The following is a 56273-nucleotide window of genomic DNA, read 5'->3' on the forward strand; positions in this document are numbered from 1 at the left end:
TAGTCTGTTTTTTTTTTCTATATTTTCATGATGCTGCAAGTATGTATTGTAATAAAAATTGCCGACGTATATCTTAATGCAATGACGTTATGTTGTTCTGATTCAGTGTGTAATGAATATGAATATGATAATAATGAGGATGTTAAAATCAGGTATCTTACCAGTCAGGATAGTATGCTCTAATGAACTGTTTATGTTAACATTCACTTTGTTGTTCTTGTTGATGATGATGATGATGATGATGATTGTACATGAAAATGAAAATGAAAGATAAATTATATAAAAAAAAAATATATTGCTATAGTGTACCTGACTGATAAATTTAATAGATACGTTGCAATTTTCATTAACTCATTATTTTTTATACTTTTAATGTAACTATGTAGTGTACCCGACTGATGTAATTAATAGATACAGAAGGTATGGTGTTCTCGTCTCATTTTGTTGTTGTGGCCGCGTTTTCTATTAATAACTGTGTCATCGTACGCTAAAGATACCATATGGTATATGCATTTTACTTCTAACCAAATAGTAATGTAGTAATGTACATAAGAAGTAGAATTACAATAATTAATTGAGCTGTGATAAATAAACCAGAACAAAAGTCCAGGTCAAGTATTTATACATGATAAACAAGAAACACGAACTATTTCTATGACTAAACGTTGAAAATACAGTATGTTCACACCCATTCGGTAGTAAAGACCTACATATAAATACCCTTCTCTTCCTCACTCCGTTGTGGAAGGCGATATTCATATGTGTGCTGATTGCCTTGGCGTCTATACTGACTTTGAAAACACTTTTGATAAGAGTTTTACCAGTAGCTAACATAGATTATATCTACATTCTAACTTGTTCTAGGTTTACTTACTTCCTTTCCCTATACGACCTTATTGTGTTAATAGAATACAAAATATTTCCAAACGAAAACAATTATCTGTAGCATAGTTCAGGTCCGTAACACTTATCATATCAGCCACAATCCAAATTCCCAGGATTTGAATTTTAACATTGCTTATCACATGCTAAATCAATGCATATGGGTTTGCACCTACATGTATAAGTTAGTATGTTACAAAAGACACAAGTTATTAACACCTTTCTATAAACAAATGTAGAGTTTAATAAGCCAAAATAAATTAGACTGCGACATACAGCTGTATCGTCCTTCTAGGAATCGTCAGTGATGCTAAACTTTAAAATAGATCAACAGGATCTGAATGGAGAGGTGAAAAGGCCGATAATTCAATAAATTTTATAATAAACAAAACAAAACAAAAAAAACAAAAAAACAAAAAAACAAACAAAAAACAAAAACACACCTTCAGTACCTATGTATAGTCTGAGCCATGTCACTAATCGAATGAATTAATAACTTAAGAATGGACATTGGAAATTATTAAATTAAATGAATTAAATATAACATTATAACAGACAATAGCTACAGAAACGCAATAAACTACTTGGACAGACACACACCTATTGTATTGATTCATATGAAATAACAGAGGATTCAATGTCTTTACATTGTTTGGTTAACAGAAATATTAAGAAACTGTGTCAAACATCTTAATTTTGTGTCAATGATATTTGATCTAGATTGGGAAATTGAGCACAGAAATGATAAAAGAATAATGTATAATGTTTATTAGTTTCAGAATCATCTTAGCTAAACATCTACATGTAATTTCCCTATCGAGATGACCAATTTAACTTGCAGACGGCCATTTTTCTATAACACCACCCGCTTTGTTGCCTTGATTTTGATGATGTTGATGATGCTGGTTTAAAGTCTCGATTTAGGTTACAACCTCTACTCGCGACTCTAGGTTAGAACATTAGTTCGGGTCGACTGTTAGGTGTTGTCAGTTGGTGCTCCCCTCCTCCTTTCTCAACGCGGGCTTGCGACCGGCTACGGCGGAGTTATACGCTTTGTTGCCGAGACGGCCATTCTATTTAATATCCCGCCATGAACGCCATACAGCAAAACTACTCCCATGACTGACTCCGAGCTCATACATATTATAATTATTTGTTTATGTCGCCATTTTCACACATACAGCTAGGGATAGGGAGATGAAAGTGTTTCGTTATCAAGGATTGGTTACGTTGTAAACAGGTATTCATCATTTTAACACAAGCTGCCATCATCTCACTGTAATGACCAACACATCTGTTTGGTGTTTAGTTAATTAAGTATTCATCTGTTCTATTTATACAGTAACTGCATGCCTCGTGTGTATTATATGTATTTATATAACCATTTTAGTATACCGGACACAGTTTATGTATCAACAATATCTACATGATATACGTACATTATTATTTACACATACATGTACTATAGACGGCTCGGGCCTGTATTGATTTGTATTTACTTTCATTATTGCTGTACGTGCTGTATTGCAATGACCTTTAGTTCAATGTCAGAGCCGGGACTATAAATAGCCACATATTCTTGGTGTTACGTGCTTATATACGTATATTCACATATACTATATAGTATCTTCTCCTTCACCTCACCTGTACGGAACTGTAAGGTAGTATATTGTTATTGTCACTATTGTTAGTTAGGTTATCTATTTACTCACGCTGTAATTAGGAATAACATTACAGTAATCAATTATGAAAATCATATTTTGTGTTTGAATCAACAGAATATTACTGATAATTGATTGTAGAAATGTCAGATATTGGACTGTATAATGAACATATTTGGTTGGACACGCCGAAATAAGTACATGCAGTAATATGTATATTGACGATGTGTAATGCATTCATATACACGTGTACATGCTGGCAACATTATCACGGAAATGACAATGTAGACAAGTAATCTCACATTCTTCAAAAGTACATTTGATTAATACTATGTAATCTCTTCACACATGGTTGTAGAAAGGTTGATCTGAAGCAAAAAACTATTTCCTTTTTTATTTTGTTCAAGTGATTTTTCTCTGACATTACATATTTTATAGGGTGTTTGCCACTTAATCTAACTTTACACTACAGCATTTTCTACCACAGGGGCTTGATACGTTCATGTGACCCAGAATGAAAAACTAACCGTAGTGTTATTGTTAAATATTTAAATAGTACTAAATAGTATGATAATATCTCGAACTGGTGTATATATACAATGCTGCTATAAAATCTATACTTTTAAGCACATATAAAACAATACATAATCCACAGCCTGAACTATTTGATCTATCAGATATGTCACTGAAGACGCTTACCTTCCAGAAACATCTAGTCTTATTCTCCTTGTTATTTTTCATGGGTATCCTTGCAAATCTGTTCATATCATAGTATGGTTCACCCGTTGGTATTCTCTTGTCTACATTAAATTCTGGATATACGTGACATATCTAATTAGATATCAAGTCAAAGAACATACTAACATATATACATATATATTATACTTCTTACTATTTACAGAAGTGAACACTTTACACAATGAAGCCAAAGATAGCAGTTATAGGAGCAGGAGTGGTAGGCCTGTCGACCGCCATCAACATCGAAACTATAATACCAGGATGCGACATTACCATCATAGCTGACAGATTTGAAGCCGACACCACAAGTATAGGAGCCGGTGGTATCTTTAGACCAACAGAGAAGGCAATACCGGGCGTACCTGCCGACACTATTAGGTAAAGAGAATACAAAATAATAAGATTACCAGACGTAAGTCATTTTGCATTCAGAATTAGTATACATGTATATAAAATATTCTATTTGTGAAAGTTATACGAAAGTATTTTTATTAATATAAAACCATCTGTATATACAACTTTTTTTTTTATTTAATGTACACAAAGGTTATTTAAACATCCTTTCTCCTTTTCATGATTAAACAGAATTACAATTTATAATTGATAAGTTATCCTAATGTGTTTTGCGTTAGGCGATGGTCTCAGGACTCGTGGGATTTCTTCTCCAAGCTTGCACTATCTGATCTAGGTAGTACGACGGGCCACACCGTAATGCCAGGTTACATATTTAGCCAAGAGAAGATAGAGGTAGGTAGCATGTGTCATATCATTACCTATCGCAAAAATGGATAGTGAGAGAAAAAACAAAATTAAAGAGGCTTGCCCGCAGAGAGATCAGAAAAATTGGCTAATAGAAAAAGATGTTTTACACATGACAGATTGTTGGAATTGTTGAGTTTTTCATTTTATTTTCCTTATAAAACGCTGAAAAGTGATATTAAAACCTCATTTTTAAATATTATTTATTTAATCGCAACCCGCAATAAGTCTAATTTGATTGACACATCAAAGAAACAAGCACGTGCACAGTGCCGCACAGTGATAACTTCAAAGGCAGCGGCGATTTACAAAGAAGATTTGCCGTTATATTCCATACATTTCCCTCTCAGGTTGAGTTTTAAAACGTCTTTTAAATACATATTCTGTAATTGTTTTCAAGAAATAAAGTCGGAAAGCCTCTAATTTTGTCACATAGAAACGTGTACTGAAGTTTATTTAGTGATCGGAGATGTGCCGTTTACCGGTCCGTCTGCGGGTAAGCCTCTTTAACCATTGATTTGCTATTATTTACCACGAAATCAAACACAAGGTGAATATGAATCCGACCATAAATATGATATCATTAATTACCTCTAAAACAAATAACAAACTTAACGTTTCCTCCTTTAGTGTGATATCACCATTTACAACTAAAATATAAACTAGATAAAACAATTTCGACCGTTTGCTTGATTGCGATATTATTATTATTTACCGCTTAATAATTTAAATGATAATTTCACCAATACTATTAATAGATATTTTCATATTTCCCACAGAAAGTATATATTAGATTATTGAAATCAAATTGTTTCTTCATGTTCTCCAACAGAATCCTATCTATGAAGACATCATATTTAGCTGTAGAGAGCTCTCTCAAAAGGAGCTTGCAAAACTGAACATGTCACAGTACAGGTAAGTTCTAATAAATGGATCACAAAAATACAATACATCTCAATATGAATAAATCAAAGTTCTACCGCTGTTGTACATACATGTTTGATGTTTAACAGAGAAAAACTTTTCTATTTCTGTATGTGGATTTGATATTTATTTCAGACACGGCTACCAGTTAACGAGTATAATAGTACAGATGTCGAAATACCTGCCCTGGTTAATGGAAAAGTAAGTGAAATACGACATATCTAGTTTACTAGTATAATAGTATGGAAGCGTCCACTCTGATTAGTAAATTAGATATCACAGAGAAAGTTGTCGTCATAATATATATAATAAACATTTTAATTACACCATATTTTAATTTGATAACATACATTGCCTATAATTTCGAGACGCTAATCAATGATCAGAGTGTAGTCAAAAGTAATCGGTTAGTGGTACATTTAAAAGGTCAACTACAAGTGATTACAAATTACTAATAGCTAATTTACTATTCAATGTGGTTACATTGTAGATAAAGCCATAGACACGTTCTTCTTAATTATGCACAATCCTTATGAATAACTTCTGATCATTTATCTTCAAATTGCAATTTTCTTTGTCATTCAAGATTTGTAAGGAATGGTGGGAAGATACTGAAAAGGAAAGTCAACGATTTGAAGGAGGTTAGTATCGTGAAAGGCTGTTCCATTTCACGTTATATAAATATAAGCGTGTAAACTTCTATGTTTATATTGTAAGTAAATATGATCAGTCCTTATTTTTCATAACCGACGTGAGCTTCCTTATATCAGTGTTACCTGGTCATACTGTCATTACTAACGACTACACACGCTATGAATCAGTTACATTAACTACATATTCCGTCCAGCAGTTCTACACTGGTTAACGTCGTATTTTTCAGTTCCAGGGAGGTCCATATGATGTCGTCGTCAATTGTACAGGGCTAGGAAGTCAGGAGCTTGTGAACGACAAAATTATACACCCAGTCCGTGGGCAGCTTATCAGGGTACATATTGCTTGGTTTACTGGTCGTTGTAAGCACGTAAATAAGCAAAGGAAAGTCTGGCGTCTGCCTTGGTAACAATGTTTGCAAACTGTATGAATCCGCGTAGCGGATTCTTACAGAAGTTTGCAAACAAAATTTGTTTCATACCCCGATGAAACTAAAAAATAATTGACATCAACGCTTATAATTAATTTTTTGAAAATGATTTTCTAATTCAAAACATGTTTTATGTACAATTTTACTGGTTTTAAATGGGATTCTTTTTCTCAAATCAATACGCAACGTCAATTGTCGTATTGTGACGTCACATTTTTCGCGCCATTCTCGGAATTTCTTTCATAGAAGAATGAAAAGAATTTTTCGACCAATCATATTTGAGTATTTACCATGAAAACAAAGAAAAATTAATTATATACTCTGTAAATCAAAGTTCTGACTGTTAATATCGTAAAATCGCCGTGCCGCTCAAAATTCATTGTCCTGCGATATGGTTGGAATGATTTTGTACATGAACAGGACCGCAATATCAAGACATGTTGGTAGTCATGCCAGTAAAATGTTATATCTGAATTAATATCGACTTATATTTAAAGATCGCCTGGTTTATTTTATCTGTAATAGCCAGTCTGTTGACATTAAAATCTATATACATATTACGTATTACAGTTGGAAGCTCCATGGATAAACTTCTGGATATACACGGACCATGGTGCATACGTTTTACCCAAGTAAGTCTATCTAAACCGTTATAACCTTGTAATATCTACACGTTTAACTGAATAAATGACATGATGCTGTCTGAATTACAGAGCCAGTGATTGTCTTCTCAATTTAAGGCGACACTGACGAAATATTCGGTTCCTATTCCCTTGCCTGAAACAGTGTCTCCTATGTTATAATTTTTCTCATAATTGATTTTTTTCGGCCTGTCGTCGTAATGTCTTATAATAATATAATAATTGCAATAATTTTAAACAATACAATCCTTTGTTGGTATTCGATAGCGCTGAGTATGTGGCGATAGGAGGAGTTAGACAGGAAGGCAGGTCAGATCTAGCGGTGGACGCAGAGGACCGGAAGGGAATCCTAGAACGGTGCTACGACATGTGGCCGCCACTGAAGGTATCCACACGACTTTTCATGTTCTTCAGCATTTCAATTTCAGAAATTATTTCTTGGTCACATTTCAATGGACATGCTCTTGATTAATTCAATTATTTAATAACACTTGTGTAATTAATTAATGAAACTCACTTGCTTGGTTTCATGTATGCTCCCCATTTAACTTAAAGACAAATTCTGTCTTTAGAGATATTTATGGGTACATTTTTCTTTTACGTTGACCGCGGTTCAGAGTAGAATGATTGATTTACTTGTCGTATTTACCTAATGAATGATAGTATGATGCTGTTTGTGTCGCTTAAGTGTTGATGTAACGATGATAACTGGTCATGTTATTTAGACCTTTCCTCCTTTGTTTGTTGGGTTTTTTCATTTTTAAATTCATTTCTTTTACGGTGTGATTCTATCTTTTAGCCTTGGGAATAGCGGGGAAATGAATTAAAATGTTAAACATAGACACTTTAAAAAGTATATTTCAACAATGATCTTGCTTGTTTGTATATGATCGGCTAACAGAAGAAGTATATCTTAACTAACGGAAGTAATCGAAGGTTATGTCTTGCAGGGTGGTAAAATTATTGGCGAATGGGTAGGGTTAAGGCCCACTCGAAAACCGCTGAGACTAGAAAAGGAATCAATACGTCTACCGGGTGGTATTCTCAAGGCAAGTGTTATCCTTATTTCAATAAGATCATACATTAGTGGCAACCAAGATTGGTATAAGAAGGAAGTAACAAACATACATGTATATATATTTACATAAGAATATGACATAATAATAAGAAGTTCGATATAAATTGCTTACAACAATGATATCAAACTTGAATCGTAAACTCAATATACCAACTTGATCAGTATACTATGTATTGATAAAGATTGTATGAAGATCTTGGTTATACTATAACAGTAGATGATTGTTTGTGGTATAATGTTTCAGGTTGTCCATAACTATGGTCACGGAGCTCACGGTATAACATTAAGTTGGGGTACCGGTAAAGAAGCTGCCAGACTAGTCAAAGAGATGATATACGGATCCGTTCATGCTAAACTCTGAAAGAAAATTAAAGTGTCCATAGGAATAATACAGACTGTGTAGTTACCGGAAATGCTCACTGCTGTTGAACTTTGCCCTTTTTCAAACCCTCGTAATGAGGGGAAATGTGTAATGACACTGATGAACGCGTGTTCTGTAAATAAAAAATATATAGATATTTTATAAATGTTAAGTATTTTCCCTCAACAGGGTAATATCTCTGATATAAAACGTGAACATGTATAATGATTTTAAACATTACAAAGAAAAGCATTATCCCGTGACTACCACGGGGATGCTATATGCCCACTTTTCATCATCGGTCGGGACGTCAATTTATAAATAGAGTTGAATTTATTTAATCATTCCCGATATTTAACTGAAAATATCTATAATTTTATCATTGTCGCCGATAGAATTATCTTGCGACACATATTATTTGATTGAATAAGGGCGAATGTTTGCCGCATGCAGTATTTAATAAGTGTATAGAAAACTCTATTTTGTTTAAAATCTTTATGTAAGACTGAACCTACCTCTATTGGTTAATTTTAGAGCATTTATAGCATGTTCATATAAGATCTGGTTATAATTTATATTCAATTTACCATTTCACATATTATAATGGGAAAGACTAGTTTTACTTCATAGCCGGTTTGTACAACACGGAGTAATTTCCCTTTTGTATTTATTTTATCCTAAAGTTGCTTCCCTTGTCATGGTTTTCATCTTAATTTTGCTCTGGAAATCTATATTGACTAAGTGAAAATGTTCTGAATTCGACAAGGAATCTCTTGTTTTTGTCTCATTGTTTTGCTTGTTTGTTGTTTTAACATAGTCACAGAAACAATTGCAATAGTAAACTGATCTAGAGACTATAGGAGGCACGGTGGTTTAGTGGTAGGACGCAGGGCTACATGACCAAAAGGTCGCTTGCTCGAGTTCGGCACGGGCGCTGTGTTGTATCATTGAACAATACACTTTATTCCGTTGTTTTCCAGTCAGGTTTAAATGAGTTGTTTTCCAGTCAGGTTTAAATGAGAACGTGATAGGACAGTTCAAGATATGTCGTATGTAAGCTGTATGTCCCCTAGGGAATTGAGAAAGATATGGACTGGTTGCTAAAGGCACAATAACAACGGATGATAATTTGTGAACCGCTTTGAGACTGTTTTGTTGCGGTGGTATAGCGGTATGTAAAACTCAAAATTACCAAGTTATTATTTTTTTGATGAATTCAGCTGCAGAGAATGACAAATATTTTGTAAAAGTGAAGATTGGTAGCATATATATATGTATAAGGTACAAGTGGTTGTAATCTTTATATTGCAGACTGTAGAAATGTACCACAGTTTAAACCAAGAAAACGTCTTACTCCATACCGTTTGATATAAACGTTTGTGGGGAACAATAGTTTAGTCCTTCAGAAGTAAGCTTTTAAAAGAACAAACCAGATATTTCATTTTATTTTAAAAACATGCTTTTTTACGTTTTTTTAGGGTTCATAATGATTTATGCTTTATTTTATTAAAATTGTTGAAAATACATCCTGCTTCGTTTCATTTCTTTTAAAGCCCCATACTCCCAAAGAAATATACATAAATGTTTACATTTTGACCTCTTTACAGATTTCAGACTTAATATATACCTAACAAATTATTGCGAATCAAAAACTGGAGGAAAATGGAAATCCCAAAAATAATAACTGGGTCCGACGGACAAAGTTTCTATGAAAATTGGTCCCAAAATGCAACGGGCGGGTTATCAGTTAACAACAACAATGGCGGGACGCCGAAAGTATGTGCCTGCTAGATTCTGCCAAAAAGAAACGTAAAATGGACTTGAATCGGCAAAACCCCAGGATTTCCTCAGGATAAGAATATATTGTTGGAACTTAGCAAGAGAAGAAAAAAGAATAGATTCGAATTCTGATTTTGCCGGACGTCTATTGGATTGCAGGTTAGCTTTTTCTGTATTCCTCGAACATTGTCAACTTCACCGATCTGATTTTTGTCTATGTTTTGTTGTATTGAGATTGCTATATTTTAGAATAGGTATTTAGTGGTGTGTTTGTTTATATTGATAAGTTATTACGAGAATAGTTTGCTGCTATGTTCAAATCAAAGCATTATCAGGCAAGTTCACGCATACTCGATATATAAACAACGGCCATGTGTGTAGTCTATGTGATGTTAATGAGTATCTGGGATTGTCAGTTATACATGTTTACAACTGGAAATTTAGGTTATTCGGGAGTATGCGGCTTTAAACCATAATGAGTGTAAAATCATCAAACCGTATCGCCTACTTTTTACACCCTGGCGGCAGCTGTGTACTGCTCATCCTCAGTTCATTAGTTGTGACATCCGTGTTGTGGTACACACATAGATAATTGTTGGTCTTGTTAATGTTTAATTTGCCTAATTATTTGTACATTTGGTTGCCAATGCCACAATATAAAGTAACCAGATAAATTCGCAGTCTTTGACGCCATGCATGTAACTGACACCTAAATCACGCTTCACATTGTCATTAGGTTGATGAAGATGACCGCTTAGTCATCAAAGTTAGTTAGACTCTTCAATATCATATTTGTTGTGCCATATAACTTTTATCACATGTATTCAATGCTTGAATGATGGACATTCCGAGACACGGCACATTATTGTTTATAGTGTCCAAACACAAAAGATAAACCTTCTCTTCGGTCGTATTATGAGACTGCATCACAGCGACGCTCACAATCTATTGCTTTGCTACGTTTCAGTGATAAAGTAGAGAACTAAAGCGAATGTAACGCCTACCACATATTAGTGATTTGCCCCACGTTTCTTACACATTGTCTAAAACTCGAACTCTTGTAGCAATTGTCAATTGAATAAATTCACGCCATGTTTCTTTGCTAATTCAAACTAGATTTTCAATTATAAAATCAAATGCAAATGGCAGCTGGACGGTGTAGAGTGAGTGTGTTGACCTTACTGTTGCCTTGTGCGACTATGGTACATCAATGGTTTTGGATACACACACTTGTAAAGGCAGAATGACCGGCATCTTCATGATATCTTTGCACTTTCTTCCTGGTTGATAACCCTTCCTGTGCGTGTGGTGCACCTAGAGAGGATATTGTACATTTTTTCTTTCAATGTCCCCTATATTCCAACTTCAGACACCATATTACATCCATATATAATTTATTAGGTTATATAAATCTTCATTGTTTATTATATGGTATCCTCAATGCATCTGATCATTTGAATAATTTTAGACTTAATCATGTTAACCTATATATTAAATCATCTAAACGTTTCTCTATGTAACATGATGTTGGTAGTAAACATACAATATAGTATATACAGATATATACTTCTATCTCTAGCAAGTTTTGTTGTTGTATATTGTAACAACATTCTAGTATGAATGTGTGAATGAATGTGTGAGTGAATCCTTGTTAATTATTTTATTACATACAAGTCATCATTTATAGGCCTGACAGAAAGATGCTGTGCTTTTACGTCACTAAAGAATAATGGTACTTTTATGAATCTTAGCAATGCCATTGGACTATTTAGTTAATTATACCTTCTATTTATGTATTGGAAGGACGTATGTGGTTCCTCTCATCGTCATACTCTTGTTTAAATACATTTACCTTCAATACTTTATAATTATACTTTAGCATCAAAAGAGGTAGAGTAACATCTTTCTGTCGGGTCTAACCTGAAGTTTTTTCTGGAAGAAGACTTATATAGGCTTAGCCTGTTGTCTGATTCTTTTAACAATGCTGTATTTGCATGCATAAATATTTGTATGTATTATTAGCTCACCTGGACCGAAGGTCCGGTGAGCTTATGTCATGGCGCAGCGTCCGTCGTCCGTCCGTCGTCCGTCCGTCCGTCCGTCCGTCCGTCCGTCGTCCGTCAACATTTGCTTCAAATCGCTACAAGTCAAAAAGTTCTTATTGGATTTTGACCAAATTTGGCCAGAAACATCCTTGGCAGAAGGGGAAGAGATTTTGCATAAATGGTGACTCTGACCCCCGAGGGGCCAAAGGGGCGGGGCCCAATAGGGGAAATAGAGGTAATTCCTTTAAATCGCTACTAGTCATAAAGTTATGAATGGATTTGAACCCAATTTGGTCAAAAACATCCTTGGGGGAAGGGAAACAGATTTTGCATAAATGGTAGCTCTGACCCCGGAGGGGGCAAAGGGACGGGGCCCAATAGAGGTAATTCCTTTAAATCGCTACTAGGCATAAAGTTATGAATGGATTTGAACCCAATTTGGTCAGAAACATCCTTGGGGGAAGAAGAACAGATTTTGCATAAATGGTGACTCTGACCCCAGAGGGGCCAAAAGGGCGGGGCCCAATAGGGGAAATAGAGGTAATTCCTTTAAATCGCTACTAGTCATAAAGATTTGAATGGATTTGAACCCAAGTTGGTCAGAAACATCCTTGGGGGAAGGGGAACAGATTTTGCATAAATGGTAGCTCTGACCTCAGAGGGGCCAAAGGGGCGGGGCCCAATAGGGGAAATAGAGGTAATTCCTTTAAATCGCTACTTGTCATAAAATTATGAATGGATTTGAACCCAATTTGGTCAGAAACATCCTTGATGGAAGGGGAACAGATTTTGCATAAATGGTGACTCTGACCCCAAAGGGGCCAAAGGGGCGGGGCCCAATAGGGGAAATAGAGGTAATTCCTTTAAATCGCTACTTGTCATAAAATTATGAATGGATTTGAACCCAATTTGGTCAGAAACATCCTTGGGGGAAGGGGAACAGATTTTGCATAAATGGTGACTCTGACCCCCGAGGGGCCAAAGGGGCGGGGCCCAATAGGGGAAATAGAGGTAATTCCTTTCAATCACTACTAGTCATAAAGTTATGAATGGATTTGAACCCAATTTGGTCAGAAACATCCTTGGGGGAAGAAGAACAGATTTTGCATAAATGGTGACTCTGACCCCAAAGGGGCCAAAGGGGCGGGGCCCAATAGGGGAAATAGAGGTAATTCCTTTAAATCGCTACTAGTCAAAAAGTTATGAATGTATTTGAACCCAATTTGGTCAGAAACATCCTTGGGGGACGGGGAACAGATTTTGCATAAATGGTAGCTCTGACCTCAGAGGGGCCAAAGGGGCGGGGCCCAATAGGGGAAATAGAGGTAATTCCTTTAAATCGCTACTTGTCATAAAATTATGAATGGATTTGAACCCAATTTGGTCAGAAACATCCTTGGGGGAAGGGGAACAGATTTTGCATAAATGGTGACTCTGACCCCAAAGGGGCCAAAGGGGCGGGGCCAAATAGAGGTAATTCCTTTAAATCGCTACTAGTTATTAAGTAATGAATGGATTTGAACCCAATTTGGTCAGAAACATCCTTGGGAGAAGAGGAACAGATATTGCATAAATGGTGACTCTGACCCAAAAGGGGTGGGGCCCAATAGGGGAAATAGAGATAATTCCTTTAAATCGCTACTAGTCATAAAGTTATGATTGGATTTGAACCCAATTTAATCAGAAACATCCTTGGGGGAAGAAGAACAGATTTTGCGTAAATAGTGACTCTGACCCCAAAGGGGCCAAAGGGGCGGGGCCCAAAAGGGGGAAATAGAGGTAATTCCTTTAAATCACTACTAGTCATACAGATTTGAATGGATTTGAACCCAATTTGGTCAGAAACATCCTTGGGGGAAGGGGAACAGATTTTGCATAAATGGTGACTCTGACCCCCGAGGGGCCAAAGGGGCGGGGCCCAATAGGGGAAATAGAGGTAATTCCTTTAAATCGCTACTTGTCATAAAGTTATGAATGGATTTTAACCCAATTTGGTCAGAAACATCCTTGGGGGAAGGGGAGCAGATTTTGTGTAAATAGTGACTCTGACCCCAAAGGGGCCAAAGGGGCGGGGCCCAAAAGGGGAAATTGAGGTTATTCCTTTAAATCACTGCTAGTCATACAGATTTGAATGGATTTGAACCCAATTTGGTCAGAAACATCCTTGGGGGAAGAGGAACAGATTTTGCATAAATGGTAGCTCTGACCCCAGAGGGGCCAAAGGGGCGGGGCCCAATAGGGGAAATAGAGGTAATTCCTTTAAATCGCTACTTGTCATAAAATTATGAATGGATTTGAAACCAATTTGGTCAGAAATATCCTTGGGGGAATGGGAACAGATATTGCATAAATGGTGACTCTGACCCCAAAGGGGTGGGGCCCAATAGGGGAAATAGAGGTAATTCCTTTAAATCGCTACTAGTCATAAAGGTATGCATGGATTTGAACCCAATTTAATCAGAAACATCCTTGGGGGAAGAAGAACAGATTTTGTGTAAATAGTGACTCTGACCCCAAAGGGGCCAAAGGGGCGGGGCCCAAAAGGGGAAATAGAGGTAATTCCTTTAAATCACTGCTAGTCATACAGATTTGAATGGATTTGAACCCAATTTGGTCAGAAACATCCTTTGGGGAAGGGGAACAAATTTTGTATAAATGGTGACTCTGACCCCAAAGGGGCCAAAGGGGCCGGGCCCAATAGGGGAAATAGAGGTAATTCCTTTAAATCGCTACTAGTCATAAAGTTATGAATGGATTTGAACCCAATTTAGTCAGAAACATCCTTGGGGAAGGGGAACAGATTTTGCATAAATGGTGACTCGGACCCCCGAGGGGCCAAAGGGGCGGGGCCCAATAGGTGAAATAGAGGTAATTCCTTTGAATCGCTACTAGTCATAAAGTGATGAATGCATATTTTAAAAGCAGTTCTTGAGGTCTTTCAGACCTTAGAGAGTCTGGACTTCATTAATCTTTAAAGCAGTTCGGATTACCACACTATAACCATATATAGCATTGTTAGAGATTTACAAATAAAACAAATTGAATATGAACATTATTTTGACATTTTGCCTAATCCAACCAGGTGAGCGATGCAAGCCCCATGGGCCTCTTGTATATGTATTGTTAATAAAATATTTTGAAATCGAAATACATGTTTACAACTAGAATTTTAGGTTATTCGGGAGTATGCGGCTTTAAACCATAATGAGTGTAAAATCATCAAACCGTATCGCCTACTTTTTACACCCTTGCGGCAGCTGTGTACTGCTCATCCTCAGTTCATTAGTTGTGACATCCGTGTTGTGGTACACACATAGATAATTGTTGGTCTTGTTAATGTTGAATTTGCCTAATTATTTGTACATTTGGATGCCAATGCCACAATATAAAGTAACCAGATAAATTCGCAGTCTTTGACGCCATGCATGTAACTGACACCTAAATTACGCTTCACATTGGTCATTAGGTTGATGAAGATGACCGCTTAGTCATCAAAGCTAGTTAGACTCTTCAATATCATATTTGTTGTGTCATATAACTTTTATCACATGTATTCAATGCTTGAATGATGGACATTTCGAGACACGGAACATTACTGTTTATAGTGTCCAAACACAAAAGATAAACCATCTCTTCGGTCGTATTATGAGACTGCATCACAGGGACACTTACAATCTATTGCTTTGCTATGTTTCAGTGATAAAGTAGAGAACTAAAGCGAATCTAACGCCTACGACATATTAGTGATTTGCCCCACGTTTCTTACACATTGTCTAAAACTCGAACTGTTGTAGCAATTGTCAATTGAATAAATTCACGCCATTTTTCTTTGCTAATTCAAACTAGATTTTCAATTATAAAACCGACACGGTCAAATGCAAATGGCAGCTGGACGGTGTAGAGTGAATGTGTTGGCCTTACTGTTGCCTTGTGAGACTATGGTACATCATTGGTTTTGGATGCACACACTTATAAAGGCAGAATGACCGACATCTTCATCATATCTGTGCTCTTTTCTCCTGTTCCTTTTGACGGAATTTTCTTTTTACTGGCCTGATTCTTTGTTAGGGTTACCAAATTAACTGTTGCACAAGCACAGGCCGCTAACGACATTCTTTACCCGAAGCAAGGTGCCGCCATCGTTTGTGCGGTCGACTTAGTTCACACGTTATGAGTGCGTCCATCGTGCTCCACATACGCGAGAAACTTGCGATAGACTTGCGTTCACATTGCGGCCGATCTGCGTCTTGGACCACCGGTTTTCATTCCTCGACAAGTAAAGCAGCATACGTCTGACCTACGTCAGGAGTACAGCGCATTTGCGTCCTTTGCGTTTTTTGTGAAACCTTTGAGTTTATTCGGAATGTTAAACATCCATCGTACGTACTTGGTAATATCATACATGCGTGCTTGAAATTTACTTATTTAGCAAGAACAAGAAGACCATGCGAGGCCCATGAGGTCAATGTTTTTTTGTTTTTTTTTGTTTTTTTAAGTGGATCGAACAAGGCTTTTTGATAGACTACACTTATTCTCATTATATCAAACATAGAGAAACTTCACCTCGTTTACATATCAATAATAATGTATAATTTCGAAGTTTATGTTATTCTACGACTGAATGGACAAAGGAATTGTAAATATGAGAGGGTCAGGTCACTGACTTTTTAACCTTTTCTTTTTAAAAGTAGAATCGGTTGCTAAATCTACTAAACAATCGCAAAGCTGGTACTATCCCTATTGTCATATGTAATGAATAAGTTGCCAAGTCGAAATAAGGATAAAAATGAATATCATAAAACGAATTTATTTTTAGAAATTAAAACATTTACTCTTGCCAATATTAATGAAATTCTGTGATGTTTGTTACAGATAGTAATTTATTTGAGAGTTTTGTGTCTATGTTTATGATTGCGCTGTATAACGTATTACACTGGCAATGTTGAAAACAAGTACGGACAAAATCAACGGGTGGCTGTTGATATGGGAAGAATCTCATTTAAGTGTAGCTGTCTACTGTATATTGACGCACGGGAAAACCCTGAATCGTTACACGATTTACAAACATTAAATCATGCCCAACCTCTCTTTATGATCAGTTTCGAAATGACCATTGATATCCTATATATATATATATAGACCTTTTGTATGACATGACACTGTTATGAGATATGAAATTAAAATGTTTGGCATATTGACCAATTGACCAAGATGACCTGATGAAAGGTCAATTAAATACAATTTTTTTTAATTGATGAATATTTTGAATGCATAGACATTTTGAATGCAAGAATTAAATAAGTCGAAATCAAACAAGCTATATCTTCACTTAAAGGTCAAGCCAGCTACCCTGAATCATATGCCCAAACGTCTAAACCAGAGGTAGAAAGGATAACTCTATGGTGACAATATATCTGTAGTCTTAATAAGACCAGTTCAAAACTGGCCGTGCGTACTTCTAAGGGTGGTCTGCGGGTACTTTTTATGTACAAATCTTCCGTGGCACGCAATTACATCGAAAGTACGGACCGAGGCTGATGGACATGCGCAACAAATACTGCGGCTTTTTCTGGCCAACTATCCCTGGTTGCAAGGCAATCTTACAGGAGTATAGCACGTTGCCCGTTACCGAAACCATCTTGCATGCAGTCGCTACGTCTCGCATGTTAGAGTTACGATGCTCATGCATCCGCTTCATTACTATTCTCGAGCCTACGACTCAATACGGCAGCAACTGCAGTTAGAATTGGCAGAGGATTCACGATCTCCAAACTCGCTCGGCAAGTTATGACTGAGGTTTCAGACGGTATCTTAGACGCGTTTCCTGTCGTGGTATAAAAGCATAGTACACGACCCAGAAATTGGCGCGACCCCATGTTATCATTGACCTGCTTTATTGTACACATTGGGATATTGCATGAGGTGAGTATATATCTTAAAATTATAATCAATTATACCAGTTAATATTGTGTAATGGAATTTCTACAGTATAAACAAGTATTCAAACATGACATGATCCATTAGGAATTTGAAGGCGTTTGTCAGGATTATCTATCGCCTTTTCTAGTCTATATATTACCCGGTTGTTATATCATAGATAGGGCAGACATTGTTGACTCACAGGGCTGCGTTACAAATGATATGGACCGTATATAAATATGTATCCCTACACACAAGGGAAGAAGCTACTTCCTGGTCAATCTGGGGGCAATCTTTGTAGCCCCCCCCCCCCCCCCCACCGGAAACTGGGGCAGGCGGGGGCTATATGTGTGCGTTGTGTCCTACCGTCCACCAGCATGCTATCTTGTCCGGGCTCTATCTCATACACTTGTCATGGGTTCAGCTAAATGAGGTAGTGTGTCACAGTATGTCACTCTAACCCACATTTTGACCTTTCCTCCGTGTATGTTTGGAATACTTTAGATACTCTGTTTCCATACAGTTTGGTCCTGATACATCTGTATGCATATGTTAGGTGTACTATTTTCTTTTAAATACAATTTCCAAATTCGTGTATCAAATATTTCTAATTCAGAAAGAAGCATCAACATAATACGTTTAAATTGGTAAAATAACATATCAAAGTAAGTTATATTATCAGTTCAAATAAGCACGGTTAATTTTACACCTATTGCCTCTATGAATATTTTCGTTTTCACATCTGAATCCTGATATTATATTGATGATACTATTAAATTCATACTAAATATTCATAATTTATTCATAATAGATTGGCGTCACCAGATCCAATTTCATGGTTAAAGGACAACACTTATCAGTATAAATGTATATCCATTTGAGTTATTTATCATCTGTGTATTCCTGGCATATATCTTCGGTGGGGGACTGTAATTCGCTATAGTTACAGTGTACGGTACGGTAAGGCTTCACCTTTTGATGCCTGCATATCGTTCAAATCAGATGGAACTCAAAATAAGATTGTAAAGTACTAAACTAAAAAGTCAAAATAGTAACGAGAGAGAGAGAGAGAGAGAGAGAGAGAGAGAGAGAGAGAGAGAGAGAGAGAGAGAGAGATGGCTTCAAAACAATGTAATATGAACATCGAGATACAGTTTGTAGTTAATAACACATTAGATATGTAGTTAATACAGTTCCAGATGTTACATGCCGAAAATTAATCATCCGTCTACATAGTAAGATTCTAGATTGGAAGTGTGAAAAACAATTTTAAATGAATTGAGTAATAACTTGATCCACATTACCACTTTAGAAAAGAGTTATAAATTCAAATTTGTGAACCTTGTATACACACATTGCATGAATAATGTAGTAACATTTGTTTATCTCTGTATGTGTGAATAAATTACAGCGGTGGTAATCTACTAAGGTAAATAATACACGATAAACGGATGTTGTACATTATTTAATATTTGTCACCATATATAGATTGACATGGGACAATGCGTGATGTTATCACCAGATGTAATTAGAGGACAAGTGTGACGATCCAACTGGAATTGGTGGACATGGTTACCATCATCGTGATTGGTGCTGGAGTGGTGGGGCTATCGTCAGCGGTCTCTATCCAACGGGCACTGCCGGGGGTCAAGGTTAAGGTCGTGGCTGACAGGTTCCATGACGAAACAACAAGCATTGGAGCTGGAGGAATCTTCGTTCCTACAACAACAAACGTCCCCGGAGTACCTATTGAAATTCTAAAGTAAATATTCTTATATTTCATCAATTAACTGATTAAATACTGAATTTTTAATTGAAAGGATGTTTTTGCTCTATCATTCAATTTCTAAATTCAGTTCTATTTAACCTGAAAGGAGTTATACGTTATACTTGTGACCCAATGGAAAGAACAAAAGTTTGACAGGTGCACTGTCTCACTCTCCCAGTTAATAAAGTGATGCCGTCGCAATGTCTTTGAAATAATTGGTAAACATTTTCTGACAATTGATATTTCTGTATTGTATTTTTATAAAATATTTTTTTCGTTGTCTGAACGCAAAATGTTTCTTTCTGCGTTGTCATTTATTTTTCATACTTCGATGAAAAAAAGAATAAGCTACGTCCATTTGATAATGATTGGGGAAGTCAATGGAAACGCACCATCTAGCGGATCTACTTTTTTCATGTACAAATCCTGTTTACTTTAATTACTATTGGTAACTCACATGCAGTGTTTACGGCTCGCCGTTTTTTCAATGATGTAAGCAAACGCGAACTGCAACACCGTAGTATACTTGAAAATATTTTTTTTTGTATCTAACAACAATGTCAGAAATATAAAGAAGAAGAAAAAAAAAAAAAAAAGCATAGCAAAAATGAAGTTTGCGTCCGACTTATATGACTAAAGTATGTAAACAAAATACCTGTCCCGTGTACGCTCTCCGGCGGTCCCTTAGTTTTCTCATACATTGAATTGTATAGTATCCCCGTTATATTTCACTACTGGTCATGACGTATGCTGTCAACAAATGACGTCACGTAAATATGTTGCTTTACGTGTGTCCCTTTCGTTATTTCATCACTGGCAACACATTAATCGACATCTGCCAATAAGAACATATTCTCTATAGACCATGTGTCTTTCCTCGTTTCCTAACACATTTTTGTTTTGCCATTAATTTTTGTTCTTGTTTTATTTGTCCACCGCGTGTTGATTAGTTTGCAATTCGGTTTTTCTTACATACCATCATTAAACTAAATAAGGGAAGTAGCATATGAATTTAATATATAAACAAATTGTATATTATTAGACGGTTTTATGGATCTTGCTGTTTTGTCATTGAATGTCTAATGATTTACGTTTTCTCTTCCTTGGATGAGTGCAGTCACATTTTCCTAGCAAGAAATATCCTTTTTAAAACCTGTTTATGTCCCTCTATATCCATAAAAATTGTGTCGTCCGTCACTTTCGATAGTTTGAAAGAAGCATGGATTTAAATGTGCAATGAATACTCTTCTGACTGGTAGCTTACTGATAAAATTGACCACTACAAAATGACTTTGTTTTTAGATAGCCTGGACCGAATCTAAATATTGTGGTTTCGATTTATAACACGAAAATAATAGCTAGGGAAATTCATACATACAAATGCGTACATTGTTTCTATGTTCGTTTTCGAAATTAACTTGGACGAGTTTTGTGGATCAGTCACTTGTTGTGTCATTTTCAGCTGCGTTCAAACTTCTTGTCATCGAATATAACAAATATGTTAACGGCTTCATGGTCGGTTCACAAAACTGAATGTTTCTTAGTGGGGTCAAAATGAGGCAAGGATTTTTGATCTTTAGAAAGGTATACCCTTTACTCCTCAAATACTAATTGAACCCTTAGATTTGTTAATTTGTCACATCACGAATTTACCAACCATTAGATTTCGTCAAAATAATTTTATAGGACAAATATTGACACATTCCGTAAACGGTCTGTCATGTCATATTGAAGTATATGTTTGATCCTAAGACGAAGTGCAAGTAAATGTGTATCAACATGTCATTCTACTCGCAATAATATCATGAAAGACTATATTTTTTTCGTCCAGGCGATGGTCCGAAACATCATGAAATATTTTAATATCGGTTCTTTCGTCCAGGCGATGGTGTGAGACGTCGTGGAGCGCCTACTCTCAGATGGCCACTTCTGACCTAGCGAGCACCACTGGTCAAACAGTATCGCATGGGTATTTACTCCTCAGAACAAAGATGACAGAGGTATATTGCTAGTTGTCCTTTACCGTAAGTCTTAAAATGAAAGATGGTATTCAGATTTAGTTAGAGATCTTAGAAAATCTTAAAGTCAGTTTACTTTGGTTAAACGTCATTATACTCAAAACCTATCGTATATCGTTGAATCACAATGGTAGATTTAATTGCTAGAAAATATCAATATTCTCATTATCTAAGTACTATCACTAGCTGCTATATACCGTATCTGTAAAAGGAAAAGACAGTATTCAGAAATAGTTAGATCTTAGAAAATCCAGGTCATTGTTCAGGCTGATTTGACAACGCCTTACGACTTTACAACTAATATATATTGTTGATACCACGATGATAGTTATAGTTGATAGAGATTGTCTGTATTCTCACTACAGGCACCCTTGTATGCCAGTATGGTGTACTCTTTCCGGGAAATGTGGCCAGAGGAACTTACTCGACTTGGAGTCTACGAAAACTTCAGGTACTCAAACGCCAGTTACATTCGAGTTTGAGAATTAGTTGCAAATAAAGTGAACAACAAAATTATTTCACCAGCTATGAACTCCTTACAGGTGAAAAAATAACAAAAGCTATGACATACACTCAGAAGTAAATAAGAAATACAATGTACTGGTAAATTGAAAAGTTGATTATAGTCATTTAACTCATTTTAAGCAGTATGTCCATATAACCGTTGAAGTAAAACGGCATGTTAAACATCAATCTCGTTAACCAGGGTGTAAGTCCCAATGCTCGGGCTGATTTCATGTGTAAATTGTATTAAGAAAATCTATTTTAATCCTACATATTGGTGTCAATGATGGACATTATCTGCCTTTCACTCTATTGTAACAATTTTATATTGACAACCGCCATTGAAGGTTTTCTAGTGTAATCCTGACTCAATCCATACTGTATTATGTAGTTAACAAGCATGTACCGAATATCGGGAACAAGTTTCTGTAGTTAAACATGTCAATATGGTGAGATAATAACCGTTTCTTCCCAACTCAGTTTGGTAACTAAAACGTGTCTTTACGATCCTATACAGTTTTTAGTCTAGTAAGGTAGTGGGCGCATCCATTGCGAATGCCTGGTCATGGGTTACTGTCTTGTAGAACATATATTTGTTACATAACATACAATGTTATATTTATATTTGTATACATGCTGTTTTAATGTTTATCTAGAGTTATGATTATTTTTGTCAGATTCGGATATGAGATAACGACAATCATAACAAATATGAGGAAATACCTGACCTGGCTGATGACTCAGTAAGTTAAATATATATATAAATATTGTTCATTTGATTATCATCAAAATCTGTTCATGTTACATGCACGAATTCAAATCGTTTATAATAATGAACATTTTTTATTATGCAATTCTGTAATCCGTATACGTAATATGAAAGGGTATAAACCTTACTGTCGAGAGCTGATGATGCGTACGATATGTACCTAGTTCGAATAAAACATCTTACTATCAAGGAAAAAAGGACATACAAATCCAAAAATAGAAGTCAGCAATCTGACAACCACATCCACAACTCAGAAGATTGTTGGATGTAAAAAAAATAAACAAAAACAAACAATCAAAATCAAAAGATTATATAAATAAAAAAAAAACAAGAACAAAAACCCTCGAGATGTACAGAAAAAAAAACCCACCTGTAAATATTTAGTAAGAAAACCTTGAATATACAGCAACAAAACTTTTTGTACACATCATTAATTTGTAAAAATGTGACCTCGCGGAGCTTTAAAATACCTTGAATATATCATATTTTGTTATGAATACGAATCTTTCAGTACTGTGTTATGAAATTGTTATATGTATATGAAAACCATCAGTCAATATACTTATGTTTACCTGTTTTTCAGATTCACAAAAAATGGTGGCGAAGTAGAAAAGAGAAAAATAGGAAGCCTCAGTGAAGTACATTTATATAGACTTATATATATAAATATCGATTTGTATGCAACAAATTTTATTTCAATTCTTTTAGCCATTCTCTGAATAAAAGAGATGGAGACGTTCATGCTTCATGTATAAACAAAATGATTGATTATTGACCTTAAAGAATATGTGTTAGCAATATAATTGTTAATCTACCAAAGCAGGTACAGTACTTATTTAGCTGATAACTCGATACGATTGTCATAACAAAGTATAATGTAGCGATCCTAAATTGAAAACACTACTTGTTGTATTGCAGCTGTTTGGTCAGTGCGACATAGTGGTCAACTGTTCTGGTCTGGGTAGTCAAGAGCTATGTGGAGACAAGCTCCTTCACCCAGTTCGAGGACAGCTGATCAAGGTATCACATTTATCTTGCTGAGATTGTCGTGTGTTTGTTTACTAATGTGAAATTCCTCACTAACACCTCCATATATTCCCCTATGTCTTATGAAGGCTGTTGTGATTGGACATTTCATGTATTTTTATAACTTTGATTTTTTTTTTAAATTTGCCTCAGTTGTCTTTTGTTGTCTTTTCAAACTATGTAACATGTATCTAACTGTTGTTTTACAGGTGAAGGCACCTTGGGTAAGGGATTGGGTCTACACCGACGCAATGGCACAGATATTTCCAAGGTAAATAACGTGCATTTCGTTTATTGTATAGTGTTTGTATATATTTATTTGCAATGAAAACGTTTGTGCTTAAGAGTTGGTATGCCCACAACAAGCTATGCCTCCAAATGGTTTCATTGGATTAACGGATAAAGTTACTTTGTATTACTAACTAAAGTTGTCTGTGTCGGGGTTTGTTACATTCTCGGGTATGAGAAAGCATACAAAGAGCTCGTACCGTCGCATAGTGAAGTTACATAAATCTGACCCGAAATGTTGGTAGCTGAGTGTGTGCTATTTTGCAGGAATGCGATACCTTAATAATTATAAATGACATTGCTATTTGAATTATTGCTAAATATCCAATGTCTCAAACTTGACGTGACTACCTTCACGTGAACATTTCCGTCACGAACAGAAGGAGCATGGGTCAAACTATTCTGTTCTTGAGGGCAATATACAATGTCTCAGTCTTGACGTGACGTGAATTTTTCGGTTATTAAGATAATGAGAATGAGTCAAACTATTCTCATTTTGTATTTCTAATTGAAGTGTAAATTGCAACTTTTTCAGAAAACCCTTGTGAAGGGCAAATGACCTTAATTATCGTATGTTACTAAGTTAGAAGTTTATAAAAGACGTTAAAGCATAGGTGAGTAAATATGGTAAGAGTCTGCACTACTTTTTCCAGTGACGATTTTACCGTGATCGGAGGGGTGAAGGATAAGGACAATAGGTCGATGACGCCGGATCCGTCCGTCAGACAAGGGATTCTGGACAGGTGCCTCCGTTTTTGGCCTGCATTAAAGGTATAGTTTATAGTGGAACAATACATATCCTGTCAAATTGTCACAGAGTCACTTCTGAAGTTAAATCAATTAATTTTTACCTTTAGGTTCGGTGGTGTGTTTTTTTCAACAAGACATCATTTAATGTACACTGTTTTTTATAATTTCATACTTGTTTGACCTTGTAAAGACAGTTGCATGTATCTGTGTTCTGTTTTATAGGGCGCGGAGATTATAGGAGACTGGGTAGGCCTGAGACCCATGAGAGTACCAGTCAGGCTCGAAAAGGAGGCCCTCCGTTTACCGGAAGGAATTCTAAATGTGAATAATCATGCAAACAAGTTTTAATGAAGGTTTAGGGATATTACTGATGTAATGTGTTTTTATAACTGAGGTGTATAATTTGATAATGAAAATAATATAGTTTTATAGAATATACTTGGTAAAGGTGTATAAATACAATGTAGTATGTATTTTGTTTTTAATTGATTGTGGTAAAAACAAGAGATCGTGAGATACCCAATATGATGCTTACCCTGCCAGAACTCCTGGTTTACCTCTATTTTGAGTGAAAATTATAGTTTTAATTACATGTAATGGTGTTGTACTTGTCTCGTTACAGGTAGTACATAACTATGGTCATGGTTCCAACGGCGTTGCTTTAAGCTGGGGAACCGCTGTGGAGGCGACTGAAATGGTTAAAGATCTTGTTTCCAAAATACCACCATCGAAACTCTGATATCATGTTTACATTGGAATAAGGTTAATTCTACCATGTTTGCTATGCAACGCCAATTTTGATTGGTTTAAAACCATGTATTATTTTCCAATAATACACGCTTGTGAGTCACGGCTGTTACAATTTTATGTATCTAATATTCACCCATCGCTAATACGGTTAATTTGTAATGGGTTTGTCCTCTCAACTTTTTATCACGACGCGAGTTCGAAACCTATGAAGACCCCCCCCCCCCCCCCCCCCCCCCCCCCCCTTTTTTTTTTCATCTTTTTTTTTTAAATTTTCAAAATCAATGCCATATGATAGATGTTCTCGATCTTATTACTGTAGTGCCTGTAAAGAAATATATATTTTATCAACAAATAATGCAATATACTCAAAAATTAAATTACAAGGTTTTTTGATATGAATACAATTCCTTTTAAACAAATGAAATCTGTTTGTTATTGCTTTCTTTGAAGGTAATGCGGTAAAAAGTTTACCACTATTTTTTATATGAACATTTTTTAATCTTTTGTGAGTATTTTTTCATTCATGTATAAGAGATGTGATTGATGGATTGATTTCGTCTTCCTGAGTTACAGCGCATCTTTGTTTCGTGCCTCGAGACTAAGCTTTGTCAGAACTGTTATATTGGCTTGATTGTTTCCAGTTTCACCACACTCATATTTGATGAATACCGAAAATGCTAAGCCATTAAGAAAGTTAGTGTTTTAGGGGTTGTACTTAAGCATGGCATTTTAAATGTGCGTTTATGTCCCTGACCCAAATAGCCGATGCTGTTGTGTCGTCATACTGACGTCCGCCTGTTAGCTAGAATTAGAGGAGTGGTATTTTTTTGTCTTGGTTGTAATTTTCATTAATTGTTCTAGCATTCTTAAACCTACACGAGTAGGACAAATGTTTATTGAAATAAATTCCAACTATGTTTTGAGTGTTTAGTGTGTTCATTGAATTATTAAAAGGCCAATACAAATTTAAGATTCATTAAAAAAATACTAGTTACCGTCAGAAATGCTTTATAATGGTTTTGTTTCTTAGCATATGCTGTATCGTTCAGGGTACCAAAAGGGAATTGGCTGGTTTACAGCGGTTGGATCTAAGGCAGTTTTACTGCGGTTTGATTAGTAGTTGTTTTACTACGGTTTGACTAGTGGCTATTTAACTGCGGTTGGACTAGCCATGGAAAACGGTTCATTAAAGGCTGTAACATTAGTTAGTTAGTTGTTTATCGCCTACATCCCACTTTTTTGTAACTGTCTGTCCTATCCCTGAATTCAAGTGACCACCATGTTCATCTTGGACTCAAGTGACCACTAATGCTCATTCTAGACTTAAGTGATCACAATGCTCACCCTGGACTCAAGTGTCCACCATACTCATCCAGGACTCAAGTGACAACTATGCTCACCATGCCCTCAATTTTAATTTTTTGTTTAGTTTACATATCGGTATTCTGTTTCCTGTGCATAATTTCGAAGATTATTTTTGCTTTATATTTTTATCCTATTAAAATCAGTTCATTTTTTATGAGCAAGTGTTGCATAGATCGTTACTTTCTGATTTCATTTATTCAACGGCTGGAGATATAAAACAGTTGTAAAAAGGAGAAGGCAATTGACTTTATAAAAGCTGAATCGGTTGCTAAATCTACTGAACAGTCACTAAACTGTATATTACCAAATGACATTGTTCCAAATTAAGGTTAAACACAAAAAATAACTATTTATAAAATTAATCTATTTCTGGAATTTTGGATTTTACTTTAATATCACCGAAATATCAACGAAACTCTGCTACATCATATAAAAAGTTTTTTATGTAAAAAAAGCATACGAAAGCGCTTTATTAGAACACTAAATGTAGAAAACAAGAGTGAATACAAACAACAGGTGGCCGGTGATACTGTATAACATAAGACATTCGTGTATACTTTCTTTCGTTGTTTGGAGCTATCAAATTATGTCGGGGGTACAAACGTTCGTAGTTAGCCCATGCAAAAATAACAACAATACATTCGCGGTTCCATAGCAACCACGTAATCAATGGACGTTTTTACACAAAAAGTTTCATGTTATACAGTATGTGAACGAATCTCCTACGTTGTTTGATAACAATGAGTATTGTAAGCTTCATCAGCAGAACAATATCATCTGACCAATTCGACTTACAAACGGCGAAACACAAAGTAAACAATAATGATCAATATTAAGGAACTTGCTGACTATTATACATTGACGAACTACAAAAACTCATTTTGGCAATGAATAGGAAAATGGGAAATTTAAATGTTTGCCATATTGGCCAATTTGGCACGTGTCTTTATTAATCTATAATAATAAAAATGTCCAGGTTACCAGGTGAAGGTTCAAGACAATACAATAATTTTTGATTAACAATTAATTTGAAAGTCAAAATGAAATGTTCAGAAATTAAATGGCCAAACGTTATATCCAGCAATAGGAAAAAGGTAACTCAATGCTTTTAAAATTGGCGCACGTTTACGCTATAGTTGACCTGGTTTATTGTGTAATTAACTGTGTACAATGTATATATGTAGTGGGGAGATTTGCATAACCGGTATCTCAGTGAGGTGAGTATCATTAAAATAGTATCAATTGTAAAGATTGTGTAATGGAACGTCGGAAATAGAAAGAATAGCCAGTGCAAGTCTCATCAGGAAGGTTTGTCAGGATCATCTGTCGCGACATGATATCATAAAGGAAGCAGACATTGATGACTCGTACCCTGGCTATGTGTTTGGTATAATGTTATGATCCTATGGTAGAACACTACTGAAGAGTCAGAGAAGGATACAACAGGTATATGATTCAGTTTAATATATGTTTTACGCTAAGTAACACGCAATCTATATTGAAAGGTGTTAATGTGGTGTGTGTCTTTTGACAATCCTATATAATTTATGTTTCATGCATGGCTTCAACCACCTACCCACCAAGATATGTTTTACATAGTGCTATACTGGGAAGCTTCCTCTATCGATGTACGCACATAGTTCAGATCAGATCATAATGTTTACTTAACAATAGGGCTCTTTTTTTGAGGGGGGGGGGGGGGGGGGGGGGGGGGGGGGTTCGAATGATTGTATATTTATTTTGTCGGTATAGTGAAATAATTCTTCATAAACATTTTACCGACAGTTAAGTTATCAAAAAATTCCGAAATTTTATATCAATCACTCTTGTCGATCCAACTTATTTTGAGAGAAAAACCGAGTTCGTGGAGAGAAGCCACATGGTCGAGCAGTGACATCGCCGGTTACCAACCATTCTGACGCATATGTTACATACGATGGGACAAGTAACCATATACCCTTTCACGAACTATCGGGAAATTGAACTCTGGTAGCCGAGATGAAATACAAGTACGTTACAACTGTGTCACCAGAGTACCCACAATTACTTTAATACAATTCATATACTGACACGAACATACTACAGCTTCCCAAAATACACGCATTCACCTCACGCATGCATCTCGCACACAGAAGAGGCTGTATTTAAATGACCATAGCTATCGATAGGACGTTAAACAATACTAACCTAACCCAATGGATATGTGGTAGATGATGTACGAATTACACTCAAGTAAATAACAGTAAATAACAGTAAATCAATTCAGTAATACATCTATACATTACGTGCCGCAACATTAATATAAAACGGCGGCATACTGTTGGTTTCCTTACTCGTCAGTGATGCCGGGGAAAAATGTAGAATTTTAGACTGGTAGGAACAAAATTGAAATGATTTTAGTAATGACTTGGTAAACATGCAGAAAATCGGCAACAAAATATCGTGTTAGAGAAGTAATTTAGCTGTATATTTCAAATTATAAACCTTGTACAAATTGCATGTGTAATGTACATGTGTTTATCTGTATGTGTAATGTAATAACATGTGTTTATATTTGTATGCATCAATTGCAGCGGTGGTAACCTACTTAGGCAGGTAAAACACACTACAGGGACATATTAATATTTGTTACTGACATGGGGTATTGAGCGATATTTCCACTAGATGTAATTAGAAGACACGTGTGAAGATCTGAACTGGTGGACAATGGTAACCATCATCGTGATTGGTGCTGGAGTGGTGGGACTATCGTCAGCGGTCTCTATCCAACGGGCACTGCCGGGGGTTAAGGTTAAGGTCGTGGCTGACAGGTTCTATGATCAAACAACAAGCATTGGAGCTGCAGGAATCTTCATTCCAACAACAAGAGACATCCCCGGAGTACCTATTGAATTACTTAGGTAATATGTATACTAGTATACAGTATATTATCATCGAACTGACTTTACACTGTATGGCTCAATAGGTTACACTATGAACTATCTAGTTACCAGGTTACACTATGAGTTATCTAGTTATCAGATCACACAATGAGCTAATTATTTGATGACAAAATGAGCTAACTAGTTATTAGGTTACACAATGACATATCTTTGTATCGGGTAACACAATGAGCTGATTTATCTAGTTCCTAGGTTACAAATGAGCCATATTTGCATCAGGTTACATTATTAGCTACCTAGCTATCAGATTACACTATGAGCTATCTAGCTATCAGATTACACTATGAGCTATCCTGGTATCATGTTACACTATGAGCTATCTAGCCATCAGATTACACTATGAGCTATCTAGCCATCAGATTACACTATGAGCTATCTAGCTATCAGATTACACTATGAGCTATCTAGCCATCAGGTTACACAATGAACTATCCAGTTATCAGGTTACACAATGAGTTAACTAGTTATCCGGTTACACAATGGGCTAGCTATCAGGTTACACTAGGAGCTGACTAGTTATCCGATTACACGATGAGCTATCGAGGTATCGGGCTACACTATGAGTTATCTAGGTATCGGGCTACACTATGAGCTATCCAGTTATCAGGTTACACAATGAGCTAATTATTTGGTGACACAATGAGCTAAGTAGTTATATGGTTGCACAATAAGCTATCAAGCTTTATATTACACTATGATATACCTAGTTATAAGGTTCATTCAATGGATTGCCATATTAAGGGTAATCTGTATAGCAAAATAATGTTCAATATAAAACACGAATAAATATCTAAAAGTTTGCACAAAAATAGAAATGTAATATGCCAAAATGTTTGTTTGGACATGTTGTTTCTTACAATCACCAATAATTTGCAGAAGATGCTATCAATTTCTACTATTGAGTTACTTTGTGATAACATGTAGCATGGAATAATTTTGTCACACGAATAACCAAACCTGAAAAATAGCCAAGCTGTTATGCTCACAAGTGTCTATAGCACAGGATAAGAGCATTTGTTTGGCCGGATTTGACTTTATGTACGTACAAACACTTAATTTGTTTTTGATCTTGAAATGCAAATGGCGGTTGTGAATAACATTACACAAATATGGCATAAAGGGAGGCATTTCAATCAATAAAAAATGCTTCTATATCATAATTTTAAGACATCTGATCATAGTAAGATGGACCTTTTTAAGACAAATTCTTAATCTGGGAAGTTTGTTGCCTTTTTCAGAAATGGGCATATTTTACCCCAAACGCAATGGTTGAACATCTTTTTCTAAAAGTGGTCTTCTTGCCAATTCTAGAGTTCTTTATAGTGTCTCATAAGAGCATTTGTGATGTTTGAAATAAAATGTGTACCTCCTTATATGCTATATTTGTGTGTTATTATTCACGATGCTCCTATTTTGTACATGTAACCACCACTTCACGCGGCTGGCATACATACTAAAAGTATTTTCAAGGAATTTATAGGCTTGTAAAATATCACTGTTTTGACTGGATGTGCTGTTTAGATGCCCCTTTGATCTTTAATGGAAGCCCTATATTAATTCGTAATGGCGTACCATCACTTTCCCAGTGGATATAATGGTTTTGTAGGTTTTAGTTATCATACATGTAGTCGGACTTAATATGTTTGTAACGATCATTTCGTCCAGGCGATGGTGTGAGACGTCGTGGAGCGCCTACTCTCAGATGGCCACTTCTGACCTAGCGAGTACAACTGGCCACACAGTATCGCATGGATACTTCCTCTTCAGAACTAAAATGAAAGAGGTATATCACTAGTTGTTCTATACCGTACATGTTAAAGGAAAAGACAGTATTCAGAAATAGTTAGATCTTAGTCAATGCTGGTCAATGCTGGTCAATGCTGGTCAGGTGGATTTTACGCCATTTTATTCAACAACTAATACCACGAGGGTAGTGATAGTGACAGAGGTTGTATGTATTCTCACTACAGATACCCTTGTATGCCAGTATGGTGTACTCATTCCATGAAATGTTGCCAGAGGAGCTTACTCGACTAGGAGTCTACGAAAACTTTAGGTACGTAAACACCAGTTACCAACGAGTTTCAAATATCATTTGACCAGCTATGAACTCCCTCCACGTAAGAGTGAAATGTGGGTCCCAGAATCAGAAGTAAAGATGAAATACAGGTATATAACAACGTTACTGTTAATAAGCTCAGATTAACTACTATATTCAGGTAACATAAGTAAATATGTACGTTAAAACCTCAGTCTCGTTAACCAGAGTGTAAGCCCCGATACTCGAGCCGAGTTCGTGTGTAAGTTGTAAGAAATTCCATTTTACTCCTACATATTGGTGTCAATGATGGATATCATCATCAGATGTAACACTCTATTGTACCAATTTTATATTGACTACCGCCATTAAAAGTTTTGTCCATACTGTGTTATAAGGTTTACAAGCATGTACCGAATGTCAGAAACATGTTCCTATGGTTAAACATGTCACACTGGTTAGATAGTAGCCGTTTTTATTTTCCAAATCAGTTTCAACTTCAATTTCAACAAATTTAATTGACATGGATGGTAAGTCAATAGGATTAGACATCAGGTATAGCCTATCTCAGTCTTCTCCTTAACAACAGGTGGTAAGAAATACAGACAAATATAATGCGTATGTACACATTGATATGACAAATTGACTTAAGGGGAAGTAACTCCTTGAGGTTGTTAGACTTATTCAATGTTGATTAGGAGAGTAACCTTTTGGCTAAGGGTACTTAATTTTAAATACTGGATTATTATATTATCAGTGAATAATGCAAAGCAATAAAATATTAATATTCATATAAGTATATTGTTAAACATAAATATTTTGTGATAATTTGTGATATTGAATTTAATGTAATGTAGTTTCAAAAGATTGGATGCATTCACACATTAGAGATTCAATCAAATCGGTTTAGTAACTTGAACGTCTCTTTCAACAGACCTTTAGACTAGTGAGCTTGTGGTCGTATATAGTGCGAACGCCGAGCCACGGGTCCCTATCTTAAAGAACATTTTTTGTGAAGCAACGTACAATGCATTAATTTTTAGTATACATATATTTTGATGTTTCTATTAAGTGATTATTATTGTTTCAGATTCGGATATGAGATAACAACAATCATAACAAATATGAGGAAATACATGACCTGGCTGATGACTCAGTAAGTTACATCTTTGACTCACAACAAAGAGTGTCATGTGAAATTCATTTAATGCATTGAAACACGTTTAAATATTGATAAAGTAACAAATTCAATTAATAAAAGATACAGAAACAAACATGTATATGCGAAAATTGACATCGTGGAGCTTTATGATATTTTGTATTTTGTTACGATGATGAGTAATGCTATGAAATTGTAATGAGTCAATAGTTATCATCATCCAATAACTTATGTATACCTGTTTTTTTAGATTCACTGCAAACGGTGGAGAGGTAGAGAGGAGATCAATAAGAAGATTGAGTGAAGTACACTTATATACCTGTATACTCAATTAATCAGTTTGTACATAGTAATTTCTCCAAAAACACCTAAATTTCGTTTCAAGTTTCGATCCACACTGTGAAACCAAAAAAGATGGAGAAGAAGAAACAAAGTAACTTATTATTCACCTTGAAAAACATGGGTTGAAATTCAATTGCTAAGCTACTGAGAAACCTACCAATTTACTACTAAGAAACCTACCAATTTACTTCTGAGAAACCTACCAATTTACTACTGAGAAACCTACCAATTTACAACTGAGAAACCTACCAATTTACAACTGAGAAACCTACCAATTCAGCTGATAACTCGATACGACTTTCATAAAACAGTGATGTATATGATGTAGCGATCATCATCGAAAACACTGCTTGTTATTGCAGCTGTGTGGTCAGTGCGACATAGTGGTCAACTGTTCTGGTCTGGGCAGTCAACAGCTATGTGGAGACAAGCTCCTTCACCCAGTTCGTGGGCAGCTTATCAAGGTACTGCTAGACACTTAGTGTATCACATTTATCCTGCTGAGATTATATCGTATTTGAAAGATCATTGTTACGTTTCCTTAACTTAGTTTATTAGCTCACCTGCCCGAAGGGCAAGTGAGCTTATGCCGTGGTGTGACGTCCGTCGTCCGTCCATCTGTCCGGCCGTCCGGCGTCAACTTTTTCATTTAAACAACTTCTTCTCAATAACCAAGAGACCCAGGGACTTGATATTGGGCCTATAGCATGTTGGGTTGAAGGGCTACCAAGTTTGTTCAAATAAATGACCTTGACCTTCATTCAAGGTCACATTGGTCAAATAGGCTATAATCTTCAAACGACATCTTCTCAATAACCAAGAGGTCCAGGGACTTGATATTTGGCCTGTAGTATGCTGGGGTGAAGGGCTACCAAGTTTGTTCAAATAAATGACCTTGACCTTCATTCAAGGTCACATGGATCAAATAGGTTATAATCTTCAAACAACTTCTTCTCAATAACAAAGAGGCCCAGGGACTTGATATTGGGCCTGTAGCATGCTTGGGTGAAGGGCTACCCAGTTTGTTCAAATAGATGACCTTGACCTTCCTTCAAGGTCACATGGGTCAAATAGGCTAAAATCTTTAAACGACTTCTTCTCAATAACCAAGAGGCCCAGGGGCTTGATATTGGGCCTGTCTGTAGCATGCTTAGAGCCAAGAGTCACCAAGACCCGATCTTAGGCCAATAGTATGCTGGAATGAAGGACAAGAACATATATGACATAAATAGACCTAGCTTACTCTGATATTTGAATAAAGTGGTTATCAGCATAGTATCTGTAGAAATAACCTCAATCAACTGCAAATTTGCTGTAGAGCCAGGTGAGCGATACAGGACCATTGGGCCTCTTGTTCAGAAACTTAGTCACTAGCTGCCTCTTTTTTAAGATTATTTAAAATAAGATATAAAAGTGTTTTTGTTGTGACGTGAATTGAATGTTCTTGTGAATCTCTTTTCATCTCAATTCAAAATTTATTCAAACGGTTTTTAAAAGTGATTATATTTGGTGACTGAATCATATATCCAGGTAAGGAAGTCTAGTTTTCAACAGGTCGTTGAATAAATGAATATTTCCTCTCCTCCAGTCTGCTTCTTGATTAAACCAGACTGAGAGATTGTATTTGGGTCCTTTTATCTTGTTTTATCGACAAAAGTCCTTGTGCTGCTGGTGAATCACAACCTCCCCACAAAATTTTTAAAACGTCCTTCCTGTCTCCCCTATTACCCCTATATAATCATGACAGGAGCTTAACACGACGCAATATTTTTCCGTACGAAACATTTTTCATTCCTGGTACATGTAGCAATATAGTATCCTAACCTAAGATGCTTTCTGAAGTTCAATGTCCTATTGTTTGTGTGGTATTCATATGCATGTTCCATACTCTAAATGGGGTCGAATTAAAGCTTTATACAGTAAGCCGAATGGTTTGTTATCCAAGAATGCATATGTCCTTCTGAAGGCTCCAAGTATTCGAATCGCTTTTTTACGGCGGCTTTGGTATGATTTCTAAAATTTGACTTATTATCGACAATTATTCCAAGGTATATCTTTTGTTTCCTCGGGTAGCCGCCTCACTATTGTTCCCAGACCATCATTATCTTGATATAAATGCAGATTTTAACATATCTTCTTTCCAAAACATTTTTTTATTTGTCTGGATGGCATTTCAGCAACACCTTATCCGACCATCTTTGTAAATTGTCTAGGTCCTGCTGAAGATCTCCATTTACCCTGATGTCTTTATACAATTTTGTATCATCGACAAATAGTAGTGTGTTCGAATCAACGAACTAGTAGGTCATAAATGTACAGAACAAACACTGATCGCCGTAGTTCACTACATTGCAGTATTCCACTAGTGACATTGTTCCATTTGAAGGAGAACTTGCCGTCTTAAAGTCTATCTATTCTATCCAGATTACTAGATCTACTGAAAACCCTTAATAATGTAAAACAAATAATAATTAAAAATCCCCCATATGGGAAAAGAACCTGAAATGTCTTAAATGAATTATTGATACTTTACCTGAATTGTCCTTGTTGAGTTTTTCAAATCATCCCTTGTACATGCAGGATGATTATAAGGAATTTTCTCATTTTAATCAGGATGTTCATCCTTCGTGACTTTGAATAATACGAGTTATGAGTCTTGATGGCATATAGTTCAGTTGTTTAACTGCTTTAGGTCTACATAAATATCGATATGTAATATGTAGTATTTAATTGTTGTTTTACAGGTGAAGGCACCCTGGGTAAGGGATTGGGTCTTCACCGACACAATGGCACAAATATTTCCAAGGTAAACGTGCACCTCGTAAAATGTGTATTTCTTGTTCAAAGCCAAATTTTCTGTTTTTGTACAGTGTACACAATTATGCTTTGTATGTCCATAACAAGTTATACCTCCGAATGGTTTCAATAGATTAACGGACAAATTAACTTTTTATTACTAACTAAAGTTGGCTGTGTCAGGGTTTGTTACACGTTCTCGGGTGTGAGAAAGCATACAAAGAGTTCGTGACGTCCCATAGTAAAGTTACATATATGAGACCCGAAGTATTGGTACTTGATCGTGAGTTATTTTACATGAAGCCGAATGTCGTTATCACTATCAATGATATTGCTATTTAAATTATTGCTAAATATCCAATGTCTCAATCTTGACGTGACTACTCTCACGTGAACTTTTCCGTCACGAACAAAAGGATCATGGGTCAATCTACTCTGTTCTTGAGGGCATTTACAAAGTGTTCAGAAAACCAGTGTGGAGGACAGATGAACCTATAGTGTGTTACCGAATCTAGACAGAAGTTTATAGAAAACGCTTAAGCATAGTTGAATAAACACGTTGAGATTATTCAGTATCTTTTCGTGTGTATTTTGCTGTTACGAGGAGAAGGAGTGTGGAGACAAAATGTCGCCATTTTGTGTTTCATATCAGCGTGCGAAACTGCTATGCGTTTGCAAAGTAATCAGATGACTTACAAATTGATGTGGCATCAACAACAACAAAGTCGAAAAACCCCATTAAGCATCCAGACATTATAGAGGCTAATATGCTTTAGGTCTGTTCCGTGGATGTGCATAAATCTAAACCCTAGTGTTTGGATGGGCAAGATTCTTAGCTCTCAAACATTTAGCAAGCCTCATGTTTATCAACGTAAAACGCGTCACCGTTTTCGGAATTCCCCTGTCTCATCCTCAAGGGATTATAATCCAGATTACATGACAAAGACATTGGTCGAACTGACGACACCATACTACCATACCCGCGTAATTTAACGTATCAATCATAATTGTGTAACTAAAATGATATTCTACTTTTTTTCAGTGACGATTTTACCGTGATCGGAGGAGTAAAGGATAAGGACAACAGGTCGATGACGCCGGATCCGTCCGTTAGACAAGGGATTCTGGACAGGTGCCTCCGTTTTTGGCCTGCATTAACGGTATAGCTTATATTGAATCAACACGGGTTTTACTAGACACATATTTTAGACTCTCAAACAAAAAAGAGTCCCCTCTGAAGTTTAATCAATTCACGTTTACCTTATACTTTCGGTGGTGTAGTTTTGTTTTCCCACATCATATATTAATGTACAGTGTTTTATACATCATCATACTGTTTGACATTGTAAAGACAGTATCACCATTATTTGATATACTGTATCTATTTATTTTTGTTTCATAGGGCGCGAAGGTGATGGGTGACTGGGTAGGCCTGAGACCCATGAGAGTACCAGTCAGACTGGAAAAGGAGGCCCTCCGTTTACCGGAAGGAATTTTAAATGTATATAATCATGCAAACAAGTTTTACAAAAGTTTTAGCGATATTACTGATATAACCTGTTTTTAGAAGTGAAGAGTATAATCTAATATTGATCATACTTTCGTTTGCTTAGAATACTCTTGATAAAAATATAAAATTATAATGTATTTGGTTTTTAATCAAATATGGTAAACATGAGATCATGAGATATCCCAATTGCTTACCTTTCTGAAACACATGGTCTTGTTCTTGTCTCGTTACAGGTAGTACATAACTATGGTCATGGCTTCAACGGCGTTGTTTTAAGCTGGGGAACCGCTGTGGAGGCGACTGAAATGGTTAAAGATCTTATATCTAAAATACCACCATCGAAACTCTAATATTATGTTCACATGAACAATTGTCACAACCAGTTGTGGAAAGATGTATTTGCTTCATTGAAAAGGCTAAATTCAACAAAAGGGGAACAACTATTGCAATTAACAAAATAATCCCTCCCTTTGGTATAATCCTGAATTTCAAAGAACGAAATCAGTCAATCTTCTATAAAGACTAGTAAAAGAAAGGAGTTGTTATTCTTGGCAACCTGCTGAAAGACCCTACATGTTTTACTTTTCAAAAATGTGTCAAGAAGTGTCATGTTTATGACTTTCTTCAATATCATGGCTTGTTGACATCTGTTAGATAATTCACTGCTCTAATTCAGTTTTATTCCCATACATACCCAAGAATATTGATTTTTTAAATACAAAATGGTGAAGGATGTATATAACGTTTTTGTTTAAAATAAATGATTCTAACAGGAATAATAACGTAAGGACATGTTATAGTAGATTTTGAAAACAAAATATGGGGAAATATTGTCATTACCATTCCACGTAACTAAAACTACAAAATTGATATGGTTTTAGCTTCGTGCTAAACATTTTATATTAACAATGAACAGCATGCTTTAAACAACAAATCTTGTTCCTTTTTAAGAATTGGAAACACTTATTCAAAGTATATGGGAATGCAAAGGAGTTCAAAAACTACTGGAATGCTTTGAAAGGCTATCAATTATACTTATTATTCTATTCTCCGTGATTTGAACATCTTACATATTTGGAATATTGAATCCAACTTGTGTAAATGCTCATAGTTAATAATCAAATACGTTTACTCATTAAAAATATATATATATAGAAGCAGATGTATCCATAATTAAGAAAATGTCCTGCTGAATCTAAAACAAGGACAGATAATGCGGAAAATACACAGGATTATCTTAACTTAACTTATGATTACACTACCATGATATAATCTTTATTTTATTTCCGAATTTCCCTTGAGAATTAATTTAAACAAATAAATGCTAAATGTAGTTCACATTATATTTACCCGCTCTATCACCAAAACCCTTTCTCTTTACCCCGTTTTTCTCCTTCACATCTATATAAAAGCGAATTTAACACTACAAATAGTAATATATGACTGTATATGCATGTTTTCTGTATTCTATCTAACGATTCATCCGTTCATAATAAAAAAAAAATAGATGAATTAAATAAGAATAGGACTACCTCTAGAAAGAGGAAAGCTACAAGGTTAGGCAAGGCAACCTCGTCAGCCAATACATTGTCTGGAATGTAGAATGTGTGTTCTTAAAAGATACATGTAATAGATTAACTTATACATCTTAATATTATAATTAAAACATATTTATGTTTAAATGTCGAAAGGATTCCCTCCTGGGTTAGGGTAGTTCTTTGTATGTTTTTTGTTTGTTTTTGTGTTCGTTTTTTCGTTTTTTTTGGTTTTTTTTAAAACAATAAAACTATTTGAACCTTAAAAACGTGTTGCTGGACTAGTGGTTGTTTTACTGCGGTCGGACTAGTGTTGTTGTTTTTTTACTGTGGGTGGACTAGTGGTTGTTTTACTGCGGTTGGACTAGTGGTTGTTTTACTGTGGGTGGACTAGTGGTTGTTTTACTGTGGGTGGACTAGTGGTTGTTTTACTGCGGTTGGACTAGTGGTTGTTTTACTGTGGGTGGACTAGTGGTTGTTTTACTGTGGGTGGACTAGTGGTTGTTTTACTGCGGGTGGACTAGTGGTTGTTTTACTGTGGGTGGACTAGTGGTTGTTTTACTGTGGGTGGACTAGTGGCTGTTTTTCAGAGAGTTTGTTTGTTTTTATTCCTATGCATAAAGTCTTCCTCTTTGCGAGTATTGTTCATATTGTTGTCTTCCGATTTCATTGTATTTATTTAACGGCCGGATAGACAAAACAGTTGTGAATAGGATGAAGTCAACAAAAGTAGAATCAGTTGGCAAATCTACCTACCAAGCAATCAGAAAACTGTACAATCTGAAATGTATTAGTACCAAATAAAGGTTAAACAATACGTATCACGTATTACTTGTAAACTGCTCAACTGCAAAGTGCACTATACTTATTAATATTGATGAATAATTGTGACTTGTTGACTAGTATACCATGACGTACGGAAAAACTTTGAACCATTACAGGATATATAGAAAATATTTATGTCAATTATTTAACTACCCTTTGATATCGAAATTCTATATATAGACCTTTATCATGACATAACACTCTTTTGAAATTGAAATATTTGCAATAGTGGCCAATTTGGCACGGATTTTTCTTTATATATAATGTCCTAAGTGTTAATGTTACCTTGTGAAAGGTCAAGGTCATTAAACAAAAACCAAACAAACAAAATAGAAATGATTTTAAAGTGTACAATATATACAGTGGGTAGGTTAGTATTGCCTAATATGTTATCAATGTAAATACATGTACTGTGTAAGTGTGTAACAGTACAAAGTATACATACGTTACAAGTTAAGAAGTTGAAGTTGTTGTCTATGGCGTGTCAAACGTTGCAATATTCAATAATTCCATTTGTATTCAATATATTATATTTATGTTCAATAATTTAAATTTGTATTCAATATTTGATATTTATGTTCAATAATTAATATTTATATTCAATATGTTTTTTATTTATGTTCAATAATTTGTAAATATATATATCTTCTCCTTCCTAGTCAAGGGTCAGACTCAAATGATTGAGTGCAATTGACCCTGCCAGAATAATGTCAACATACATGTACTAAAAGAAATTTTACTGGCACGGTTAGCTGAAAAACAACAACTCAAATTGTTGTAGAAAAATGACTTTAATCAATTATAAGCCATTGAGGAGAAAACGGAAATAACCAAAGCTCAGGTTCGGGGCCTGTGCTCGGGCTCGGCTCGGCTCGGGATACACTAATTCACCCCGATGCTATCCCATAATACAAATTATTGAACATATTTACAAATTATTGAACATAAATATAAAATATTGAATATAAATATTAATTATTGAACATAGATATAAAATATTGAATATAAATATTAATTATTGAATATAAATATAAAATATTGAATATAGATATAAAATATTGAATATAAATATAAAATATTGAATACAAATATAGAATTATTGAATATTGCAACGTTTGACACGCCATAGGTGTCATGCTTATCTATCATCTTTCCATAATGGTACTAAATTTTTGTTGACACATGATTATAACTTTATCCTTCCTGTTTCCTCGACACTGCCACACTTTTGGTCTTTATTTCGCTCCTGTTATGAAGGTAATGGGCTATGACCCCTGGCCAAGACACCAAACGAGTCATCATGGTTTGTCCGTTGTCAGTACAATGTGTCAGGGTGGGATGTCCTGCTGGATGTTTTCGGCAGTATACTTCAGTGAGGTAGCACTATAAAGTCGTCACCAGTTCCTCGCTATCACAAGGAGGCAAACACAAACATACTGCAGTCTCCCAAAACACACACATCACTTAGGATATGAATTTAGTCATATATCTCTATATTACATGCCGAAAAAGGTAATATAAAACGGCATGTAAAACCTGATTCCTTGTTCCAACGCTCATCAGTGATAACTTTATTGATATCTGCTGAAAAATACCATTTTTACTGTGAAACATGTACACATTGCAAGCATAATGTGTTCATCTCTGTGTGTATAAATTGCAGCGATGCAAATCTATTTAGGTAAGTAATAACAATAAAATGGTGTTATACATATTTGTTACTAAATGTAGACTGACATGGGACATTGCGCGATATTTCCACCAGATGTATATAGAATACAGGTGTGATAATCAGAACTGGAACTGGTGGTTAATGGTAACCATCATTGGTGATTGGTGCTGGAGTGTTGGGTGAAGGGACGCTCTATGTTCTTGTTGGTGTCTGTCCGGTCAAGGGAATTATAACTCAAGTCACCTTTCCAGTTCCAGCTTTTATTTGTCTTCTGTTAATATTTGACGACCATCAGTTTCCCCCATCTCCATTGCCCAGCATCGACAATCTACTCCTAATGTTATCTCTCTCTTTCAGAGCATAAACCTACATTCCCGATGGTAACCCTTCTGTCTCTCGCTTCTGTCTCCCTTTCTCTCAGACTGGCTTCTAGTTGTACTAAAGTAAGGATTTACTTGAAATGCAAATTATCTGATGATTATATTGGTCAACTACATGATATGGGTGGGCTTATCTACCAGAGATGGACAGGCTATTAGGTTGTCCATTGTCCACTACTCTGTCCAGAGTTTCCCAGGCTAGCCCATACCCTCAATTATACTTAATGATGCCAATTAACCTTCTTTCATTCAACACCCTGCCTTTCTTTTACATCATACATTATCTCACAATAGCACCATGTTCTTAACATTCTGTCTTCCATCCTATTTCTTTTATCTGACACCAATCAATTTATTCATTTCCTTAAATATCTCTGATTATTAAACATACTGTCCTCACATTTTCCCATTCCTTACTATCATAGGTCTATCACCAGCGGTCTCTATCCAGCGGGCACTGTCGTGGTTTGTTAGGGTTAAGGTCGTGGTTCTATGATGACACAACAAGCACTGGAGCAGGAGGAATGTTCCTTCCTACTTCAACCAGCATCCAGGCAGTACCTATTGGAACACTGAAGTAAATACATTATTACAATATTTTATCAATGAATTTAATTGATACTGTATTTACATACAAACACTTCCATTCAAAAACATGGATTTAATCATGAGCTGCCTGATATGGCATTCGTTGTCTAAATGAATGTCACAGCAAACCTGAGCCATTCATTGCATTGTCATATCAATGTAGCACGTTGGCAACAAGTGCATTTCCTATAGTTTTTGCTTTATTATGTAAATTCCTATTTTGATTCGATTAACAATAAAATATCCCATGCAGATATCGCGACTATAACTGGTTAAATCGTCACTTTTCCAAGAACATAGTGTTAACGTCGCAAAGACTTGGCAGGTTTTTAGTATACACACATCTGACAAATGAGATTTCTTTTGTAAATTTGTAAACATCTTGGATCATTATAATTATCATCGCCTTTTCATAATATAAAAGTTACCCTATACAATTTTGAACAGCCAATTCCCTATGGCTTGAGGAACCAACATGTTCGTATTTGTTTAGACTGGCCAACAGACCCTAAGTTGCCAAGCTAAATTCTAATACTAGATTATCTGCCCCTAGTTTGAAACTTAGGATAAGACATATCCAAGGGATCAAAATCATAAACCTCAATTTTATTTATAATTTTAATATTCTAGAGACAGGGGGCCAGTCTAGGATTTGTTATGCATCAATCTGCTACCGTTAATGTCGATTAGCTAATGATGTATCCGTCTGTTTTATCTTAAAACAACAATTTGGCCAGATTAGGCAAAGTTCAAAATAAAAAATTGATTAACATATTGTGTTTGATGCCGATATTCTTTTAAGATGTAGAAAGGCACGTAGTCCTACTTGTATTGTCTCACTGCCTATCGTCATACTTGACGCAATCTGTCATAACATTTCAAACACCTTCGAAAGTCAACACTATTTAAATTAGGTCACATGATATATGCAAAGTCACTTAGAAGTTTTTATCTGACATAGGATTGTGTCACATTTAATGCATTTCGTTACACTGGTTTTCTGTGGTGGGGCCGTGGTGGCCGAGTGTAAAGGTATCCTAACACTTTATCACGAGCCGTCCACCACTGGGTTGCTAGCTCGAAAAGTTGTCTGGTTCTGACCGTAGGTCGGCCTGCTTTCCTCAAAATCCAAAATAGGCACGCCCTTAAATGACCGTAGCTGTTAATAAGACGTAAACAAAAATAAACCAAACCACCTCTGCACTAGGCCTATTTTAATATGGAACGCCTGATAACACTCCCGGAGTACGATCACCGGACGGTAGTTGTTAACCTGACAAACCGACGATGTATACACACGTGTGACCTAAAAGTTACACATGTACATTCAAGGCAGTAGCTAGGTCGCCAGTCGACTTAACTCTCTACTGGGAGAATGTCACGTATATGTGTGATAGGGGCTGGTGTGGTCGGGCTGTCAACAGGAATCAACATACAAAAACTTCTTCCTAATGTCAGTGTTCAGATTATAGCCGACAGATTCGAGGAGGAAACGACAAGTATCGGCGCCGGTGGACTGTTCCGTCCTAACGCCGGACACACGAAAGGACACCCCGAGGATGTCGCCAGGTACGAGTTATACAGAGATCGGAGTAAACAGGTTTACTTAATATATAGTCATACAGTACAGTTACCAGACCGTGTGCGTAAATGAGGGGAGACATATAATGGTTACTCAAATGAACTTATTTCATTGGCTAAATTTATTATTGATATAAATGAGATAATTAATTCACAATACTGATGTCCATAATGTTTTACAATGCATTATTGTTATCTATTTTTTAATATACATACCCTCTGTTTACGAGAATAAATAATTGGCATTGTCATTGTAGCTAAAACAAATCAGTCAGTACGACTTAAATGGTAATTGTTTGATCTGTGTATTCATCAAAGGCAATAAGGTTCTGATATGTATTCATCCCTAACAATACACTGCTTCTGAATACGCATGAGATGAAAATTATAGATAAAATAAATCGACTGTGTTGAGTTTTTATTCTGATGTGGCTAATTAAATGTTTCATATCCTGATATAGATCAGTAAAATAGACGGTATAACTCATGCAGTGTCTGTTTATCGTCATTGATGGTTTAAGTAATTAAATCCAAATACTAGAGCTAGATAAATACAAGTATTCTCTACCCTGTTGTATATTGTAAGTTAAGTGGATAGTTTACATCCAATACATGTATATACTTGTTTACACTTGCGATGCATTTTCCGTAGATACTTACGCGTGATGATTAGGCTTGCGCAAGAATACCAGATACAAATGTAAACAGAACTACAAACGAATGTCACCAAGTTGTACCAACAACATCCTCTGAATCATCCTGGTGCCTTCCAGTCACACATGTCGTAATGTGAATAATGACTAATCAGAACAATAATCCATAGATTACTGTTGTCATTAAGACCCAGCGGCGCCCCCCCTAAGTATCGTCTGGCAGTTTTATGCTCCAATACAATATGTTTAAGCTTGATTTGCTAACTGGTATCAAGCAATATGCAATTACCCTAATGTAAATAATAACAAAATAAAATCAATCCTAAATATCAGGTTACAAACATATGCATTATTTATGCAAATCTCAAAAACACACGATCTTTACTTTATTATGTATATTGGGAATAAAGAAAACGTTATTTGATAGTTGTAATATACTATACACATATACATATTTGAACAATTAACGGACAACCGGATATCGTATCTGGTCCAGACATATCATACACGTGTTCAAGAAGATTCTTTTAAATTGTGTTTATGATATAGCCATATTTATGACAAATTAGCTAATATTTCTTCCTTATGATGACCAGATTTACAGTTCATATTCTGTCCCCTAGACAGTACAGGAAACATGTTTATAATTAAACCAAGTCGTTTAAGAGACATTTTGTATGTACAGATCCCCAGTAGTGTACAGATACACAATGGAATTACAGTTATACAATAGCTTTATACTGAGATAATAATATATTGTATGGTTCAATCTGTCCTGTAGTCACGGCTTAAGAATTGAACCTATTGACAGTGTTGCCCCATTTGCATGACCTAAGAGGCGATTAATCTTTTCTCTTCTTTCTAGAAATTATCTATTCTCTTCTTTCTAGAGATTGTCTATCCTCTTTTTTGTCTCCCCCTTACAATGCCTCACTTTTGGCCTTTAGTTGAGCATTCGCCCCTGTGAGGAAGACTTTGGGTTCTGTCCCCTAGTCGAAACATAAGCAAATCTGTAAATTATTCCTGCTAAGCTTTCATCATTTTTGGGAGTGGGACGACTGGTTGGCCCGTTGTCAGTATGAGTGTGGTGTCCTGCTGGATGTTTTTGCCAGTACACTTCAGTGAGGTAGCACTATAAAGTCGGCATAGGCGTTATCACAAGGAGAAAAACACAAATATACCACAGCATAAAGTCTGTCCCTGCACACTTAGGTAAATGTGATAAGATTCCATGGACACATGCTGTTACTTCACACTTAGGAGAATGGATAAGATTCCGTGGTTACCATTCTATTACTACACACTTAGGTAAAAATGTTATTAGATTCCGTTAAAACATGGCCACTTTACTTGCCTTCCGTGTTACGTACAGCATTGTTGTTTCTCAGTTGAACTTAATGCGTGCATATCCTATAAATAAATCACTGTGTTATCATGTACTGCCAACAGAACACATGCTCATCTCTACGTGTTTTAAAAGTTGACTATTTTAATCATTAAGTATTTTCAATGGAAAGAGTTCCTGTTTTTGATATTAAGGTGAGATTTCGTTAGCTTTTTATCAAGTCATCGAAATTCACTTGAGCATGAGCATTTTTTCTTGTTTTCTCTCAAAGTGAAGTTAACGGGATATTTCGGGTCGCTTTGTGTTGCCAGAATCACCCTTTTTAGGTAACCCAAGCCAAGCTCAATGTGGTGCATTAACGTTTTATTTTTGAACAGGATAGCTTGAGTACATATGAATGGATTTTGAGGAGACGTAGTATGCAACTTTATTTTAATAAGATCTCTGCTGACTTCGACAAAAGGACCAATCCATCTATAACTTACAAAATCCGTGACCTTTGTAGTTTTATTACCATTTGTATTGTGAACACGTTAACTTGCGTAAATATGAACAGCCTTTGATAAAACTTAATATGCATCCTCTTATTTATAAGATTACGTATTAACTAGACATATGGACCGATTAAATTATAACTTACAGAATTGTTGCCCTTTGTGGTTTTACTGTCATTGGACTTTGTGAACACGATAACTGTGTAGATGTGAATGGATTTGGAAGAATTCGGGGATGGAGTCTAATGTTAATAGGATCTGGGAGAAGTTCAACAATGGGATCCATTTGATCGTAACTATCGTGGTTATTATGGTCCTTTCTTCTATTGTCATTTGACCTTGTCAGCACAACTTGAATAATTATGAATGCTGTGAGCTTTATATCAATAAGATTTTGAATAATCGAGAATGAATTGATTGTAAGACCAATAGCCCTTGCAGTTCATGATATTGGATCTGAGTTGAAGGACTAACAAGATCATTCACATGAATGACCTTGACCTACTTTCAAGGTCGCATGGCTCAAATATGTTTAATCCGTATAGTATTAAAGTTTAACACATCAGAACTCCGGCGACCGATAAGGCCCACGGTCCTGCCTTTACTTGCTTGTTCTCCTGGGAATTCTCCATATCAAGTTGATGATATTAACGTTTTACAGGAAATGGGCGAATGAGACATGGAAATTTTACTCGGCGATGGCTACCTCGGACATGTCGTGCGAGACTGGACACAGTGTTTCGTCAGGCTACATCTTCAGCAGGGAGGAAATCGTGGTAAATATATTGCTTCTTCTTCTGAGAGTTTTATGGCTGATGAATCCTGGCGATATCCAAAAACATGTGTTTGATTATATGACTAAAATAGAAATAAAGTGAAGGGTGTTTTTGAGCTGATTTCAGAGTGAAGAGATTTTTACTTCGTGACCTCTGTTTTTCTTTCTTGTCATATTTCATTCTGTTTAAACCTATGGATTGAATACCAAAAGAATTCCATTGGTTTGTTTTCACAGAACCCGATATACGAGAGTATTGTGTTTAGCTGTAGGCAGATGTCCACATCTGAATTGGCCGGCCTTGGAATCACACAGTACAAGTAAGTAGTTAGTATTGTACAAATGACATTTGGATGTGAATTTCGTTATCGATACCGCATACCCAGCTATGACAACTAGGATTCGTCGGCGGTGTCAAGGAAAAAAATGAAACGTGCAAAACAGGATGGCGATTCACTTTCCTGGTCATTGAATATATTTCAACAATTTTTGAAGCGTTATGATTTGATAGAATATTATTTAAATGTGTGTTCTGAATCCGTGCTACAGGTGAGTATTCATTGAGTGTCAACTTGAAACCTCTCATAAAGAGCAGAGTGACAGCCAACCTAGCCCAAGTTCCTACACCAGACATGGTATCAGGGCCACATGAAACTTTGGCAACAGCCTTTATATATGAAGCTAAACGTGTCGCCGTTGATTTAATATCCTATCGCCTATCCCAAGTACCAGGAAGGATATATATATTGTACCGTACATGCATTTTCCGGAATTTTCTACAAACATCAGTGTTTTAGATCGATGGTGACCTAATTTAGGTTTCCTGCATATTACTGGGTCCTACTTTGTCTTTGCTTATTAACAATGCAGCTATAATACAATACATGTATCTACATGTATTGTATCTACATGTCTACAAAAAGAAGAACATCTGTCGTTGTTACATGTAGACTCATTGAGCCATTCTCTACAGGCAGGGCGTTAGTATAATACCTGCTGCCCCCAATGTACCGTAAACGTATGCCGAGCGTAGGTTGTTAGTGAGAAGATCAATACTGAATGCAATATGTGCATGTATTTACATTATTAACACTTACAAATGATACATCAAAGGCATACTCTCTCACACTCACTATAGTCTTTTTTATACAGAAATATCAATATCTCTGTATGTGTATACAGATATGACATAACGAAGTCTACCAGCCGTCAAAGCCCACAAAGTCTATATGAGTTTTCCACTGATGCAGTACGAATGCCAAACTCCACACCGGTTAAAGCTGCATAATCCCAACAAACCTAAAATTCTAGTTATATACATGTATTAATGGAAATCCCAGATGTTCATCCACGCTCTCCTAACATTAAAATGACCGTTGGTCTAGACGCTTGAGGAGGGATTCCTTGAGACATCAGTGTATAAAAATAACTCGCCACATTTATTTTTATTGCGAGATTTGTCACGGAGCCGAGAACGAGGCTACAATAACGTACACTACACTACACATAAACTATACACATGGCGTTGTTTACATATCGAGTATGCGTGAACTTACCAATTAATGCTTTCATTTCAACATATTAGCAGAATAATCTCGTAATAACGGATCAATATAAGCAAACATACAACTAAATACTTATTTCAAAATATAGCAATATCAATATAACAAAACATCGTTAAAAATCAGATCGGTAAACGTACGAGAAATACGGAAAAAGCTAACCAGCAGTCCAATAGACGTCCGGCAAAATCGGAAATTCGAGTTTTTTCTTCTCTTGCTTAGTACCAGCGAATCAATTCTTTTCCTAAGGAAAACCTGAAGTTTGCCGATTCTTGTCCCTTAATACGTTTCTTTTTGGCAGACACATGATTTCGGCGTTCCGCCATTGTTGTTGTTGACTGATAACCCGCCCGTTGCATTGTGGGACTAATTTGGATAGAAACTTGGTCCGTAGGACCCAGTTATTATTTTTGGGAATTTCCCCTATACTTTCATAAATAAACGTTTTTCCTCAAATTTTTGATTCGCGATGATTTGTTAGGTATATATTAAGTCCGAAATCTGTAGGGGTCAAAATGTAACATTTGGGTATATTCCTTTGGGAGTATGTGGCTTTAATGACGCGTACATGTAGGTGATCAGCACTTCAGCTGCTGAAGGTCTCCGGTCTTATTATTATAAAACGACCTAAATGTCGACATGTGAAACTTCCCCAATTGCATGATTGTAAGAGGTGACTAAGTTTGGGATCTTATTTTTTCTCTCTTTTCCTTCCTCCTTATGTCCTCTTCACATTGGTTTACTTTTGGCCTTTAGTGGAGCGTTCGCCCCTGTGAGAAAGGCTTTGGATTATTTCCCCTGAAATAGTGCTATTCCTGCTTACAATCGCAACATCTCGGGGAAATTTCCGGCAACACTCGGAAATCTCCGAGTGTTGCCGGAAAATTCCCCGAGATGTTGCGATTGTCCTGCTTAGTGTTCAGCATGTTTGTGAGTGGGAGTGGACTGGTTCACCGGTTATCAGTATATTTTAACCAGGTAGAATGTCCTGATGGGCGTCTTCAGCCAAATTCCCAATTAAGCTAGCACTGTGATGTCGGCATCACTTGCGCACTATCACTAGGAGAAAAACAATACCATACCGCAGCCTCCCAAAACACACCAACACTCACCACACGCATTACACTGGTAAAGGGAAAAGCATTATACTATACCAAAGGGATGACAGAGACAATTTTGCAACTAAAAGAGATGAATTGGTAAACGATAGGAGAACATCTAACATCTAGGTATACTTTCATTTTAGTCTCTCTCGGTACAATTTGTTTTTCTATATTCATTTGACCAAAACAACATGAATTAGTATGTCCATGGTTAACTCAATGAAGCCGAGTAATTTTAAACATGAAATGGTTTTGTTGAAGGTACGGGTACCACATCACGACTGTCCTAACGGAGATGAGGAAATACATGCCTTGGCTCATGAACAAGTATGTGCAATGACGTCATCTTTATCATTATGACGTCATTTTTATCATATTGATGCGTCAAATTTTCTCGAGATCGGTCGTCAGATTAAGCCTATGTTCGTCTTCGTGAAGCTATTTCTTGATAAAAGATGATAGAATGACGTGTTTTTGTCAGTTTTAAGAAAATAAATAAAACACCACATACAAAACTAAAAGACACGACACATTATTTTCAGGTTCAAAGAAAATGGCGGAAAAGTTGAAAAAAGGAAAATTGAAGATCTGTCCGAGGTATAGGGAACTATTATCAAAATTCAATTGTGTTCGAAATTTAAATTGATACTTGCGATGTTCACTTTTCTATAATTTTATTTCTGTGCCTTTAAGACTCTGCATGGTAAAAGTTCGCATAATTTCCAACGTACAATATACATTATATGTATACATTGTACCAATATTGCGTAACAGGTGTTTTTAAGTATAATTTTAAAGTTTCCATGTCTGAAAAGATGATATTAACTATTTCTTTACAGCTGTATGGTCAGTATGACGTAGTGGTCAACTGTGCAGGTCTTGGAAGCCGAGAACTTCTTGGTGATCAGGAAATACACCCCGTCCGAGGACACCTGATTCGGGTATCAAATCAAATGCCACTATACTTACGGTATTGTTTGGTACTATTCCAGAGGATAGAAGATCGTTGAATATCAGTTATTACTTATAAATGGTGTATTCGAGGAAATTAGATAATTGAATATCATGCATTAGTTCCTTTACGGAAGTTAAAAAAACATTTCCTCGTGTTTGGAATGTCACTAGAGACCTTGCTCTGAATTTGCCCGGTAGCATTTTCAAAATTATGGTTCTGTACCGTGTGTGGTTATTTTGATTCCAAACGATTACTGGTTCATTACGGCTTTGTCTACATATGAAATATTTCTGTTACAAATGTAGAAACACTAAAAACATGTGAACAAAACAATGTTTATCCTCGGCAGGTCATAGCTCCGTGGATAAAACAATGGGTGTTCACGGACGACGATACGTATTTCATTACAAAGTAAGTGTTGATGACACTTTTTATTATTATCATTATTTACAAAGAGTAAGTAAAAAGCCAGTCAAGTTGATCATTTGGTGACATAGAGATACGTTTGACGTACCGGGAGCAAACCAGTATGTTTACTTTATCCACAAGATGGCAGTGATTGAGCCCTGGAGCGAAACCACTGTAGTTCATGTAAAACAGTATTTTCAGCTAAAATTGTGGAAAGTAGTATTAATTCTATCTTTCAAATCAAAGGGTTCCATTTTCAATGTACAAATCTTCTGTGCAGAAGATATGAATTTGGAATTGAATTTCGAACATCAGTTCCATTGCTTTCTTCACTTTCTGCAGTGGCGACTCTTTGGTCCTTGGAGGGGTGAGACAGAAGGGAAATTTTAGTCTACAAATCGACCAGCGAGACAGAGCAGGGATTCTCGAAAGGTGTTACAAACTTTGGCCCGCCTTACAGGTAGGTATGGAATGCCCCCGGTAAGCCCCCATCACCACTGTTTATCAAGAGTTTTCAAGCATTCTGACAAATTGGCGCATTGATGAATTGGCGCATTCCCCTCGATATATGCGATATATGGATACAAAATAATAATAAATTCTGAATTCTAATCTAGAGCGACAATCTAGCACATCTAGATGATAGGCTGCCTCATTGCGATAAGGTCCGTATTATATATAGGCAACATTGGTCACAACTGTGATAATATGCAAATACAAAGAAATACTGGCGATTTCTATTAGTTTCTATGACCAGGACCAAAATCATATCTCTGACACCGGTGTTAACTGTTGTTTACTGTCCGAAGCGAACTGATGGGGATTCAAATGCAATGAGAAATGCGGATGGAGCTTCTGTCAAAATCTAAATACGGTTTTTATGGATAACTGAGCTCCGTAATTTCTGGCTCGGACTAAAATGTCTGGAAATACCGCTATAATTTATAAACATCTAATAATCTATGTACAGGGTGCCAAAATCGTGGACGAATGGGTGGGTCTGAGGCCAACTCGATACCCTCTGAGGTTGGAGAGAGAAACATTGAATCTTCAACAGGGAGAAATGAAGGTAAGCCTTGTCATCTCAAGAGGTCAGACGTATAATGTCTCAGCCATACACGTGGAATGGGCTTTTATTGCACGAATCTGTAAGAAGTCCATTTGAATTTCCTCTCGATTCTAAATAACATCAAACAAACAGCTGTGAACGTTTAAACACATTAAATTACCATATACATGTACCTTGTTTTTTTTTTACAGATTGTCCATAACTATGGTCACGGCGGCAGTGGCGTGACGCTAAGCTGGGGTACAGCTGTAGAAGCTGCACAGCTCGTCAAGGATACTATAACGGGAACATTAAGCGCTAAAATGTAGAAAATTAGAATTTGTTTTATCATTTATTTTTGACACTTTGTGACAGGATCGTATTACAGTATATGACTGCCTGGTTTGCAGGTAAACTTTGGCAATATTTAGTCGGATATATAATGGTATTGTTTTCACTGATATGAACTGGTTTATCTGTGAAAGGCGGGGCTTCGCGTCTGGAAATCTAGTCTCTTACATGCATATAGTAATTGTTTTTGTCTTTGTTTCACACCAAAATGTGTCAGTGGTCAAACTCGCAATATTGATCGACGATTTGTTACATTCATCTTTTTGCGTTGTCGCCCGTGACGCCAAGCAACAATACGGAAAGAAAAAAAAGGACGATTACTTAAAAAGAAAAGTACTACTAATGAAAAACCGAAAACTGCAAAAAAGAAAAAAAAGAGCTTAATAATATTACATGTAGTCGTACATTCTTACATCTCATTATTTGATAACATCTGTTACATTTATAACCGTTGTTTGTTTTGAATCGATGTCGACATGTGACACGGTGCTCTCAGTGGTTATTAAATATTTAACTCCAAGTGTTTTTTTCAAATTATTGTATCAAACGAATTTAGAGTACACTCAAATGATCTTGACAGAAACATTACTTACTGAAAATATTGTAACATCACGCCTGACAAACAGTATCAAGTATTCCAATAAGTGATATCACAGAATTGTTTAACAATGCATGCTATAACATTATAATCAATATAATATCAACGCCGACTATGATGCGATGACCTGAAAAGCTCTAAAGGGGTCGAGGCGTCATGGGAAGTCAAGCAGCTTTTTAGATATGATGGACGGCAGGTACACGAACAGAACATCAGACATTGGACGGCAGGTACACGAACAGGACATCAGACATTGGACGGCAGGTACACGAACAGGACATCAGACATTGGACGGCAGGTACACGAACAGGACATCAGACATTGGACGGCAGGTACACGAACAGGACATCAGACATTGGACGGCAGGTACACGAACAGAACATCAGACATTGGACGGCAGGTACACGGACAGGACATCAGACAATGGACGGCAGGTACACGAACAGAACATCAGACATTGGACGGCAGGTACACGAACAGAACATCAGACAATGGACGGCAGGTACACGAACAGAACATCAGACAATGGACGGCAGGTACACGAACAGAACATCAGACATTGGACGGCAGGTACACGAACAGAACATCAGACAATGGACGGCAGGTACATGAACAGGACATCAGACATTGGACGGCAGGTTACGAACAGGACATCAGACATTGGACGGCAGGTACACGAACAGGACATCAGATATTGGACGGCAGGTACACGAACAGGACATCAGACATTGGACGGCAGGTACACGAACAGGACATCAGACATTGGACGGCAGACACACGAACAGGACATCAGATATTGGACGGCAGGTACACGAACAGGACATCAGACATTGGACGGCAGGTACACGAACAGTACATCAGACATTGGACGGCAGGTACGAGAACAGAACATCAGACATTGGACGGCAGGTACACGGACAGGACATCAGACATTGGACGGCAGGTACACGAACAGAACATCAGACATTGGACGGCAGGTACACGAACAGGACATCAGACATTGGACGACAGGTACACGAACAGGACATCAGATATTGGACGGCAGATACACGAACAGGACATCAGACATTGGACGGCAGGTACACGGACAGGACATCAGATATTGGACGACAGGTACACGAACAGAACACCAGATATTGGACGGCACTTACACGAACAGGACATCAGACAATGGACGGCAGGTACACGAACAGGACATCAGATATTGGACGGCAGATACACGAACAGGACATCAGATATTGGACGGCAGGTACACGGACAGGACATCAGACATTGGACGGCAGGTACACGAACAGGACATCAGACATTGGACGACAGGTACACGAACAAGGCATCGGACACTGGACGGCAGGCACACGAACAGGACATCAGACATTGGACGGCAGGTACACGAACAGAACATCAGACATTGGACGGCAGGTACACGAACAGGACATCAGACATTGGACGGCAGGTACACGAACAGAACATCAGACATTGGACGGCAGGTACACGAACAGGACATCAGATATTGGACGGCAGACACACGAACAGGATATCAGACATTGGACGGCAGGTACACGAACAGAACATCAGATATTGGACGGCAGACACACGAACAGGACATCAGACATTGGACGGCAGGTACACGAACAGGACATCAGACATTGGACGGCAGGTACACGTACAGAACATCAGATATTGGACGGCAGACACACGAACAGGACATCAGACATTGGACGGCAGGTACACGAACAGGACATCAGACATTGGACGGCAGGTACGAGAACAGTACATCAGACATTGGACGGCAGGTACACGAACAGAACATCAGACATTGGACGGCAGATACACGAACAGGACATCAGACATTGGACGGCAGGTACACGAACAGGACATCAGACATTGGACGGCAGGTACACGGACAGGACATCAGATATTGGACGGCAGGTACACGAACAGGACATCAGATATTGGACGGCAGGTACACGAACAAGGCATCGGACATTGGACGGCAGGTACACGAACAGGATATCAGACATTGGACGGCAGGTACACGAACAGGACATCAGACATTGGACGGCAGGTTACGAATAGGACATCAGACATTGGACGGCAGGTACACGAACAGGATATCAGACATTGGACGGCAGGTACGAGAACAGTACATCAGACATTGGACGGCAGGTACACGAACAGGACATCAGACATTGGACGGCAGGTACGAGAACAGTACATCAGACATTGGACGGCAGGTACACGAACAGGACATCAGACATTGGACGGCAGGTACACGAACAGGACATCAAATATTGGACGACAGGTACACGAACAGAACACCAGATATTGGACGGCACTTACACGAACAGGACATCAGACATTGGACGGCAGGTTACGAATAGGACATCAGACATTGGACGGCAGGTACACGAACAGGGCATCAGATATTGGACGGCAGGTACACGAACAGGACATCAGACATTGGACGGCAGGTTACGAATAGGACATCAGATATTGGACGGCAGGTA

General features: G+C 36.6%; 3 protein-coding genes across 4 annotated transcripts; all 3 read left to right on the forward strand.

Annotated features, from left to right (window-relative positions):
* The first annotated feature begins 1979 nt into the window (after nt 1–1979).
* On the forward strand, nt 1980–8285 carry LOC117337201 (D-aspartate oxidase-like). 2 transcript variants are annotated; one of them, XM_033898057.1, is made up of 11 exons: nt 1980–2122; nt 3445–3659; nt 3914–4028; nt 4873–4955; nt 5100–5165; nt 5551–5605; nt 5845–5949; nt 6616–6677; nt 6954–7071; nt 7637–7735; nt 8009–8285. In XM_033898057.1, exons 2-11 carry the CDS (start codon nt 3463–3465, stop codon nt 8123–8125), a joined length of 1017 nt encoding a protein of 338 aa, XP_033753948.1. In that variant the 5' UTR covers nt 1980–2122; nt 3445–3462; the 3' UTR covers nt 8126–8285. The 2 variants fall into 2 exon arrangements, with proteins under 2 accessions (XP_033753948.1, XP_033753949.1); XM_033898058.1 differs by lacking the exon at nt 1980–2122 and adding an exon at nt 2419–2543.
* A 9349-nt stretch (nt 8286–17634) lies between these two features.
* On the forward strand, nt 17635–25953 carry LOC117337205 (D-aspartate oxidase-like). Its single transcript, XM_033898062.1, has 11 exons — nt 17635–17871; nt 19357–19630; nt 21519–21636; nt 22020–22105; nt 22836–22901; nt 23511–23565; nt 23846–23947; nt 24163–24224; nt 24895–25012; nt 25214–25312; nt 25614–25953. Exons 2-11 carry the CDS (start codon nt 19437–19439, stop codon nt 25728–25730), a joined length of 1017 nt encoding a protein of 338 aa, XP_033753953.1. The 5' UTR covers nt 17635–17871; nt 19357–19436; the 3' UTR covers nt 25731–25953.
* A 2961-nt stretch (nt 25954–28914) lies between these two features.
* LOC117338489 lies at nt 28915–53688 on the forward strand. The gene is made up of 21 exons (XM_033899845.1): nt 28915–29115; nt 29680–30006; nt 31714–31831; nt 32019–32104; nt 33177–33242; nt 33496–33550; nt 33950–34051; nt 36332–36393; nt 37426–37543; nt 37786–37884; nt 38127–38234; nt 44257–44462; nt 47628–47742; nt 47979–48061; nt 50668–50733; nt 50949–51003; nt 51246–51347; nt 51711–51772; nt 52112–52229; nt 52740–52838; nt 53030–53688. Exons 2-21 carry the CDS (start codon nt 29813–29815, stop codon nt 53144–53146), a joined length of 2031 nt encoding a protein of 676 aa, XP_033755736.1. The 5' UTR covers nt 28915–29115; nt 29680–29812; the 3' UTR covers nt 53147–53688.
* The last annotated feature ends 2585 nt before the right edge of the window (nt 53689–56273 follow it).

This window comes from Pecten maximus, chromosome 11 (genome assembly GCF_902652985.1).
Source record: "Pecten maximus chromosome 11, xPecMax1.1, whole genome shotgun sequence".
NCBI classification, from domain to species: domain Eukaryota; kingdom Metazoa; phylum Mollusca; class Bivalvia; order Pectinida; family Pectinidae; genus Pecten; species Pecten maximus.

Coding starts and splice junctions, on each gene's coding strand:
- LOC117337205 (XM_033898062.1), top strand. CDS start 19,437: ATGGTTACCATCATCGTGATTGGTGCTGGAGTGGTGGGGCTATCGTCA. Junction 23,566..23,845: donor AAATAGGAAGCCTCAGTGAA/GTACATTTATAT, acceptor GTTGTATTGCAG/CTGTTTGGTCAGTGCGACAT. Junction 25,013..25,213: donor GTTTTTGGCCTGCATTAAAG/GTATAGTTTATA, acceptor TCTGTTTTATAG/GGCGCGGAGATTATAGGAGA.
- LOC117337201 (XM_033898057.1), top strand. CDS start 3,463: ATGAAGCCAAAGATAGCAGTTATAGGAGCAGGAGTGGTAGGCCTGTCG. Junction 3,660..3,913: donor GTACCTGCCGACACTATTAG/GTAAAGAGAATA, acceptor GTTTTGCGTTAG/GCGATGGTCTCAGGACTCGT. Junction 7,072..7,636: donor ACATGTGGCCGCCACTGAAG/GTATCCACACGA, acceptor TATGTCTTGCAG/GGTGGTAAAATTATTGGCGA.
- LOC117338489 (XM_033899845.1), top strand. CDS start 29,813: ATGGTAACCATCATCGTGATTGGTGCTGGAGTGGTGGGACTATCGTCA. Junction 33,551..33,949: donor CAATAAGAAGATTGAGTGAA/GTACACTTATAT, acceptor TTGTTATTGCAG/CTGTGTGGTCAGTGCGACAT. Junction 52,230..52,739: donor AACTTTGGCCCGCCTTACAG/GTAGGTATGGAA, acceptor ATCTATGTACAG/GGTGCCAAAATCGTGGACGA.